The sequence below is a fragment of the Sus scrofa genome, chromosome 1, assembly GCF_000003025.6.
Source record: "Sus scrofa isolate TJ Tabasco breed Duroc chromosome 1, Sscrofa11.1, whole genome shotgun sequence".
In the NCBI taxonomy this organism is placed as follows: Eukaryota; Metazoa; Chordata; class Mammalia; order Artiodactyla; family Suidae; genus Sus; species Sus scrofa.
Window position 1 is genome coordinate 114,065,547 of NC_010443.5, and position 72,089 is coordinate 114,137,635.

The following is a 72,089-nucleotide window of genomic DNA, read 5'->3' on the forward strand; positions in this document are numbered from 1 at the left end:
GATCTTGTCACTCCTATGCCTACCAACCTGATTGTCTGCTCCCACAGGCTCCATAAGAGACAAGTTTGTCTTGGCTCATAATTATATCTGTGGCATCTGGGCCAGGGCATACTATAGAGCAAGGAAGTAAGTAACAAATGAGTGAATGAATGAACAAAAAACTCCCTGAGGAACTTTGAGCTGAGAAGTAAAATGCCAGCAGAAGCCAGTGAGGTAAAGGAACTGGGAAGGAAGTAACATCCCAGTCTAAAGGAAAAGCATGCCATGGAGAGGAACTGGAATGGACCCTCCTTCACTTTCTAGGAAGAAAAGATATGAAAATAGTCCCTTCCATCCTGAATAGGCCAGAGAAATGCAGTCTCAGCTAATGCACTGATAGGGGTTGAGGCAAGGGCCTTCTTGTAATGAACATAGTTCAGGTAGGAGACAAATATACTTACGGCATTAAAAAAAAGGGGGGGTTATTTTCACAAGGTCAGAGTCATAGAAATAGAAAAACGGATTTTCTTCATAGACTAGACTGTGGCATCCTCAGGAAAAAAACTGATTTCCACAGTGGCACATGCTTGCAGGTGATTGAGGAAGAAACCAGTGATGAGCATCCCCCAGGGATAAAGACCAAACTACAGAGGAAGCAATCATGGGGCTCTTCCTCTCCTGACAGGGAGAAGCCTGGGAGGAGGAATGGCCCATTAGCCTTTCCCAGTGCCTAAGCCAGGGACACAGTGGTCTCTTGAGAGGGGTGAGTGTTCTAAGGAAAGGCTTAGTCGGCTAGAGCTGCCATAACAAAAATATCATAGACTGAGTGGCTTACACAACATTTATTTTTCACAATTCTGGAGGCTAGAAGTCCCAGGTCAAGGTACAAAGAGATTCAGGGCCTGATAAGGGCCCCCTTCCTGGGGTATAGACAGCCCCTTTCTTACCGTGACTTTGTATGGCCTTTCCTTGGCGTGTGTGTGCACATGGAGAGGAAGCTCTGGTGTCTTTCCCTCTTCTTCTCAGGGCACTGATCCTATTACGGGGACCCTAGCCTTATGACCTCCAAAAGGCCCCCACTCCTAATACTACCACATAATAGATGCTTAGGGCTTCAACATAGGAATTTTGCGGAGACACAAATATTCAGTCCATAACAGCTTTGGGTGAGGATAGTTCAAAGAGGAGCTCAAAAGTGGATACAAAGATGTTTGAGGAGGTAGGAGGGTGGACTAATAAGGGCACTGTCTACTCAAAATTAATGTGAGGCTTTACACCCTCACTTCAGGCCAAGGATCAAGTTAGCTTGCTAGGTCAGAACTCCCTGTTCTCCCACTGGGTACATTTGGGGATGTTCTTTTAAATGTTCAGGAAAACAACTGCTAATGACTAATTTGGAATTAACATGTGGTCTGTCAGCGGGAAGAGGCATGGTGTTGTTGGAGGTAAGGAGATGGGGAGCTACTGGGGGGTTTCCAAGGACCCCTGATTGCCTGATACAATCACCTTGGGGTACATCCTGTAGTTACTAAAGGGGAAAAGTCTACAGACCAGCAGAGGACCCTGGAAGCCAGGGAGCCTATATGGTCTCCTTCTTTGCTATTTCTCTTCCCCAGCAGGTTCTAAGGGAGAATTTCTACTATAGGAGGGAGAGAACTTGGCATATAGGTTACAGATGCTAAATTTATGGGGAAGAAAAGAATTTCACATATTCATAGGACAGAAAGAAGGCTAGACATGCAGAAGTGTAGTATTGGGGCTAACCCCAAGCGCAGGGTGGAGCTAAACAGCAGAGACCAGTCTCAGCAGATGCTGTAGCCTGTGGTCAACCTGCTGGACCTGATTGAAGAGCAGTGAGAAGCCATGGGCAGGCTACCACGAGAGTAGCATTTTTCAGACCATATTGGCCACAGCGTGGCCAATGGATTAGAGGGAGCAAGAGTGGCTGTAGAGAGGCCACTGGGAAGCTACCCCAGATGATGGGATGGTGGCCTGAGCAGTGGGTACAGAGGGGTGAAGAAGAAGTCTTTTCCTAGGTGTGATGGATAATAATAGAGGGGGAGAGGGGGAGGTCAGGTAGACTAGGACAGGGTTTCTGACATGTGCAAACTGGATTGTGGGTGGCACTGTTGCCTGGACTGGGGGCCACTGGAGGGGTCTCCCACACTCTCGAGAAAGCCACAGTGTAGCTTTTTCCTCGGAAGAATTCTTGAGCTGCTTCCTTGGGGCGGTAGTTCCCAGTGATCCAGTTACTTCCCTCCTCTGCACAGTTTTATGTGGACTGGGCTTTTGGTTAGCTTTCTTTTGAAATGACTGGTTCTCATTTCCTCCTCCACACACTCTCTGAAGTGTGTTTGTTTCAGAATGTTACATAAAGGCCTTTCCCCATCTCTCTTCTATTTGTCTTTGTCGATGGACCTCCCTCCCGTACAGGATAGATGACCACATGGGTTTCAACAAAATGAGTTTGCCAAGTACCTTGGGCCGAGTTCTCTGTAACTGCTCAATAGCCAGCAAAAGACGTGGGTGGAGATTAAATTGTCCTCCTTCCTGAAAACGGTTAGATCTCTGTAGCTCCTTTCCCTGTGGTCTCAGGCACATTTTGAGGGTGGGCCTTCTGGTTAGCATAATACAGGACATGGTAAACACTAGTAAAGGAAGAATAATTAAGGACATTATGTAAAATGTGGCTAATGGATGCCAACTACGCACCAGCTAAACTGGTTGCATTTTTTTGACTTGTAGCCAAAGCATTTTATCTTTTGGTTGTTTCCGTTTTTTGCTCACACAGGTTCTGCTTCTCTCTTAGGCCTCCCCTTCTGCTTCAGCAGCTTCATCTGCGCCCTTCATCTTTCTTCCTCTTGCTTTTTCTGGTTTCCTTCTCCTTGGCCCCCTTGCTGACTCCTGGCTTCTTACATATTTGTTCCCCTCCCCCACCCCACCACCCCCTCGCTCTCCTCTCTCTTTCTCTCCTTGTCACCATTTGTTCTCTATCACCCTCCTTTCTGGCTGGCTGATGTTGGAAGCATTTCAGGAATTTTTAATTGAAAATACCATGAGAACTGTTATCACCTCTGTTTCACCACCGAGAAGACCCGCGGCTCGGGCATGATGATGGGTGACTCCCGAACGGGTGGGCTTTAATATCTCACCTAGGTTAACTAGGGCAGCTGGGCTCTGCTAACCTAGGCCCCGGGGTGGAATGTGAGAAATGAAATATGGTCTGACAAGAAGGAGGGTGTGTTGAATAACCAAAAATTCCTATAAAGTCTGAAGAGGGGGAGAGTAGTAGAGGATGAGGAATTAGTTAAAAAAACCAAAACAATCAGAAACTCTCCTGCGCCCCCCCCCCTCAGCTTTCTGCCACAAAAATGACGGTGAGGGAAAGCAGGTACCACCTGGATGTCTGAGAAGGAACAGGAGCCTCCTTCCTCCCTGCCTGGAGCACTCTGCCCTGCCTCTGTTCTCCCAGCTGTCCCTGATCCTGACTCTGCAGCCTGGGTCAGATGAGCTCAGCCTTCTTTGATCTTCCCTGTGAGGTCACCGGCTCCCCCCCCCACCAGCCTTCTCCCATGTCCCAGGTCAGCCTTCACATCTGCCAGGTCCTCAGAAACTGGGAGGATGAGGACGAAGGTGACAGTGGGACCATGTGGGGTGGGTTGGTGTGGGGGTGGGGAGGGGCCTGGACCTTTTCCCCTATTATCAGGTCACAACCAAAGGATCATATTTTCAATCAGTTACTGTGGAATAGGGAAGGAGGGCTGCGATGCTGGGACACCAGGGAAAAAGGTGATGCTCTGCTTCTTTACTCCTCTTCTACATCTTCAGTTGGAGTCAGGGCTATGGCAGAAGAAACAGCAGGTACTGGGACTGGAAGGAACCACAGCAGGCATCTCCTCCACTGGTTCTCATCCTGGCCCCTGGATTCAGTGGACAACCCCTCCCACCCACCATCAACCAGGGCGGCTCCACTTCTACGTGTTTCCTGTAATGAGGTCCTGTGCAAGATTTTGAGAAAAGGACTCCACTGCTGAAAAATAAGAGGTAAAATTTTGAAATCCAAGCCTCTCCTGTTTATTTATAAATAAACCAAGGCCCAGAGAAGTTACGAGATAAACCAAAATAATACTGTGGTAACTGCATAGCCAACCCAGCCTTGGGTCTCCTACCCTCAGCTAATTTCCCTGGTGACTGAACAACCTCAAAGGTGGAAGAATAGAACCATACTCAGGTGAGGCTGATGGGAGTAGATTTTCACCTCCTCATCCTCCTGGACTCTCAAATTCCTGTTGTTACTGCATGTGGGAATGGAGGCCTAGAAGGCCCCTTTGGTTTCCCAAAGGAATAAAGCTATATGCCTTTTCAGATCTGGAGAAGAGTGAGTAGCTTATATGAGTTTTGAGATAAAGCATCATGAATATTTTCCTCTGAGCTGTTGGCATTGACAAAGCCACTTATGCCATCTCACAGATATCTACAGCTACATGCTGAGTTAAGAATCTTAGAGATCATTTTAAAAAGAGAGAAGAAAAATGGAAAGGAAGGAAAAAATAATAAATATATATAAACATGAAAATAGAGAAAGATAGAAAATAAAAATACATTTGTCAAATGAGAGCTATGACTGACCCTCTATTCCTGAAAAATAGCATGGAAAATAAGAGGTAAAGAAGACAGATGCTTTTGACCAGTTCCCACCATATGTCACATCTAAATATTGAACTTTTATGAGGCATTTTCATCTGATAATTTTCTAAAACTAAGACAAAAGCTGAGAAAATGAAAACCCAGGAAGAAGATGTAAAACTAGAAGCCTGCCAGGAAAGAGGATGTCAGGGAAGCCAAACATCCAGGCAGGGAGATGGCAGGACCCAGGTGGTGGGGAAGATGCTGCCAGCGTGTGACTGGAAAGGGTGACTGCTCCTCCAGGGGCCTTCGAACAAGCAGCCCCCTCCCCTCCCACATGGCCCATATTCAGCCCAGACATGGGCAACTCCACCAGCACGTGATGTTTTCTTTTTTCTCAAATAAAATATCATCACCTGATCGTAGCTAAGTAACTGTGAACTTGTAAAAGTCTGTTTGTTGTTCCCCAGAGACCCATTCAAGTGGTTTTTCATATGAATTTGTTCATTCAAACACTTCGAAATGTTTCTCTAATTATTTCTCACAGTCCCATTGTGAGGGATGATAATTCCATCGACCTCACACCCTATTGCAGGTGAGTAAACTGAGGCTCATGAAAGCGGTGACTCAAACACGGAAGGCAGAGCCACCATGGGTCCATCCTCCCCATCATCAGACACTTGTGGGCATTCCCAAATCTAGACTCTTGCAGAACTTGCAGATTGCATGTTTCCACTTAACCCCACACCATCAGACACGTATCTATTTGGTTTGGCCAGCACATAGTAGTATCCTGTTGATAACCATTCAGTAATTTTATAGCATGTCAGGAGTGTTTGAGAAGCTAGTACATTTCACTATTAGAAAACTTAGAGTTAAGGAGGTGGAAACTAATGAGAACAGGGGTCCTAAAGAGTCATTAAAGATATTGCCTTTTTGGGAAGTACATTTGGGATTTAGTTCTCATTCTTCTAAGTAATATATTGCTCAGGATCCTTCTGTCTCCCTTGGGGTTTGTCCTGCATGAGTATAAAGGGATGTATTAATTATTAATAAATAAATTAGCATTAAGTACCATTTTATATCATATATTATAATGTTAATATCATATTACTATGTAGTATATAATGATAGTATATACTATATATTACTATACATTTATATATACATATAATACTGTGTTAAACATGTATATTGTAGACATTATATATCATATAAATATAATTTTGTATTAATATGTAATGTTATATGAATAAGTATAATAATAGAATAATATAAATATTAAGCAAATATCTTGTGTGCAGGCACTGTCCTGGTGGCTGTGTGTTGGGAGTGTGAAGTTGGATGAGCCCCTCAGAGACAGGGTAGGCTGGGGCTGGGAGTCAGGCGTGTCTAAGGCAGAAGGCGAGCATGGCCCCACCATCCCCCTCGCTTAATGGTGATCTGGAGCTCCCCTACGGAGGCTGCTTCCAAGTTGTATAACAGCTATATGGTGATATTAAAGGTTTTCAAGAGAGAAGCCATGAAAAATTTTCCAGAATTAGGGACCTGAACAGAAGGACACCTTCTTCCTTCACCTTCACCATTTCTGCTCTGTAGTAGTTTGTGACCCTTTCTCCCTTGGGCACAGATAGTCTTAAATACATTTCCTTTTACCCAGTGCTTGAGCAGGGCTAAAGAGGGAAAAACACTGCTGTGAAGAATTCGGTGGGTTGGAAAGAGCACTCACCTGGTTCTGAAAGTGGGACTGCCCCGGACCAAGGTGGGAGGTAACCAGATGTCAATAAGGAAAGAGTTAGGAATTTCTCAAGGTAGGAAGTCAGGGCAACCTGGGGACACAGTAGAAGAACACTGCCCTGGAGACCCAGGGGCTCTGGGTTCATCATGTTCATCCTCTGACTTACTGTGTGATGTGGGAAAAGTCCCTTCTTCATGGCCTTGGTGTCCCTGACAGTGAAATGTAAAACCCCATTCCTTGGATGGGAACTAAGGAGGCTCCTTCCTGCCCTCAATTCTGAGATTCTATCTGGATTCTGGCAGAAAAGAACAGCAGTGCCTAGACTTAGGAGAGAATAAAGTCACAGTGCACAATTCTGGCCCAGAACCATAATGTAGGTTGAGAGAGAGGAAAAAATGGGTTCTGGCCCCACCTTGGACCCTTATGTAGCACGTACTTGGGAAAGTCATTTCACCTCTTTGGGTCTATTTCCTCACGGGAAAAATCAGTGTTGATCTTCAAAATGTATGGCTAGTTCTCTTTTATTAGGAAGAAAAAAATTTTACCAGTGTCTCATATATGACAGAAAAAATCCCAAAACTTTCTGGTTAAAGCAGTAGGAAAATCTCCTGAGTCTATCCTTGTGACTGGTGAGTCTAATTTTTCTTGGACCTCTATTCCCTTGTCAGTACAGTGGGAGTGAGAATTCCTGCTCTAATGATCTCACAGTTAATCAGATTGGAAATGAGACAAGATATATGAAAGGGATTTTCAAACTCTAAATTGCTGTGCATACCTAGGCCTTTTGTTGCCAACCCTTTATCACCTCTGCTGGACTAGAAGTGAAATCCTCTCAAAAACTCTCCCAAAGCCCACAGCTATGGAAGGAAAAAGATGTCCATTCCTCTCCAGCCCAAAGTATAGCACGGGGCAGGTATCCTCAGAAGCCAGAGGCAGCCCCTACCAGTTTGTAGACAGAACCCAGAGCAGCCATGGTTAGGAATGCACAGGGATAAAAGCTGGAGCCCTTGCTACCCACACCCTTACCCATGCCGGACCCATGAAGCCCATGAACAGCAGGCAAGGAGACGTTCCATGGGAGGAAGACGTTTCTCTGGGCCGGGGCAGGTGAGCAAATCTTCCAAAAGAATACTAGCAGGATCAGGCTTTAGACTATTTCCCAGGCATTGGGAAGAGGGTGGGGCAGGCAGGAAAGGTAGCTGACCTTGGGAAGCTGGGGGGAGAGCACAGCTCTTCTTTTGGAAACTAGTTCCCAGGGCTGAGCTTCTGGTAATCACCATGGTAACCAGCTGGGGTGTGGGGGTTAGGGGGCACAGGGATCCCAAACTAAAGTGCCCATCAAAGCTTCAGGGAAATAGTCTAAAACCTGATCCTGCTAGTATTAATTCTTTTGGAAGATTTGCTCACCTGTCCCACAATGCCTGGTGCCCACAACAACACTCCTTGTGTCCCCCCCACCTCACTCGTCCTAAGCATTGGTTTTGACCTCGGATCTAGCCTGTTGGACTCCCCAGTTGGTTTCTAGAGGGATGAGGTGCGTTTGGCTTAGCCTGCTCTTTGCTGCCCTCACTCCTTTGCTCCTCTTGCTTCAAATAAGTTCCTGCTGGCTTTAATTAAGCCTGTGGAGCCTCCCCCAGGGCTGGTCCTCACAAAATGAGGTGACCCAGCTCACTAGGGCTGCTCCCCAGAGGCCCCTCAGCTCCAGGCTTATCACAACAATTTCTGCTTCACATTTTCCACAGAACATTGCAACTTGAATAGGAAAACATTGCCGCTAAGTGCAGGAGCCAGCCAGGGCACTAGATCCCAAACAGGAAGCCCCTGGATACTCTTGGTGCCCAAAGGGCTCAGTCTTTGGAGAGATTGCCAGTAAGAGACTCAGCTTTTTAATGCCAAGGAAAATGGCTCCTGGGCAGAGCCACAGAGGGCTAAGTCACAGAATCAGCAGAGCTCTGCAACCAGGCCACTTCCCTTTCAAAGCTCTTTAAGAATGAATCCAGGATGTCCAGCTATGTGGGAGACCCAATCACTTAGTCAGTAGAGTCTATACTTCTATGTCTGAGATTCAACAACTTTCTTCTCTTTGCTGTTCCAAGGTTCTAACATTCTTACACCCATCCTCAGTCTTGCAAGAGGAGACTACTGGGGAGTGCAGCATAGTGGTTACATCAGTCAGAACAGGATATGTTATTCTGTAGTAACAAACAGCCCCACAATTTGTGGGTTAACATGCAGAAGTTTATATTTCACATAGTCATAGACATTCTATTGTTTTGTGGTGGATAATGTGGAATATGCACGTCTCCTTAGCTGACAAAACAGGAGAAAGATTGAGGAACTGGGCATGTGAATACCACTGTCTGCTATAGTTGACATGAACATAAGCTTTGGATTCAGATAGAACTGAATTCAAATTCCATTTTCACCACTCACTAATTATGGATCTTGGTCACCTTGACCGCTTTGAATATTGTTGGATTTTTTTTCTTTCATTTTAAAAATAGGTATAATATACATACAAGTACAGTAAGTTAACTCTTTAGTGTATAGTTCTGTTAGTTTTTATAAATAAATACAGTTGGATCATTACTACCATAATTAATTATAGAACCATTCCATCATCCACCCCCACCCAAAATCTTCTCTTATCTATTGTGGTTGGCTCCCCCAACTCCAGCTTCTGGCAACCACTGATCTGTTTCCTATCCTTATAGTTTGTCTTTAAAAGAATGTTGTATAAATGAAACCATACAGTATGTAGCATTTGAGTCTGGCTTAGTTAATGCACCTGAGATCCATCCATGTTTTGTGTGCATTAGTAGCTTATTCCTTTTTTACTGCTAAATAGAGTTCCTTTGTATGGATGTACCATAGTTTACTTACCCATTCACCAACTGAAGAACATTTAGTTCCACTTTTTGCCAGTTATGTATAAAACAGCTATAAACATTCATGTACAAGTTATTGTGTGAACATTAGCTCTCAATTCACTTGGGTAAGTATCTAGGAAACCAATTACTGGGTAGCATAAATGTATATTTAAGATTATTTTATTTTTATTTATCTATTTTTGTCTTTTTTGAGGGCCGCACCCACCGCATATGGAGGTTCCCAGGCTAGGGGTCAAATTGTAGCTATAGCCGCCAGCCTACAGCACAACCACAGCAATGCCAGATCCAAGCTGCGTCTGCAACCTACACCACAGCTCATGGCATCATCAGATCCTTAACCCACTGAGCGAGGCCAGGGATTGAACCCGCAACCTCCTGATTCCTAGTTGGATTTGTTAACAATTGAGCTGCAACGGGAACTCCTGTGTTTAAGATTAAAAAAAATTGCTGAACCATTTTTCAAAGTTGCCATACCATTTTGCCTTCCTATGAAGAATGTATGAGAATTTCAGGCTTGGTACTTAAAGGTTTTTTTTTGTTGTTGTTTAACTGTCTCTTTAATATCTGAGTATGTGTGTCACATTGTGGTTTTAGTTAATATCTTCCAAAATGATTTATGATGTTGAGCATGTTTATATGCACTTATTGTCATTTGCATTTCTTTGTTAGTGAACCATCTTTTTAAAATTTAACTTTGTTTCTTATTAACTTTTGAGAATTATTTATAGCTTTAAGTGTTACATTTATGTCTTACCAATTTTGAGTTGATTTCATATCTTTAAAAGATCTGAGTTTTTAACTTGATTCCATATGGCTCTCTGTTTGGTTCAGTACCATTTTTTGAAAACTTTGGATTGCCTTCTTTTCCCATTAAATTGCCTTTGCACCTTTTGACAAAAATCAATTTATGTAAATGTGTGAGTCTGTGTTTTCTCTATTCTGTTCCATTGGTCTGCATCTATTCTTGCATCAATACTATACTATATTGATTATTGTATATTTATGGAAAATCTTGAAATCAGGTAGTGTGAGTATCCAACTTTGTTCTTCTTTTTAAAAAAATTGTTCCTTCGGCTTTCCATAAAAAAATTTTAATGAACCTATGGATTTTCACAAAAGTTTTTTTGCTGAGATAGATTTTGATTAGAATTGCATTGAACCTATAGATTTATCTGTATTGAATTAACATCTAATCTATGAATATGGTATTACCAGCTTTCCATTTATTTAGATCTTTGATTTTCTTTTTTTTTTTTTTTTTTTTGTCTTTTTTTGTCTTTTGTTGTTGTTGCTATTTCTTGGGCCGCTCCCGGGGCATATGGAGGTTCCCAGGCTAGGGGTCGAATCGGAGCTGTAGCCACCAGCCTACGCCAGAGCCACAGCAACGCGGGATCCGAGCCGCGTCTGCAACCTACACCACAGCTCACGGCAACGCCGGATCGTTAACCCACTGAGCAAGGGCAGGGACCGAACCCGCAACCTCATGGTTCCTAGTCAGATTCGTTAACCACTGCACCACGACGGGAACTCCTAGATCTTTGATTTTCATCATCAGTATTTTATAGGTTTTTTTGGTATATTTTGTAGCTTTTTAGGGGGTATGTGTATAATACCCATATTACACATATTTTATAAGGTTTATACCTGAATGTTTCACATTTTTATGCCTTGGTAAAACTCCTTTATTAGCTCTCTTGGCTTTTAAAAGATTTCTAGCATCTTCTAAATAAATTATCATGTCATCTTACAATAAAGAGTTTTCTATCTGGATGCCTTTTATTTATTTTCTTGCCTTATTGTACATCCAGGATAATTTGAATAGAAGTGTTGGAAGCAGACATATGTGCCTTGTTCCTAATCTTAGTGGGAAAGCATTGTCTTTCACCATTAAGAAATATGTCAGCTGATGGTTTTTCCATAGATGGCTTTCATCAAGTGAAAGTTAACTTCTATTCCTGATTTCCTGGTAGTTTTTTAAAAAAATCATAAGTGGATGTTGTATCTTGTCAATTTTTTATCTTTTGAGGTGATCATATCATTTTTCTTTTTTTCTAGATTAATATGGTTAATTACATTGATTTTTAAATTTTAGACCTATCTTGCATTCTCGGAAAAAAACTCACTTTTTTTCATGATACTTATCTTTTTAATATATTCTTGGATTTGATCTGTTGAATTTTGTTAAGGGTCTTTACATCTATGTTTATGAGTTTAGCCTGTAATTTTGTAATGTCTTTTTCTAGTTTTCATATCAGAATCATGCTGGTTTCATAGATTAAATTGGAAAATGTTCCCTTCTTTTCACTTTTCTTGAAAAATGTAAGTAGAATTTGTACTGTTTCATCCTTAAATGTTTGGTAGAATTCAGCAGTAAATCTCTTTGGGCCTTGAGGTATTTGTTTGTTTGTTTCTGTAATGGGAAAATGTATAACTTCAGATTGTGTCTCTTTAACATGTATATAGGGATTTTTAGGTTCTCCACTTCTTCTGGAATGAACTTTGCTTGTTTGTGTTCTTCAAGGAATTTGTCCATTTATCAAAATTTGCCAAATGTGTTGACATAAATTTATTCAAATTATCATCTTATCTTTTCAGTGTATTTGAGACAAGTAGTGATACTGCCTCTTTTATTGCTGATATTCTTAATTTCTTAATGTTTGATATTGTGTTATAATTTTTTCTTTTAATCAATCTGGGTAGACATTTATTAATTTTATTGATCTTTCTAAAGAACCAGTTTCTGCTTCATTGATTTTACTCTGGTTTTTCTCTTTTCTCTTAATTAATTTCTGCTCTTATTTTTATTATTTCTTCCTTTTTTTTTAGTTTCTTAATGTGGAAGTTTAGGTCATTTGTTTGAAATCTTTTTTCTCAAGATATTGGTCTATGCATATTAGCTTATAACATTAGCATATACTTTTTCCTCTAAGCACTGATTTGATCCCACAAAATTTGATATGCTGTGCTTTTATTTTAATTTATTTCAAAATACTTTCTAATTTCTCTTTTAATTTATACCTTGATCTGGGGACCCATGATTAGAAATGTGTTATTTGATTCTAAATATTTGGGGATTTTCTGGATATCTATTTGTTATTTCTCATTAACTTCATTGTAGTCAGTGAATAAACTTTGTATGACTTTAATTCTTTTAAATTTATTAAAACTTGGTTCATGGCCCAAAATGTAGTCTATCTTGGTAAATGGTCCATGTACCCTTAAAAATAATGTGTATTCTGCTCTTGTTGGACTTTTTTTCAGTGACATGTGTGCAAACATGAGCTTAAGTTTGGCAAAGTATTAAGTAGTGAAAAAATGGAAGAATTTTCAAAACTATGAATAAACTATAATTTCAAGGTCTCTGTTTGATTCAGGAAAAGGACCAGGGATTTTTTTTTTTCTAAAGAAAGACAAAGAATTTGGAATTGTAATTATGACAGTCTGAGCACTCATAGGTTTTATTGCATTTATTCTGCCTAACAGCCTTTCAGGATACAAACATCTATCCTGGTTTTAATGATGAAGCTATTCAGACTTGTAGAAATTAAATAATTTATCCAAGTTCATAGGAAGTGACAGTCGAAGACTTGAACCTAGAACCTGAAAAGTCATGCTCCTAAGTGTAATGCTCTAGTGCTTAAAGTATGGGGAAAGCCCAGAATTTGAAGTCCCAAGTCACATGTGTCCTTGGGCAAGTCAACTCCCCTCTGATCTGTGTGATGAGAAGGGTGTTCTTCCTTACTCTTAGGACTGCAGAGGGGCTCAAATAAGGTGAGTTATGAGACAGTGCTTTGAAAGCTGTAAAGCTAATCAAACATCATCACTATCCTGATTAACAAGACTCTCAGAGGATGTATGATGAAGGCAGTGGGACTGAATATGAATGAACCTTGCAAAGGTGAAGGTTGGGAAAAAACAAGCTCTAAAATCATAAAGTATGTTAATCCACACACTTTATATTTTGAAGCTTGAAAAGAACATATTTAGGGCAGGTAAGAAACTATTACTTTATGGAGAGATGATAAATTTATGTAACATTACTCTAGAATGTGGTACATGCTCAAAATATAAGCAGGTTCCAAAAATTGACATTCATTTACAGGTAGTAGTTGTTAGGAGATGCTGTGATTCTTTGATTCACACCCCTAGGCTTTCAAGATTGAAATCAGGAAGATTCCTCAAACTCCTTAGTGCTGTCAAAGAAGAACCGTAGTAATTTAAGTGGTAAAACCTGATTTTATTCGGGACTGTTGCAATATGGGATAAGAGACCTCAGTTCTGAATATTACACAGGCAAGTGGGAACTTATAGCTAAGGAACAGGGCAGGAGTCTGTGGATGGAAAATTACTAAGAGGAAAAAAAAAAAAAAAAAAAAAAAAAAAAAAAAAAAAAAAAAGAAAATTACTAAGAGGAAGCATTAAGGATAAGGGGGACTTTGTCTAAGCTGACCTACGAGGATTCTTCCTGAAAACAAACTAGGTAGTCAGACATCTGGGAGAGAATGGAGGATGTGGAACTTGGTCAGATATCGTGGGTTAAACTAATTTAGCAGGGTTCTGACTAAAATTCTTACTGGATTTTACGAAGAAATGCACAGAGAGACATAGGAGAAGGTTCAGGAGCTTGACTAAAGTTTGGTTAAGCAAAGAATCTTTGTCAGTGCCTCTGTCAAAAGAGAGAGTTGGATGGAAAGTCTCTAACATGGTGGGATGGGGCCTGGGTCAATCTCTGATGCAAAGCCAATCCAGGAATATTGTATTTGCAGTGGCTGTGTCGAATGTAAGTTTCCTTCATAGGAGTTTCAGGATGACATCCGTGATAGAAATTTTGAGGTCGAATTACAGTCAGAAAAGTGGAATGAGGGGGAAGGACCCTAGGCACCCGACCACTACCAAGTGGGATCTGGGAAGGGACCCCAGTTTTCCTATCCAAAGAATAGGCTGTGAGTGGACTGCTTGCCTCATACTACTCTCCTCTAGCTACTCGCTTTCGAGACTACCCTGGAGATTTGGTAATCTCCCAGAACTGCTCCACCTTTAAGGTCTCAGATCTCAGTGTCTTGGGTCTGACCCCAACATCCTTCCAGGCCTTTGTTCATGACATCCAACTTCCTGATTCCTGCATTTCTCCCCACCATTCAGTCTTCTCATCACTCTATTCCTGACTTTCTCACCAGAACCTTCAACTTTTGTACTTCATCCTTCTACACACCTGCAAACCTCCAACTCTGGATTATCCCAGCCAGCCTGGATTCCCATTCTTGAATCTGGCCTTCTGATGGCTAGAAGAAAGTCCCACAATCTTGGAAAGAAGTCATTTCTCATTTACTGCCTTCCCTTCTGCTCTGCAAACCTCGTTTCATAGTAATGTTCTCTCCTACTCCCACAGTGGTCACTAAAAATCCTCACTGCCTTCCTTAAGCCCCCCTACTAAGTCCATCCCCTGTTACTCAGCAGATGACTTTGACCCCTGCTATCAGGTAGGCTCCCGTCACTTCCACCTAGAATCTGTCTGCAACCACTGCCACCTTCACCTCCTTCTCTTCTATCTCAGAGGAGGCAATGTCCTCCTGACATTCAAGGTTAATTCCTCCACCTGAGTTGTGGAGGAACTCCCATCTCCTTCTAGGCTCTTCCTCCATTATTTCCTCTTTTAAAAAATGTCCCACTGTTTATTCAACCTCACCTGCTTCACTGTCTCCACCTTCTTACCCCATAAGCACAGTCAGGTATCGTCTATCCTAAAATTCAACAACTAAGGAGCCTCTCTTGGTTCTTGGACATCTTTTAACTGCAGTGGGAATTTGTATCCCTTCACAGCTATTATTTTGGAACTTTACCCCTACAGTCACTTTTCATGCGTTTTAACCTTCCATCCACTTTTCAATACTGTGATGACATAGAAAGATGATTGTTCTGAAAGCCATGAAACCTTGTTTCTGGTTTCCATAATACTAGTCCAAAGTTGTGGGACCCCAAGATGTCACTTTAAGACCTGCTCTTCAGCTTCTTCATCCATGAAATTAAGTATTTACTTTGTACCAGACACTGACCCTAGGGCTTCACATATATTAATTAAATTCTCCCAACAACCCTATGTAGAAGGCAAGATTATTATTCTCATCTTACTCTAGGGCCTAGAGAAGCTGAATAGCTTGCCCAAGATCACCTAGCTGGAAAATACAGAAACATTTAAAACCCATGACCCTGGATTCAGTATCCGTGCTCCTAAGCTTTCCGCCGGACAGCCGCACTAAGCTTCTTTTTAGCTACAATCACTGAGAATTGGAATAATGACTCTGAGAAAAGAGCTCTGAACTCTGGGAACAACACGTGCTTCAAGGTGACAAAATACCTCCCTCCACACATGACACACACCTCTCTTTTTTTGGGGGGGGGTGGGCAATTGGAGCTGTAGCTGCTGGCCTACACCACAGCCACAGCAACACAGGATTGCTAACCACTGAGCGAGGCCAGGAATAGAACCTGCATCCATGCTAGTCAGATTCATTTCCGCTGAGCCACAATGGGAACTGCTTTTTTTTTTTTTTTTTAAAACACTTTTTTTTTCTCTTCTTCACAACCCCAGACTGCATCCAGGAAGCCACCACCTGCTGAAAAGGAGCCAGTTGTCCTTCTCTTGCTCTCCTGCTGAAGTTCACCCCTCCAGGTACAAAGCTCTAGGAAAAGGAGCATTGTTCTGGAAGCTCTGCTCTCTCTCAACTCTTTTCTCAGTTAAACAGAAACTCCCACTCTCTCCTAAGAATTTCATGGAGATGGGTGAATGTAATGAAGTGAGGGGGACTTAGGCAAAGTCATTGACGATCTGTGAGACCTAACCAGAGAGGCTCAGTGATACAGACAAACCATGTAATCCTCCAATCTCGGTGTAAGAAAGATGATGTACTTGCCCTACCTGCCAGATAGGACAGAAGCGAACAGAGAGAAGAGCAGGAGGAAGGAATATAAACCAGGGTTTGTTTTTCATAAAGCTCTCCCCTCTCTCTTACTTCTAAGTAGAAAACATTTTGGAAAGAGAATGGTTCAACCTTGAAACAGACGACCAACAAGGATTGTGGAATATTTCAAAGCAAAATATGTGATCTTTAACGGTGAGGCATTGTAGCCTGAAGGCAGCGGGATTAACTGAATGACCTTTAGAGGTCCCTTCCAGCATGCAGCCCCTCTGAACCCCCAGGAACAAGGACTGGGGACTGGGGACACAGTGTGAGGGAAATGCTGTTCACACCTGTACAGTCTGGGTCCCAACTGGTAAAAGGTGCGGACACACTGGAGAAGTCCGGAAATGGCTTGAAGTTTTCTCATTTTCCATCCGTTCTGTATCCTGGCTCCATGTGCTGGGGGTACAGCAGCTCAGATTTCATAAACAGGGTCTGAGAAGGCAGGAAGCTCATGCCGTGTGAGCTGTTTTCTCCCCCAGCTTGCCCACATTTTACAAATCTCTTTCCTCCTTTCCCTTTCTGGTTTCTCACCCCCTTGCCTCTGGCACTGTGACATCTTGGCATGCCCTGGAATTAGGTTTATTTTGGTTGAATAAACAGTTAAAAGGGGTTTTATTTTCTTGTTTCTGCCCTGAATTGGAGGAAGGGGTGTTACAGTGCTCAGCTGGCCTCTTGGGAAACTATTACATAATTTCTGCTATTCCTCCAGGAAGATTTTTTATAAATAACCCTTATTTACAATAAATCATCAAGATGTTGAGGAAAATCAGGTCATTTCATAAAAGAAAGGTGAGCAAACCAAAGGAAATGAGCCAGAGCCAAGTTGGGAAGAGGACACCTCTCTACATTTGCTCAGTCATTTCTTTGAGAACAGCTACCCTGGATTGGCTCCTTTTTCCCTTTCTCTGAACAGAAAAGCTGCCTTTGAAAAAGGTCCCTTTGACATGATTGATGATTGCCATGAAGATAAGTTCCATAATTTCTTCTTTTAAAAATGCTCTCTGGGGAGTTCCCATTGTAGCACAGCAGAAACGAATCTGACCAATATCCATGAGGATACAGGTTCGACCCCTTGCTTTGCTCAGTGAGCTAAGGCTCTGGCATTTCTGTGAGCTGTGGTATAGGCTGGCAGCTGCAGCACTGATTTGACCCCTAGCCTGGTCACGTCCCTATGCCACAGATGTAGCCCTAAGAAAAAAAAAAAAAAGCTCTCTGAAGAAGTAACTTTGGAGGTAACTGTGGGTATATATTTATTAATCGTATTTTGTTTTTAAAATCACACTTAAAATAATTTTAGTATCAAAGGTTAGGGATACATTTAGGGATAATCCCATCCAACTGTTCCCACCCGTGCCCTGGGACTGGGACTGCTGTGAATATACAGATTCTGGGTGGTTTTGTTCCCTCTGTACATGTTTGGAGAGGAGTGAAAAAGTAATGAAGATGCAGATAAAGGAGATATTGCATGCATGTATGTGCACACGCATAGTCATGCCCATCTGTGAGTGAGGATGTACCAGGCAGTTTCATTGACTAGGCGACTTACTCACTGCTCAAACAAATAATTCCCAAAACACAATAGGATTGTAGGTGTGATATCGTACAAAATAATGGAGAACACAAAATAATCTGCTTGTCCCCCCCTCCAGCATTTCTACTCCCTTGGACTTCACCTGATGAGGAGGAAACCATCCAAAAAAAGAGTAAACTATACATGAATCTCCAATAGAGAGATTTTTTTCAAAAATGAAAATTTTCTCCACATTTCTTGCCAGTGTTTAACAACCCACACTGCCCAAGGGGTTTACGGCGGAACTAATCTGCTGTAAAGTTCGCTCCTCCCAATTCCGTCTTCAGGAAAGACATCAAGTAACTATTTTCAAAATACTTTTATTGTTAGATAATAGACTATCAAAGGCCTCAGGGCCAAAGTGAAGAATCTTCAACCATTAAGTCTAATTCCTCCTTAGGACATTGCCCTTTAAGAGTGAAGGGGCGCTAGTTAAACTCTTCTTAACCAGTGGAGGAAGTGGGCAGGCCAGTGACAGCGTTCTCATTAAGTGCCACAAACTCATTTGCTAATAAGTTTGTTGGCCTCCATTTCTTCAATAGTAAATATAAGAGAAAATGAAATAGAATAAAATACCATAAAAGAGAGAGAGAGGGAGAGAGAAAGCAAGCCTGGACTTGGCTATCTTTAAAGACTCCTCCTCTTCTAATGGTCTAGGATCCCAGAAAATATTCAAGGCATAGAGATCTTGTCATTTTTATGGAAGAAACAATGGAAGCAATCGATTACTTTTCTGTTGGTCAAATCTTCACATCTTTTGAGAGCATTTGAAAAATTATCTCATCTACTTGGCTAAGGAAGGAGACAAATGGGACCCCCTTCACCCTCTACTCCAGTGTTAGTCCCATCCGTCCCAGGAGGATCCTGCAGAAACCTCTATTAATGTCTCCTCGATTGTGTCCAATAATAATGATGGTAATGATAATGATAATGTAATTATCCCAGTTTATTGATGTCAAGTGCATGTTGATTACACATGGAACAGGAAGTATTTACTTGCCTCCTGCTTCTCCAGGCTAGTTGTGAAATCAGAGCTGGGCTTTGGGGCAAGCATGAAGCCTGCACCTTTCATAATTGTAATGGGATCCAGATGTGGCTCCGTCCCATGAAGGCAAGTGATGAAAGCAATAAATGGGTCCCATGCACATATGCTCTGCCCAGGTGTGGTCCACTCCCAGCTCCCTCTCTGTGAGCCAATATTGGTTCTGCATTTCCTCCAGTTAACTCTGATGATGTAAAAAGATTAAAATGCACCCCCTACAGTGGCTTGCACATAGTAGGCTTTTGTTCATTTATATTCCAGGGGTGGCAGAGAGTCTCAAGGAAAGCAAACTGAAAGCCGGTGAACATGTGGTACTCTTAGGGTAATGCTAGGTGAGACGGAAATTTCTTGATGTAAGAATGAGCCATTAGTGGGAGGCCAACATCATGGTGATGGAGGAGACTTTTAAGGGAACCACAGCAGAGTGCTAAGGACTGAGCCCCAGGGATGGTGAAAGGGACAGAACCCAAGTGTGAAGAGTTGGAGAGTCAAAGAATACAGTGCCCTGGGGGCCAAGAGGTGGGAGTGTGGGAAGGAAAGTATGCTGTGGAAATCAGTGCTCAAAGATGTCTCTCTTTCTTTGGAAAGACCTGCAGTTCTCACTCTCCCATTGTATTTAGTTTCTCTGTTGGAAGGGGGTGGGGTGGCTTTCTCTCTTTTCTCTTTTATCTTCCTCAGCATTTACCATCCCTTTTTCTCTTCCACCCCCTACCCAAAATTTGAAGTGTATTTCCCCAATATTAATTTCTTTGTCTTAAAAAATCTTTATTTCCTCAGCTGAATATAATGAGAAAAAGTTAACATGGTTAACTGATATGGTTAGAACCATTACATTTTTTTGAATGTCCTCCTTTTCATGAAAATGGAGATAAGTGGGTATTCTTAACATAGTGTCAAGACAAAACACCCCTGGAGAAAAATTGTTTTTCAAAACCTAAACAAATTAGCACATTTAAAGAGCCTCTCTACTAATAATTTTTATGTGTCTCATTAAATTTAAAGGAAAAGTTTATTGCTACATAACTGTAAATCTGCTTATTGAATTTGTATATGATATGATACAAATGATATATTTGTATCATGAATATGATAATTACATGATTGTCAAGTGCTTGAAAGAAAAGCTATTTCTTAAATTATTTAATAGGATAACTTTTTAGGCAAAATGATCAATAGTGTCAGATGCTGTTGACCTAGCTCCAGAACTCTGAGGACAAGCAATGTTTTTCTCAGCGCAAGATGTTTTTCTACTTCTGGGAGTTTTGAAGAGATCCACCATCATCTTTGACTGCAGTGTTTCTAGTCTCAGTGCCAGTGAACATGTTTCTTTCTTCTGAGTCTTAGCAGAGAGTAAAGTTCCACATTCTCTTCCTTTGTCCATGGTTTTTGCCTATTACTCATATACTAGCAAAAGTGAAAAGACATTGGATTCCATGAGATTCAGTAGATTGTAGATCCATTGGCAACCACATTAAAAGCACTTTGAGGCAAATTCAATTAGGAGATTTACAGTTATTTAGCAATAAACTTTTCCTTTAAATTTAATGAGACATAATTTTACAATATCTATATATTTTATAGTACTAAATTAAATTGATTCTAAACCTGTAAGAACCATCCATCAATGTAACCATATGGATATATTTCAGTATTCCTCAAATTAGCATATACAGTCATAAGTAAAAATAAATGATTTCCTGTAGAACTGTTTTACCTACTTATTTTTTTAAAAAATACTATAATTTGCCTGGTTCTCAACTACTTCTATAATATATTTATCAGGAGTCCATTCGGAGTCTGCTTTCCATGTGAGGAAGGCCTGTAATTTTTCAGTGAGGGGCTGGCTGTCAACCCCAACAGGGGCCTGGCAGTAAACTGGAAGAGGGAGGTGGGGAACCAGGCTATGCAGGCACCATGGGATGTGAAAGAATGAGAGCCTGGTGGCACTGGGTCTTTGATTTTTAAAAAGAAGCCAGAAGCATGAGTTATAATGAGAAAAATTTAATGTCAGCTAATTTTTTAGTACATTGTACAATCTCTCCCCGGCCCCACACCCCCAGTCTTTGGTCCAGAATCAGCCAGGGGACTGCTGGGTGGTGACAGCTGGGCAGCAAGATGAGGCGCCAGAGCAGTAGAAATCAACAGAGATGGAACAACAGAGATGGAACTGGCTATATGGGGTGTGTCATGTTCATGTGATGGTGCACAAAGAATGAAGGGTTTAAAGACAGAAGCCTATTTGCAGTTGCCCCAAATTTAAAGACAAAGACTCATCAAGGTACAAGGACAAAGGAGTCTGTTTTCTGAGACAGTTGATGCTCAGGCATGAAGGCGAGTCTGTGCAATAGATGCCTCTCTCCTCTGGCTACATTCAGTGCAGTGATGTGAGGCAAAAGCAGGATGTGGCATTTCTTTGGTTAAGGGACAGCAAAGGGAGATATTTGACGAATGAGCCTCACTCTTCAAATGAAAAAACAGCCCCAGGGCTGTGGGGCTGAGGGACTTTCAGCATCACTCTGAGGAGACTTCTAGAACCAGCTAAGAAAGAGTTTGGGTGGAGTTGGGGGAGGAGGCAGGGTGGAGTGCTGCTGAGAAAGCAGGAAATAAATACCAAGAGAGCTTTGTAATATTGGAAGTTTCATGATTTCTTCATGCTTATTACTCCTGTTACCATCCCTGTCCATGTTTTTGTAATGATTGGATGAAACAGCCATAAAAAGACAGTAGAGAGCATGCATGTCTCTTCTGAGGACCAGCAAAAGGGAACTGGGAACCATGAGGACTCAAGGTAACTTTCCTTTGGGATCAGGCAATGGTGCCTGTAGAAGGAAAGGAAAGCAGGCTGTGTCTCTGGAGATTTGGGAAACTTGGGAAAGGGAAGTTGCCTGAAGAACCAACCTGGGAAGGAGGGCAGAGCTCAACACTGTGCTGGTTGAAGGTTGGAACGGCCCCCTCAATATGGGACACCCAATTAAACTTGAATTTCAAAAGAACCACACAACTATTTCAGTATGTCCTAGGAACTATATGGGGCATACTTACATGAAGAAATTAAAAATTTGGCATCTTTTATTTTTATTTGCTAAATCTGGCAATCCTTCCTCCATTTTTTCCAAGCCTCACTGCACCTCAGTGTGATCAAGGGCTGTATGAGCCCCATCCAGGAGAGGAGGGTGACCCAGAAAACAGCCAGGTATATTTGAAATAAACTCCCTACCAAAAGGGTGCAAGTCTAGGGACAAAGCCCCCACCTGGGCAAAGGAGGTTTCATACTTTGGATGTTGGAGTCAGACACTCATTGCCTCACCTCCTGCCAGCTTGGTGATCCTCAGTAAGTTATGTGATATCTCTGAGACTCAGTTCTTTCATCTATAAAATGGAGGAAATGACACCTCCTACTGGTGTAATGCAAATATTAAATGAGTTGATATAGAAACATTCCTAGCACATTGCCCAGATAAATTGTCTGACACAGTGGTAGGGGCAATTCTTATTACTCTGCTCATAAGGTACATTTCTTTTTCATTCATGAGCATCCCGTGGGTAATGCTGCATCAAGAAAACCCAGCCCACTGTACATTCCAAAGCTAATCTTGTTCCCTCGAAGTTCCTGGGGATTTGTTAGATTCTGGGAGGATGGGATAAGCTCATACTCTTCTTCTCAAAAAAATCTGCTCGCCTACTGCCTGGTTCACACTCTAAAACAGTCAAGCAAACACCCTACTCCTCACTTCAGGTAGAGGAGGGAAAGACTCAAACCATCACTGTCTCATAGTTACAACACCTCAAGCAAATCAATGCTGACACACCCATGGCTAAACCTAACACTGAGCTGGGAGGATAGGTAGCCTGCTTCCTCCTAACATTCCTCTAATAAACTGAGTCCCCCAAATTAAGGGCATTGCCAAGGAATTTCAAGGCACGCAAAGGTGAGGCTTGTCATTTGCAAAGAAAAAATAACCTTTACTTGTTTTACTAAAAAAAATGTTTTTGGCTTAAATACGGTCGTCTTTGTCTGAACTACTGTGTTATAAAAAATATGAAATTATCAGAGTTTCAGCTACATTTCTTTGGATTAGATTTTGGTGGGGAAAAAAGAGATGTGTTTGGAGAGAAAGGGCAGTCAGCCTCAGGCACAGTGATGGGAGTCAGCTGAGATGCTTAGACTCTAGTCCTGTGTTCCATCTACAGCATATAAAGGAAATCCAGGGGCTGCAACTTTTTCTTCCTTTCCCACATTTATAAGGAGAGAATGGCCAGAGTGATCATCAAAAATGAAAAGACAGCAGAATTTGAATAATACTAACAGCTTTTTTTCTCTCTGGAAGGCCATATCACAGAGTAGTGATGTTGCAGAAGGGGCTCTGCAAAGTCTATTCTTGATTTCACTCCATGAGACCTTGAGCAAAATCCAATCTCTCCACGCTTCTCATCACTCATCTATAAAATAAGATCAAAGTAACCTTCATTCTGCATACCACTGTGGTTGCCATGAGGATCAAATGAGATAATGTATGTGAAATGTTGACGTACCCTAGGACTCAACCCTCTTTTACTTGTTCTCTAGTCCCTTCTTGTCAACTGTCACCAATACAAAGATGGACTGCTTAATGACTGATTGACCATATTTCTCATTACCTTATAGTCCTGTCTTCTTGTATTTCCAAAGTCATCTTGGAGCCAGTAAATAGAAAACTGAACCCATTATGTTACCCCCACCCCTACTCAGACCTGCTTCACATGCCTGTAATGCATACAAAAGGTTCAGTCTGACTTATGGGTCTTTTTTTTCTTTTTCTTTTAATATATTAAACATGAGTTTTTCCACCAGCTAGCGGTGTTGACTTCAACCACTGAGGTGCTTATTCACCTTTTCTTTCATTTTAAAAATTTTACTGTGGTTAATTTACAATGTGTGTTAATTTCTGCTGTACAACAAAGTGATTCATTTACATATAATCCTATGTCATTCTTTTTCATATTCTTTTCCCATAAAGGTATCACAGAATATAGTTCCCTGTGCTTTACAGCAGGTCCCAATTTGACCATCCATTCCATATACAGTAGTGTGCATATGCCAATACCAGACTCCCAATCTATTCCTTACCCTACATTTCCCCTTTGGTAACCATAAGTATGTTTTCAAAGTCTGTGTGTCTGTTTCTGTTTTGTAAATAAGTTCATTTGTATCATTTTAAAGAGTCCATATAAAGTGATATCATATGATACTTGTCCTTTTATGACTGACTTACTTCATTTAGTGTAATAATCTCTAGGTGCATTGATATTGCTGCAAATGGCATTATTTCATTCTTTTTCATGTCTGAATAATGTTCCATCACATGTACGTACCACATCTTTTTTATCCATTCCTCTATCGATGAACATTTAGGTTGCTTCCATGTCTTGGCTCTTGTGAATAGTGCTGCAGTGAACATGCAGGTGCATGCATCTTTTCAAATTATGGTTTTCTCCAGATATATGCCCAGAGGTAAGATTTCAGGATCATACGGTAGTTTGATTTTTAGTTTTTTAAGGAACCTCCGTACTGTTTTCCATAGTAGATGCACCAATTTACACTCCCACCAGCAGTGTAGGAGGGTTTTCTTTTCTCCACACCTTCCCCAGCATTTATTGTGTGTAGATTTTTTTTTGTTTTTGTCTTTTTGCCTTTTCTGGGGCCACTTCCGTAGCATATGGAGATTCCCAGGCTAGGGATCTAATTGGAGCTGTAGCCACCGGCCTATGCCAGAGCCACAGCAACAACAGATCCGAGCTGCATCTGCGACCTACACCACAGGTCACAGCAAGGCTGGATCCTTAACCCACTGAGCAAGGCCAGGGATCGAACCCACAACCTCATGGTTCCTAGTTGGATTCGTTAACCACTGAGCCATGATGGGAACTCCTGTTTGTAGAATTTCTGATGATGACCATTCTGAGTGGCATGAGGTGACACCTCATTGTAGTTTTGATTTGCATCTCTCTGATATTTAGTTGAGCATCTTTTCTTGTGCTTTTTGTCCATTCATATGCTTTATTTGGAAAAATGTTCATTTACATCTTCTGCCCATTTTTTGATTGGATTGTTTGTTTTTTGATATTGAGCTGCATGAGTTGTTTGTATATTTTGGAGATTAAGCCCTTGACGGTCACTTCATTTCCAAATGTTTTCCCCCATCTTTCAGGTTGTCTTTTCACATTGTTAATGATTTTCTTTGCTGTGCAAAAGCTTTTAAGTTTTAGGGTTTGTTTTGTTTTGTTTTGTTTAGCTTTATAGAGCATATGGAAGTTCTCAGGCTAGGGGTCAAATCGGAGCTACAGCTGCTGGCCTATACCACAGCCACAGCAACACAGGATCTGAGCCACGTCTATGACCTACACCACAGCTCATGACAACACCAGATCCTTAGAAGCCAGGGATTGAACCCACAATCTCATGGTTCCTAGTCAGATTCGTTTTTGCTATACCATAATGGGAACTCCAAAAGCTTTTAAGTTTAAGTAGGTCCCTTTTCTTTATTTTTGTTTTTATTTTCATTACTCTAGGAGGTGTATCCAAAAAAATATTGCTGCAATTTATGTCAAAGAAAATTCTGCCTATGTTTTCCTCTAGGAATTTTATAGTATCTAGTATTACATTTAGGTCTTTAATCTATTTTGAGTTTATATTTGTGTATGGTGTTAAAGAATGTTCTAATTTCATTCTTTTAAATACATCTGTCCAGTTTTCCCAGAATCACTTATTTAAAAGACTGTCTTTTCCCCACTGTGTATTCTTGCCTCCTTTGGTCAGGATTAGTTGACCACAGGTGCATAGGTTTATCTTTGAGCTTTCTGTCCTGTTCCACTGATCTATATTTCTACTTTTGTGCCATACTGTTTTGATTACCAAAGCTTTGTAGTATAGTCTGATGCCAGGGCATCTGATTCCTATAGTTCTGTTTTTCTTTTTCAAGATTACTTTAGCTATTTGGGGTCTTTTGTGTTTCCATACAAATTTTATTTATTTATTTTTGGTTTTGTTTTTAATTTTTTTATACAATGTTCTGTCAATTTATGCTGTCACCCAGTTATACACACACACGCACACACATACACACACACACACACATTCTTTTTCTCACGTGTTCCATCATATTCCATCACAAGTGATTAGATACAGTTCCCTGTGCTATATAGTAAGATCTCATTGCTTATCCACTCCAGATGCAATAGTTTGCATCTACTAACCCCAATTTTTTGTTCTAGTTCTGTGAAAAATGCCATTGGTAATTTGATAGAGATTGCATTGAATCTGTAGATTGCCTTGGGTAGTATAATCATTTTGACAATGTAGATTTTTCCAATCCAAGAACATGGTAAATCTTTCCATCTGTGTCATCTTCAATTTCTTTCATCAGTTTCTTGTTTTGAGAGTATGGGTCTTTTGCCTCTTTAGGTATGTTTATCCCTAGGTATTTTATATAGTAAATGGGGTTGTTTCCTTAGTTTCTCTTTCTGATCTCTTGTTATTAGTGTATAGAAATGTGAGAGATTTCTGTGTATTAATTTTGTATCCTATAACTTTACCAAATTCATTATTGATCTCTAGTAGTTTTCTGATAGCATCTTAAGGATTTTCTATGTATAGTATCATGTGAGGAACACTTCTTTTTTTCCATTTTGGATTTCTTTTATTTCGTTTTCTTCTCTGATTGCCATGGGTAGGACTTAAAAAACTATGTTGAATAAAAGTATAAAGAATGGACATCATTGTCTTGTTCCTGATCTCAGAGGAAAAGCTTTCAGCTTTTCACCATTGAGTATGATATTAGCTATGGGTTTGTCATATATGGCTTTTCTTATGTTGAGGTAGTTTCCCTCTATGCCCGCTTTGGGAGGTTTTTAATCATAAGTGGTTGTTGAGTTTTGCCAAAAGATTTTTCTGCATTTATTGAGATGATAATATGGTTTTATTCAATTTGTTAGTATGATGTATTACACTAATTGATTTGCAGATATTGAAAAATCCTTGTGTCCCTGGGATAAATCCCACTTGATAATATTTTATGATCCTTTTAATGTACTGATGGATTCTGTTTACTAGTATTTTGTTGAGGGTTTTTGCATCTGTGTTCACCAGTGATGTTACCCTGTAATTTTCTTTTTGTGTGTGTGTATCTTAGTCTGCTTTTAGTATCAGAGTGATTATGACCTCATAGAATGAGTTTGGGAGTGTGCCTTCCCCAGCAATTTTTTGAAGAGTTTCGGAAGGATAGGTGTTAATTTCTCTCTAAATGTTTGATAGAATTTACCTGTGAAGCCTTCTGGTTCTGGACTTCTGTTTGTTAGAATTTTTTAAATCACAGTTTCAATTTCAGGACTTGATTAATGTGTTCATATTTTCTCTTTCTTCTTTGGTTAGTCTTGGAAGATTGTACCTTTCTAAGAATTTGTCCATTTCTTCTAAGTTGTCCATTTTATTGGCATATGGTCGCTTGCATTATCGTCTGTATTTCCATGGTGTTAATTGTAACTTCTGCTTTTTCGTTTGATTTAGCCTTTTTCTATGCCTTTTTTTCTTGATGAGTCTGGCTAAAGGTTTTCAATTTTATTTATCTTTTCAAAGAACCAGCTTTTAGTTTCATTGCTCTTTTCTGTTGTTTGCATTGTCTCTATTTCATTTATTCCTGCTCAGATTTTTATTTTTTTTCTCTTTACTAACTTTGGGTTTTCTTTGTTCTTCGTCTAGTTGCTTTAGGTATAATGTTAGGTTGTTTATTTGAGATTTTTCTTATTTCCTGTGGTAAGCTTGTATTGCTCTAAACTTCCCTCATAGAACTGCTTTTGTTGCCTCCCATAGGTTTTGGACCATTGTGTTTTTGTTTTCAATTGTCTCTAGGTAGTTTTTAATTTCCTCTTTGATTTTTTCAGTGATTCATTAGTTGTTTAGTAGCATATTGTTTAGCCTCCCTGTGTTTGTATTTTTTGCAGGGTTTTTTTTTCTTGTAGTTGATTTCTAGCCCATAGTGTTGTGATCGGGAAAGATGCCTGATATGATTTCAATTTTCTTAAATTTAGCGAGGCTTGATTTGTGGCCCAGCATGTGATCTATCCTGGAGAATGCCCATGTGCTCTTGGGAAGAATGTGTATTTTGCTACTTTTGGATGGAAGGTTTGTTTGTTTTGTTTTGTTTTTCCTTTTAGGTCTATACCTGTGGCATATGGAGGTTCCCAGGCTAGGGATCAAATCAGAGCTACAGCTACTGGCCTACACCACAGCCACAGCCATGCAGGATCCAAGCTGCATCTGTGACCTACACCACAGCTCATGGCAATGCCATATCCTTAACCCACTGAGCAAGCCCAGGGATGGGACCTACAACCTCATGGTTCCTAGCTGGATTTGTTTCCACTGTGCCATGATGGAACTCCTGGATGGAATGTTCTATAGATATCAATTAAGTCCATCTGGTCTAATGTGTCAATTAAGGCCTGTGTTTCTTTATTGATTTTCTCTCTGGTTGATCTGTCCATTGATGTAAGTGAAGTGTTAAAGTCCTCCACTATTATTGTGTTACTTTTTATTTCTCCTTTTATGGCTGTTAGCAGTTGCCTTATATATAGAGGTGCTCCTATGTTGGGTGCATGTATACTTACAACTTTTACATCTTCTCATATTGGTCCTTTGATCATTATGTAGTGTCCTTTAATCATTATGTAGTGTCTCTTGCAACCATCTTTAAAGTCTATTTTGTCTGATAAGAGTAGCATGACTCCAACTTTCTTTTGATTTCCATTTGCATGGAATATCTTTTCCATCCCTTCACTTTCAGTTTGTGTATGTCCCTAGTTCCTAAGTGGGTCTCTTTTAGGCAGCATATATATAGGCCTTGTTTTTGTATCCAAAAACAGTCTCTGTCCTTTGATTGGAGCATTTAATCCATTTATATTTAAGGTAATTTTCAACATGTATATTTTTATTGCCATTTTGTTAATTGTTTTGGCTTTGTATTTGTAGGTCTTTTTTCTTCCCTTCTTTTGTTCTCTTCTCTTGTGTTTTAATGACTATCTTTACTGTTGTGTTTGGATTGCTTTTTCTTTTTTGTGTGTGTATCTATTGTAGATTTTTGGTTTGTAGTTACTGTAAAGCTTGTTTGTTTGTTTTCATTTTTTATGGCTGCACCTGCAGCATATGGAAGTTACCAGGCCAGGGTTCAAATCTGAGCTGCAGCTGTGACCTATGCCAGAGCTGTGGCAATGGTGGATCCTTAATCCACTGTACCAGGCTAGGGATCAAACCCACACTACCGCAGACAACACCAGATCCTTAACATACTCTGCCACAGCAGGACCTCCCATAAGGTTTTGATATACAGTGTGAGTGTGTGTGTGTGTGTGTGTGTGTATGTGTGCAGGATTGTTTTAAGTTGCTGTTCTCTTTATTTCAGATTCCTTTCAATACCCTGTACTTATACTCTTCTCTCTCACATTTACTGGTTTTGCCATCATATTTGTGTGTGGATGATTCCCTACCATTACTATATGTTTGCCTTACTGGTGAGCTTTCTCATTTGTAATTTTTTTGATTCTAGTTGTGGCCTTTTCTTTTCTACGTAGAGAAGTTCCTTTCACAATTATTGCAGATTGGTTTGTTGGTACAGAATTTTCTTAGCTTTTGCTTTTGATTTCTTTGCTGAATCTTACCAAGAACCTTGTTGGGTAGAGTATTCTTGGTTGTAAGTTTTTCCCTTCCATCACTTTAAATATATTGTGCTTTCCCTTCTGGCCTGCAGAGTTTCTGCTGAAAAATCAGCTGATAACCTTATAGGGATTCCCTTTTGTGTTATTTGCTACCTTTCCCTTATTGCTTTTAATGTTTTGTCTTTAATTTTTTTTCAGTTTGGCTAATGTGTGTCTTAATGTCCTCCTCCTTGGATTTATCCTGTATGGGATTCTCTGTGCTTCTTGGACTTGAGTGAATGTTTCCTTTCTCATTTTAGGGAATTTTCCAGCTATTAGCTGTTCAAATATTTTCTCCAGAGCTCTGTCTCTCTTCTCCTTCTGGAACCATTATAATGCAAATGTTTGTACCATTAGTGTTGTCACAAGCATTTCTTAGACTGTCCTCATTTTTTTTTTTATCTTTTTGTCTTTTCTAGGGCTGCACCTGTGGCATATGGAGGTTCCCAGGCTAGGGGCTGAATCGGAGCTATAGCCGCCAGCCTATGCCAGAGCCACAGCTGTGCAGGATCCGAGCCATGTCTGTGACCTTCACCACATCTCATGGCAATGATGGATCCTTTACCCACTGAGCTAGGCCAGGGATAAAACCTTCAACCTCGTGGTCCCTAGTCAGATTCGTTAACCACTGAGCCACAATGGGAACTCCCAACTGTCCTCATTTCTTATCATTCTTTTTTCTTTATTCTGTTCTGTAGCAGTGATTTCCATCAATCTGTCTTCCAGCCCACTTATTCATTCTTATGCCTGATGTATTCTGCTATTGATTCTTTCCAATGTATTTTTCATTTTAATTATTGTATTGTTCATTTCTCTTTGTTTGTTTTATAAACATCTAGCCATTTGTTAAACATTTCTTGTAATTTCTCATTCTGTGCATAAATCCCCCCCCCAAGATTTTGAATCATCTATACTGTTATTACTCTGAATTATTTTTCATGTAAGTTGCCTATCTTCACTTCACTTAATTGTTCTTCTGGAGTTTTGTCTTCTTTCTTCATCTAGAACATACTTCTCTACCACCTTATTTTGTCTAACTTTCTGTGTTTGTGGTCTCTTTTCCACAGGCTGAAGGATTGTAGCTCCTATTGCTTCTGCTGTCTGCCCCCTTACGGGTGAAGTTGCTCCAGGGGCTTATGCAGTCTTCCTGGTGAGAGGGACTGGTGCCTGTCTACTGGTGGGTAGAGTTTGTCTTGTCTCTCTGGTGGTCAGGGCTGTGTTGATGGGGTGTGTTTAGAGGTGGCTCTGTGCCCAAGAGGACGTTAAGCAGCCTGTCTCTTGATGGGTAGGGCTGCATTCTCATCCTGTTGGTTGTTTGGCCTGAGGCTTTGCAGAACTGGAGCCTGCAGGCTGTTGGGTGGGGCCAGGTCTATCTTACAAAATGGCAACCTCCAGGAGACCTCATTCTTATGATTATTCCTGGGGCCTCCATCCCCCCCATTGTCCTGCTGCCAAAGTGAGCCACAGCCAACTTCTGCTTCCCCCAGAAGACCCTCAAAGACCCACAGATTGGTCTGGCCCAGATTCCTATGGAGTCACTGCTTTGCGTTGGGACCCAGTGTGCATGAAAGCCGGTGTGCACTTCCAAGAGTGGAGTCTCTGTTTCCCCTAGTCTTGTGGAGCTCCTGCACTCAAGCCCCCCCTGGCTTTAAAATACAGATGTTCTGGGAGCTCCTCCCCTGCCCCCCAATGCCAGACCCTCAGGCTGAGGAACCTGACATGGGGTTCAGAACTGTCACTCCTGTGGGAGAACCTATGCAATATAGCTTTTTCCTGTTTGTGGGTCACCCACCTGGCAGGTAAGGGACTTGCTTTCATACATATACACACATGTGTATACTTTTTTGTTGTTTTTTGTTTGTTTTGTTTGTTTGTTTGTTTTATGGCTGAATCTGTGGCATATGGAAGTTCCCAGGCTAGGAGCTGCAGCTGCTGGCCTATGTCACAGCCAAAGCAACACCATCTCAGAGCCACATCTGTGATCTACACCACAGCTTGTGGAAACACTGGATCCTTTATTGACTGAGCAAGTCAGGGATCGAACCTTCATCCACATGGAATCCTAGTCAAGTTCTTAACCTGATGACCCACAATAGGAACTCCTGGGACTTGCTTATATTGCTCAAGTGACCCTCCTACAATCTCATGTAGGTTCTTCTTCATCTTTGGGTGTAGGATATCCTTTTTAGTAGTTTCCAGTCTTTTTGGTCAGTGGTTGTTCTGTAGTTAGTTGTGATTTTGGTGGTTTCATGAGTGGAGGTGAGCTTGAGTCTTTCTGCTCTGCTGTCTTGCCTCCTTCCTCTTAAACTGTTGGGTCTTGAACAGTCCTAGTGCCCACAATGCTTCTGGGTGCCTTTCCTCTGCCAGACTTCTCTAGTTTCCCCAAGAGGAACCTGGACAGTCATTATCTTAAAAATACCCAGAATCCTGTGAAAGTGATGCTTGGACTTAGAAGATGGAACTGAAATTTTTCCTCTTGTTTCATGAAAGAAAAATGATTCTGTATTTGAGGGCAGCCAATCAAAAATGAATAGGTTGAGTAAAACTGCATGGGTTCTCCCACTGTAATGTCTTTCATCCCATGTGATAAATTACAAAGAACCATTGATAACAATAGAAATCTCTTACTATCTAACTGGATAGTAAGACCAGACTCTAACTGGAGTGAACAGAGCCATCCAGAAAATCACGCTACTTGAGGAAGAGAATGTAAAGTGTTTCAGGCAGAAACTCTATTCCATTTTCCCTTACCTAAAACAATGTCAGTAATACAGTAGGCAATTGGAAAATATTTTTTGAATGAATAAAGGAGAGTAGTATTTTCAAAGTGGATTACTAAATCTATGAGCAATATTGCAGATTTGGTTTTCATGAAGGTTTCATTCCATCCTACAGTTCATAACATCTAGTGGTATTCTCATGGGCTGCATAAATATTTTACCTATTTAGAGAATTATTTTCAAATTCCTACATAAACTCTGAATTCTATTGTTGGACAGTTTTCAAGGTTAAAATTCCCCCACTGAAGTCATATAAATTCCATTTCTTAATGTTTATAGTCTATGTTTTATGTAGAGTTAGTTCAAAGATAGTGTCAACAAGTTATTCTTTGCCTCCCTAGGATATAATCAAGAGCCAGCAGTCAAACAGAATCTTGGCATTTATATTGAGAATTAGGAGAGAAATATTTTTCCTAATGTTATGAACGTTAAATTGTAGAGCAAGCTATTTTATCTGAAGCACTTGACAAAACATAAACTTTGTTATCATTGGTACATGCTAACTGGGTAGAAATTGTGCCTGAAGAAAAAATGGAAGGATAGAGTGGAGAAAGCAAATGCATGGCAAACGGGATGCTACTACTGCTTTCACACATAGCAGTCATCACTAATTGACTGCAGCATTCTTCTTACCAAGCTCAGACAATTCTTTTATTAAAACAGTGCTTCAGGTAGCATAACCAATTGATCACAGAGTGGCATGTGAGATTTATCCTTTTAACACGTATTTGTTGAGTTCTGGTTATATACCTGATATGGGGGATTTGCAACGAATAAAACAGGCAAAAATGTCTTTTAGAGTTTAACATTGCAGTATGGGGGTAAGAGGAGTCCATAATTTAGATAAGTAAAATATGTATATTAGATGGTAATAAGTACAGCAGAGAAAATACACCAGGAACAGGGGATAAATAACATTGGGAAGAGAGAGTTTACATTGCTAAATAGGGTAGCCAGAAGTGTTTTAGTTATCTTTTCCTAAGTAACAGTTTATCCCAGAATTTAGTGGATAAACAACAAATATTTGTTATTTCACATTTTTTGTGGGCCATGAATTCATAAGGAGCTTAGTAGGATGGTTCTGGGTTGGAGCCTTTAATGAGGTTGCGATCAATATGTCAGCTGTGCTTCAGTCATCTGGAGGCTTGAATGGACTGGAGAATCCACTTCCAAAATATCTTACTTTCATATCTATTTGCAGGAGGTATCAGTTATTCACTGGCATTGGCAAAAGACCTCTGTTCCTCATGATATGAGCTGTTGGTATCTCCTCTCAACAGGGAAGTTGGCTTCCCTCAGAGTGAGTAACTTGAGAGGGCAAGATGTAAGCTATAGTGCCTTTTGTTACGTAGTCTTGGAAGTCACATTCTGTCATTTCTGCCATAAGCCAGTCTTATTCATTGTGTGTGGGGGCTATGCCACAGCAGGATGCAGGGAAGCAGCTATCATTGGCATCATCTTAGATCCTTAATATCACACCAGGGAAGACTGAAAAGGGAAATTGAAGGAGCTGAAAAATTAAATCTGAAGATAACAGGAGAGAGGGGCAGTGAGAATAACAAATATCAAGACCCTGATGCAGGGACCTGCTTGGTGCAATTAAAAAGTAGAAGCAGACCAAGATACGTGGAGAAGAAGTGAGAGGGTGGTAGGAGATGAGGTCAGAGCCATAAAAAAGGGCCAGATCATGGGAGACCTTGTAGCTATTATAAGGACTTTGGTTTTACCCAGTGTTCTAGTTATCTTTGCTGTGTAACAAACCATTCAAAGACTTAGTATCATAAAACAATCATTTTATAATGCATTTGTGGGTCAGGAATTCAGACAGGGCATGGTGAAGATGGCTTGTCTGTATCTTATGATGTTTCCACAGTGTTTATGGCACTTTGAATCTGGAAAGTCTCAAAGGCTGCTTTGGCTTTGAAAGCTACTTTTATCACTTTTACCATAATAATAAGCCTTTCCAGATTCAAGGGAGAGAAAACAAATCCCATTTCTCTAAACTCATATCATAAGAAGAGTATGTGGAATAAGAAATAGGATTTCAGCCATCTTTGGAAAATGTATCTGCTATACTCTGTACCATGAGAAATCATTGCATTATTTTGAGCATGGCAGTAACATGTAAACTTGTAACATTTAAACAAGATATTTCCAGTTGCTATGTTCGGGACAGACTGAAAGGGGCATGAGGGTAGAAGCAGGAAGACTAATTAAGAAGCTATGATAATTATCCAGGCAGGAGATGATGAGAGCTTGGATGAGGGGGTAGCAGTGGACGTGGTGATAAGTGAGATGGAGAAGATGACAGGTGAAGTAAGCTTTTTTTTGGGGGGGGGGGTGTTGTTGAGCCCCATGTCATTTTCAGACATATGAAGTTTGGATCACAGTTCGTAGTAGAGCCTGGAGTTCAAGGAAGAAAAATAGATAGAAGATATAAATGCTGTAGCATAGATATTGAAAACTCTAAAATCGAATGAGATCATCAAGAGGGTGTAGATAGATAAGAGTGGAATTCTAAGAAGTGAACCCAAAGACATACCAATATTGGGATGTCAGGGAGATGGAGAGGTGCTAGCATTTGACACTGAAGAGGAATGGTAGTGAGGTAAGGAAATGTGGTGCCCTGGGAGCCAATGGAGAGAGGCTTATAAGGAGTTGGGAGTGATCAACTTGTTATTGTATTAACTCATCAAGGAAGATGAGGACTGAGAATTCCCAGTGGGTCTATCAACATGGAGATCATTGCTTACTTTAAGGAAACAATGTTAGTGGAGTGGTGGGGTGAGTGCCTGATTGGAGGGGATTCAAGAAGGAATGTCAGGAGAGAAATTGGAGATAGAAACTCATATTGTTTAAGGAATTTGAAGAATTTTGCTGTAAAGGGAAGGAGAAAAGTAGTGTCAGGAGAAATAGGTATTTGCCATCCAGATTGGCATTCTAAGTAGAATGGGGGTAGAGAATGAGGTTAGGAGCACAGGCTCTGAAATCAGATTTACTCACTTTGAATCCCTGCTCCACATCTTGCTACTTGTCTGAACTTGGGAAAGTTACTTTTATGCTTTCTATGCCTCAGTTTCTTCATCTGCCACAAGGAGATTATAATAGTACCTCCTCATAAGGCTGTAAAAAAATTAAGTAGTGTTTGGAAGAGTTCTTGGCATGTGGTAAACACTCAAATAAGTGGAAGCTATATTGATGATGAAGATGATGATGGTGGGATGGGCCAGCCACATTTTCACACCTCTCAGTAGCACCTAGAGCACCAGAGGAGAGAGTTTTAAAGCACCACTGATGTGAAAGTTTGTGGCACAGTTCCCCCTGTTGGATGAAGCTGACATAAAAATGAGCTGGAAACTGAGCCCAGTGATGAGCTAGAAAGAGAGATGAAGCTGGTGGTGGGCACTGGCAATGCTGTTGGTTGATCTGCTTAATAATAATAACATACACTTTTTTTTTGGACCAGTCACTGCTCAAGGGACAATAATTTCATGGCAGAACATTTTGTTTGTATCTTCTCATTTCCTGAGGATCCTCCCTGGAACAAGGGATTTGAGTTGCTTTTGTCTTAGCTCGCATAGTAGATGCTCATTGTAAGATTCAAAAACAACTCTGGTGTTTTTTGGGTTTTTTTTTTAATACAATTACAGTTTTATCTGGTGGTCTTTAGCAAGTGTGGATTCCTCAAGTAAAAGGGCATCGAGTCAGAAAAGAGTCAATAGTTTCCATCAAAAAGTCTTAACCACCTGGAGATTTTTTTAAGAATTATCATTGTATTCCTATTGAATTCATCTTATAAAACTTTGCAAATGTTGCAATAGTTATTTTTTAACAAATATCTCTCACACTTCGATTTCTTAACCTGGCCTCACTTCAGTAATTACTAACTTAAAAAACAAAGACAAAACTTACATTCATTGATTTACTAATTTAAAAAAATCTCTATATAATTTGTTACCCAAACTAGGAAGCTTTTGATTGAAAGTGAACACCTTTAATAATTATACAAGGACAATAGGTGTGAATTGGGTTTGTCCTGGGTAATCAGAACATACCCATGGGAAATCACATTAGAACTTCCAAATTATACATAGCCAACTTTCAGGAGAAAGAAGGGTTCCCTATAGTAAGAAATTGTATGCTGAATACAATTGAATCTTGAATACAAGATTTAGTGGACTTAGGACTTCAAGATTATTTAAAAAATCATTTCAGAAATCATTGAAAAGACTTTTTGCTAATATCTATAATTCTTCCTTTTCTAAGAATCCTAAACAAGTATGCATATTCCAGGTGTTCTAGAGTAGTGGGCTAATGTTTAGAGGACTGATCCCTAGGGCTCATGTCCCTCCATACCTTAACAACATCCACAATCTGGGCCTGAATTTGGAGCCACCCCCAATCATATAGGTACTAACCTGAGGAGGTGAATTACCAGAACCTAGGTGCTCTCTGTCAATACGAAGGTTGTGGGTATTTCCCATTTCAAGACAACCTTGACTTCAGTGTTTTTTAACCACTGAAATTTATTTTCTCTTCCTCTGACTTTCAACCTCCTGGACCAACTGAGCAAAACCTGGTTCATGATGGGAACTTTTGAAGGGATATGCAATTTCATCCTGATCCAAAGATATCTTTCACCTGTTGTCATTATAAAGCTGTTCAACTAGTAAAATAGCTCTGCTATGTACAGAGGCTAACTGGGGATGCCTAGTCTGTCATAATGCCATGGTGATTGGACCTGGCCACTTCTAAGCCTGGCCTAGGCTGTCTTGGATCTTCAGTTACAGCATTTCATTTTAGGCTAATGCAGAGAAAGATGGTTTCAGAGTTCAGAGGCAGAGATATCCACATGAAATTGGACAGAGTATTAATAATATTGGATTGACAAACTCCAAGGAAGTTGAGGTTTCCCACTGACTCCTGGACTTCACTGAACACTATTAATAGCTCATTCTTCATGTCTCTTCTGTGACAATTCCAATTCCTAAAATCCTCTGAAAAGGAAACAGATTTACATGGTGAGTCTTCAGCATTTCAACCATTGAAATTCTCTTCAAATCTTTGCCTATTTCAGCCTATCTGGATCAACCAGTCCAGAAAATTATCTAGAAAAGTGTTCTTTGAAATGTCGTGGTCCACATACATCAAAATTTCCTGGGCTACTTGTTTTAAAAAAATGTAATTTCCAGGCCCTACTGAATCAGAGCCTGGCACTGACACTTAGAAACACATTTCACCCAAGCTCTTTAAATTATTCTTATACACATTAATGTTGGACAACCACTAATCTAGAGCTATAGCCATGGTCCTCAAACTTGGCTGCACATTAGAATCACCCAGAGAACTTCTGAAATTCCCAAATGCTCAGGCAACTCCTTAGACCAATCAAATCAAAATTCTTGGAGGTGGAATCCACTTTTGAAAATTTCTTAGGTGATTACAATGTGTAGCCAAGGTTGAGAATCTCTGAAATAGCTCCGTTATTCTCAGAAAATGGCAAGGCTTCCCTGTCAAAGAGGATCTAGAAACATGACTACAATCAAGACCACTTGTCCTGTATGACTATGTGAACTGAGGGTTGTCTAGCCAGAGTTATTCAAAGCATGTGGTTCAGTAGACCACTGTCAGTTCATGAACTCTTTCATTAGTGGCCCTCCAGAAGCTTGTAAAATCATGTGAAAAAATTTTATTATTAAAGTTTTTTGGTAGCAAGACTTTCCTTATGGAGTAAACAGTGCATTGATACATATTCTGAAGCAAGCATCTTACCTCATCATGGTTTAGTAACAAATAGTTTGTGGACAGACAAACTATGAACAGTGTTGGTCTAAGCCAGGTACCCAGGCATGAAGGTACCACCTCAAAGGTCCTCATGGTAGTGCAGTCCAGCCACTGACTCCTGGAGCAGCTGAGGCCAACCTGCTAACTCAACCCCACCAGGAAAAGTGGGCTGCATTTTCAAATGTTGATGCTCTGTCCAAAAGGACAATATATTGGGCACAAAGAAAGCCTCAGCTGAAATCTTTCAGGAAGCCCAAACACAAAGGGACAGCCTAGATGAAAATGCTATGACCTCAAACTTGTGAACCAGATGCCTCCTAGCTTATCATCCAGCATGGACAACAGAGAGTGGTCAAATGCCTGACAAAGGGCCAGAGGACTCTATGGGTGGTTTTAGAGCACAGAGAGGAAGCCTGAGTCATGGTTCTCTCAGCTTCAAGATACAGAAAATCAACCTAATCCTACTTAATGCAGAAAAAGAATTTATTAGCTCATGTCAGGCTCTTGCCACTTAGTGGGAAATAGGGCCATCAGCAGCATTAGGCTGACACTTTCCCAGCTTAGCAGTGGCAATAGAATAACAGCCATGCCTTGTATAGTTCCAGCAAAAGTACTGGGACTAACGCTTATTGAGTCCAGTTGGGTCATGTCACAATCTCTAACTCACTGTTGACTTCATTTGGACATATCTGAGTTCTGCGGCCATCACTGGATATGGGAGTTATAAGTCCCACATGAACCCCATGGGGTAGGAGTGAATGAGAGGTGAATTCATCAAATAAAAACTGATGAGCTCCTGGCAATAGAAGGGGGAATGGATGCTGGACAGGCAAAGAAAACAGGTGCCTCCCATCAAATCTTCTCAGAATCATCAGCTCTGTTTGCTACAAAGCTGCCTGAACCCATGTTCCAGCACCAGCATGCCTCCATCCTGGGCCAGCCTCACCTCCTTGTAGAGCCATGTGAATGCATCCAGGTCAATGATCAACACAAGGAATTACGACAAACACTTTTGTCCTCCATCTGCTTTGGGGACATCATCCAAAGTAGACACTTTCAGGATTTATTCTTCTTGTGGCTTCTCTAATTCCAAGCACAATAATCTAATTTATTTTCATTCATTCTTTTATTCACTTATTAATTCACTAATTCATCAGACAGTCATTGTATGGAATGGCAATGATGCTGATAGTTAGAAATACCCAGAAAGATGAAGCATAATGCCCTCTTTCAATACTTAGTGCCTTAGTAATTCCCCATGGATACAATTTCCTTTTCTTTCTGAGTTCCTCTCTCCTCCCAGTCCTGGTGCAGAAACCCAGAGGAAAAAGTGAAAGCTTCATAAGGAGATGTCTATACTAAGAATGTGAAGTATTCTGTCACTAGATCCTCTTCAGCCAAAAATGAGATAATCTTCTTCTACCGTCTTAAAGAAAATTTCTTCCCATAAGCTTTCCAGGGAAATGTAACCTGGATATGGATATGAATGCATCTCAGAATTGCTTAGCCAAGTGTGACTTTATAACTGCCTCCTAAAAGAAATTTCAGAAATTGCACTGAAGAAGGTCCACATTCTTAGACAAAACGTGGCATTTTAAATTGTAGGCCCATGCAGGATCTGAGGACAAGTATTCTATCTATAGTCCCATCCACGTTTTTGCATTTAACTGGAAATGTCACAAAGATAGCAGTGGAATCACTTAAGGAGCAGAGAGTGAAGACTAACCCCACCTCTCTGCCATGAGGGAAGGCAGGAACAGGGAATGGAAGGTGAGGCTGCTGCATAAGTTGGGTGAGGCATTGCTAGGAGCAGGAATCCTGCTCCTGTTTATGAGTTTGGCTATAGGTAGGGTTCTGCCCTGGAAAATTGGTATCCCTGGGAATTCTGGGGGAGTTAGTGCCTCCATTCCGATAGTGCTCTAGCTGGAGTCACTTTGATCAAAACCAGTGCCTCCAAGCACTTTTCATTATCAGACAGTCCCAGTTAGTGATACCCTAAAATGCTCTAATTACCAGCCTCCAGCATGAAGTCCTCAGTGTGAGCCATGTGGCAAGTACCTATCTGCATGCACCCCAGCATTTGCACCAAACTTGCCCTAAGTTAGGTGCCCAGGAGTTGGAGGTGGGGTAAATGAATGAATGCATGATTTTGGTTTAGCATACAATAATTCACAACACAATGTGTGTTACCTTACAGCTTGCCTGCTCACTGCAGCTGTGTATTTGGGGGTTCTTCTTGTCACCTCTTTCCACCCTCCGAACTTCTCAAAAACAAGAATGCGATGCCAGAATGTTAGGACACCATACGGGGTGAGATGTGCTGAAACTCACAGAAGGCAGCAGTAATTCAACCAGAATGTGCACAAGGCATAGAGGACATAGCACTACTAAGGAGCCTCTTCAGTTAAATGGATACCAGTTATGGGCAGCTGAGGAAGAGCAGTCTCTGGATTCTAGAGAGGATGGTTTTGTAAAGGGTGTATATTGGGCGGGGGTGGGCTGGATTGGTGGTGGAAGGTTGTGCAGATGTGAGGGAAAACCAGAGAGAGATTTACTGTTAAAAAAAAAAGAAAGAAAGAAAAAAGTTTTTAAGTAGCAAAATCAGCAGCTGGACCAGATTAGCTGTTCCCTTCTCTTTCCTATTTTTGGACTTGGGAAGAAAATGCAAGATAATTCCCATTTTGGAGAACAGTAGAGAAGGAGGCTGGTTTTGAGGGGTGGGGGAAAGCAAGGCAGTGGGGCTGTGCATTGGGGGAGAGAACCAGAGGGAACTGAAGGGGGTTTCTTTCCCTTTGGGGGGCTTGGGGTGCTGCTGTCTTTTCTTCCCTGGGGAATGTGGGAGACCAGAGCTCTGCTCAGTGATTGAGCAAAACCTGTCTGTGGTTTTCACTGGGCAGTTGCTGAGGCCAGGCATAGACCTGATGGCCAGAGAGACCCCTCAGAGCCACAGCTTTCTGTCCCCAGCCTCCTTTCCCTGGCATTAAGTGCATTATGTTTTCCTGCACTGATCTTGGTTTGTCAGAATCTGTTTCCCAAGTGAGGGAAATGATTTGTAAGAAGGGTGTGGACCTTCCCCTCCAGGGATACATTTTTAATAGCAACATTTCAGATGTCTCTGATGGGACAAATGGGGGAAGCACTTCAGGGTGACAAGACCTTGAAATTCTCCTACACTTCTGGTGGGAGTGTAAATTGGTATACTTTAGAAGCAGTTGACAGTATTAACTAAAACACATACCCTCCAACCCAGTATTTCCACTCCTGCCAAAGAAGAGTAAGTACCAGAAGACATCTATCAAAAGATTCAAAGCAGCATCCTTTAGAATCATCCCAAATACCCAAATTAAACAAGTAGACTTGGTATATAAATAATCTAGATTCACATCCTGAGAATGAATCCTCTGCAACCACCAGCAGCTGAACCTTACAAAATGCCATAATGGGTCAAAGAAGCCAGGCACAAAAAAAAAGGATCCAAAGCCCTGATTCCATTTCTATAAAGTACAAAATAGATGAATCTTGTGGCTGCTGTCAGAAGTTGGGATAACGGTGATCCTGGGAAGAGAGTATTGCAGAAGAGCTCTTTGGGGAACCTCTAGCGGTCTCAGTGCTGATTACATAGCTGCAGGGAGGATGTAAAATTTCAAAGAGCTGTTCATTTATATGTGCAGTTTTCTGAATATTTGCTGTATTCCAATTTTAAAAACTTAAGGCCGCCAACCCCTCTGCTGTCCTGTGTGAACAGTGAGGCTTAAGGTGGGCTCCAGGTAGAAAGTTGTTTCCTACATTGAGCTGAAACTACTTGGTGCCCCCACACCCCCTTAGCCTGGTTCTGCCCTTGGTGAGCCACAGACTTGTGTGGTCCCTTCATACCTTCATGGCTCCCTGAGTATTTGTTTCTGGACTAAGCATATTCCTTCCCTGATCCTCCTTGATGGGACAAAGTTTGTATTCTAGAATTCTGCCCAGTGTAGAGATGACTCTTCGGGTAAAGCCTTAAACTGAGGCCTTACAACATCAGATAGTTCAGAGTTTTTTGTTTGATTTTTATTTTCCTTCACTTTTTGCTGGAAATTCTGCTCCAGCTCCCAGCCCCGCCCCATAAAACAAAGTCAGAACCCAGAGGGGCTGATCCAGGACCAAAAACCAAGCTTCAAGTTTGGGTGGAAGCAGAGGTGGGTGGAATTCTGATACTTTCAGCCCTCCAGGTGGAGCTCACACTGTCTTACCTCATTGAATTAGGAGCTGGTGCCTCTCCACATTCTCATTCACTGAAGTAAGCAAGCATCAGTCCTGCACCGGGAACGACTTTTCACAGGAATGTCATGAACCTGGCACAGGGAAAGGCACACAGAGCCCAGATGATGGCCCTAAGGATGAGTTACACACATCTGCTTCCCAGGAAAAGAAAAATTATTAATTCCCTAGTGAACATCAATGAGGTCTTCCGGCTTGAGAAGGCAATCTGGTCAATAGTTCCCTGCCATGATTTCCATGTTCACCATCTTGCTTGTCCTTTTCTGATAATTCAGATAGGAATGACTTGATTTCTAACACAGTAAGAACAATGGATTTCTCATAGCCCCATTCTGTTTTAAATTCAGCCACAAAGTCACTTAAAACATATTTAATCAGGAGTTCCTACTGTGGCTCAGTAGCTTAAGAACCTGACTAGTGTCCATGAGGACGTGGGTTCCATCCCTGGCCTCACTCAGTGAGTTAAGGAGCTGGTGTTGCCATGAGCTGTGGTGTAGGTTGCAGATGCAGCTCCAATTCAGCCCCTAGCCCCAGAACTTCCATATGCCGTAGGTGCAGCCCCAAAAAGAAAAAAAATAAATAAATAAACGTACTTAAGCTGACCTTTTTTGAAGAAGACAAAACAAGTTATTTATATAGAACTCTACCTAGCAAGAAGAATGAAAATACAGCTGGGGCATGCCAACAGTATGACACTCTGCTAGCCAGGTTAAGACAAGGCCCATGAGGAAAAATTGCTCTTTGCTGACTCTTTACTGTTGGAGATTTTGTTACATAATCATCACCACCTGTTCAGCTAGGTAATTTGCAGTGCCCAGGGCAGCATGAAAATGTGGACTCCCTTGAAATTGTTATGATTTCAAGACAGTGACAGCAAAGAATTAAGACAAGTCTGGCTCCCTGTGTGACTGCAGAGGTCATGAACCCTGTGAAGGGGACCCTGAGTGCAGAAAGACTGCATAGAGGACATTTCTTTCAGAGTATTGAGTTGACTAGTTGACTAGTAAGTGTTAGATGAAAACAGGAGTTAATTATCTCTTCTTCCACTGAAATCCTGGCCCAGATGGTTTTACAGATGAATTCTATCAAACTCTGAAGAAACAGTTAATTCTAATCTTAAATAGACTGTACTAGAAAACAGAAACAAAACAACTGCCCTATTCATTTAATGAGTAGTCAAGAATGCTGATAGTTTACACAATAATGGAGACCCTGGTCAATGTGTAAGAAACAAACAACAAAAAAAGTAAGAGGATTGAAAGCGAAGGGATTACAGTATCATATTTGCGTATATTAAGAAGTTACCAGGAAAACTAATATAATCCAGAGAAGAAAAAAGCTACTAGTGCTAATAAGACAGTTCAGCAAGTTGACCAGATATGAGATCAAAATAGAGTATAAAAAAGTTCTCAGTGTAGAGATGGAGTGTGGACTTGTAAGGGGATCAGAACTCTTAGAGCTGTTGCCAACTTTTGTAGGAGTTGGAGTGGAGAGAGGGGTCTAGGTCCTTTGCATCCCTGCTGAGAGAGGACTTCAGTGTCATCCTGGGAAAAGAGCTTTGGAGTTTATGCCCTGGAGTTTAAGGCACTTTTATGCTGGTTTGCACAGGGCTGATGGATTCCCAGATAGAGAGCTGAGTGTCTTTAGAGGCAGGGCCAAAACAGCAGAAGGCTGACTGGGGAGGAAACTACCCTCCTTCTGAAAGTAGGTCTGATGCCACAGAAGGCACAGAATGGGCAAAGGGTGCAGACTGGGATAGGAATGTTTAGCTTGGAGTTATTTAAATAGAGATTCAATTCAAGAGGACCACTAGGAAGCAGAGAGATATTTTATATAGAAAGATCTCTGTGGAGCAGATCCTGATGTGGAGCGGGAGGAGATTTGATGCTACTTCAAGTTTGGAGTTTTTTAAGTGTTCTGTTCACAAGTAAGACTGGAACCAGAAATACAGGACTTAATCCCCAGCTCTGCCACTTGTCTGCTCTGTGAATTTGTACAAATCCTTTAACCTCTACAAGCAAGGGTTTTCCCCTTTGTGGGTGTAATGTTATTCTCACAACAATATCTACTTACCAGGATTATGGTAACAATAATCTAATGATTACCTCCAATAATCATGGCATGGGGGTGATGTATGTATATAAAGTATGTTATCATAAAGCGTCTTTATTTTTGGTTCCCTTTCCTTCTTTAAGTGTATTCTCTGAGACTAGTTCTTTCTGCTCCTGGATCAAATTTAGGACACATCTCATGAGTTTGTGGTGCCTCTGAGGTAATAAAAGCAGTCTCTGCTCAATAATTCATATTTTTCAGTCCAATAAAAATTAAAATTTACATTGCAATGACATTTCGGGCTTCTGCATGGTCACAGCTTGGACCTGGAGGGACAGCTGCTACATTGGTCCCAGGTGCTGAGTTTGAATTCTTGAACTCTGACCCTGCATCCTCAACCTTGTTAATTATGATTTCTGGCCCTTCTAGGATCAGTGTGTGGGAGAGAATGGAGAAGGATGGCAGGAAAATCCTTTCTTGTCTGACACTGTGGGGACCTAAAAGTAGGGCTCTCTTGTCTTAGTGGTTCTTATGGAAACAACTTTGGGGTTCTTCAGAGACAACTCCTCTCGCATATCCCCCAAACTGCATTTCCAGTTTCTCCATTAAGTGTAATACTATATATTTTCATGCATCACTTTTATTAAATTAAAATTTTTTAATTGCTTAGAAGCTAGATAAATTGAATCTAGCTTCTAAGCAATTAAAAAATCATTAATAGATCAATGGTTTTTCTGGTAGCTTGAGATACCATGTTTTTCCTGTTGCTTAGTTTATTAGCGAGGAAAATTACACTCATAAAATTTCTGATGTTAAACTATCTTCAGAGGTTTTGGATAAACTACTTAATCATGATGCATTTTTAAATAATTTATTATCTGATTTGGTCAGCTAAAACTTTGTTTTGATTTTCACATTAATGCTCACAAGTGAAATGAGCCTATAATTTCCTCCTACCCTTTTTATCTGATTTATTGATTAATACTCTATGATCTTATTAAATGAGTAGGGCAGGTTTTTTGTTTCTGTTTTCTAGACAATCTACTTAAAATTAGACTTAACTGTTTCTTCAGAGCTTGATAGAATTCATCTGTAAAACCATCCGGGCCTGGATTTCAGAGGAGGAAGAGATAAATAACTCCTGTTTTAACCTCTCTAACACTTACTAGTCAACTCAATTCCCTATTTTGTGTGTGTGTGTGTGGTGTGTGGCATTTTGTGTTTCCTTGGGCACTTACATATTTTACTAAATTTAAAAGTGCATTAGCACAATGCTTTTTTTTTTTTTTTTTTTTTTTTTTTTTTTTTTTTTTTTTTTTTTTTTTTGCTTTTTAGGGCCTCACCCACGGAAGTTCCCAGGCTAGGGGTCAAATACAATCTACAGCTGCTGGCCATGGCCACAGCCGCTGGATCTGAGCCATGTCTGTGACCTACACCACAGCTCACCCGTAACGCCAGATCCTTAATTCCCTGAGCAAGGCCAGGGATCGAATCCGAGTCCTCTTGGATCCTAGTCAGGTTCGCTACCGCTGAGCCATGACAGGAGCTCCGTACAGAGCTTTTTATAATACCTTTTAAAGGAAGTTTTATTGAGACAATTTACACACCATAATATTCGCCCTTTTTAAAGTATATGATTCAGTGGTTATTTGCAGGTGTGCCACCATCACCACTATCTAATATCAGAACATTTAAATAAACCCAGAAAGAAACCCCATGAGCATTAGCAATTCTTCCCCATTCTCTTCCACCCACCCAGCCCCTGGCAACCAAAGGGGATAGGGTTAGGGTTATCCTATTCTAGACATTTCATTTAAATGGAATCATACAATATGTGCCCTTTTATGCCTGGCTTCTTTTAATTACCCTAAAATTTTCAGGGTCCATCATGTCACAGCATTTATCACTACTTCCTTCCCTTATATGATTATATAATATTCCATCATATGAATAGACTATACCACATTTTCTTGATCCATTCAGCATTTACTAGGTATTTGGTTTGTATCCAGTTTTGTCTATTGTGATGAATACTGCTCTGAACATAACTGTTGGTAAACAGTTGCTGCCCTGAGTTCCCTGAGTGCTTCCTGCTGCTGATCCACGTGGCCTGTTCCCTGAGATCCACCCCCAACTCTCTATGATCACAGAACTAACAGGCTAATGTCAGGCAGGGCAGGGATTCTCAGGCCTCCACTACAGGACTGTGGTCAATATCTGTTCTGAATAGAGGAGCCCATGCACTACTGGTTAGGAAATATTTTCATTATCAGCCTTGGGTCTTTCCACAAAAGATTTCAGTTGAACAAAGAGTTCCACAGTGTCAAAAATTCAGCAGACCATCAATAATCCAATTCTTCCATGTTGTATTGAAGGAAACTGAGAGTCAGAGAGTTAAATGGTTTGTTTAAAATCGCATATCTAACAAGTGACAAACTCAAGACTGGAAGTGATTTCTTCATCCTCAGGCTAATATTCTGCCCCCTCCACTAAAGGAAGACTGTCAGCGAAACCCCAACAATTACTTTTTTCTGATTTATGACAAAATGTGAGCACATTAGGTTCTGAGAGGATTTATTTCCCAGAAATATAGGACATAAAAAAGGACTAGAAATATTAATACAGTTGTAGTAGTGCCAGAAGTCGGTAAAGTTTTTAAAAATAAAACAAACATCTTAGTTCCTCTACCACATAACGTTGGCCATCCTTGTCCTAAAGAAAGCCTGACAGCTGAATTCTGTGCTGGCCTGCCACATCCTGTAAGAGCCTGGAAAGTCCGTCTGAAACAAATGATTTCTGCAGCGATTTTTATGAGTCAATCGTCTCCCTCCACATCTGTGCACCTCGCTACCGCATCTGCTGCATTGGAGCCCCCGTCTATGGTCTTGAATATAAGATCCTCTTTGGGCTGCTGTGTCTGCTGAAGATTGTGTTTTTATTGTGCTTTTTCATGTGCATGGCCCGGGGCCAGCCATACCCAAGGAAGTGTTTAGGAGCAGAAAGTAGGCAGGGGTGCTCTGGGAAAACTAGAGGAGAAAGCCGAGAGAGTCCTGACGGAAGGACGCCGCCTCGGGCAGAGCATTTCCTCTGCTCTCCCTGCCATTCACCTTCCTTCCCCTTTACTTAGACTCTTTCTTGGGGTCTCTGCCTTCTCCCAGCTGCTGTACTGCCCTGAAAAACCTGCATTCTTTCAACCCCCAGTGCCAAATTCCGCCCTCCCCCAGCAGGTGGGGCCTCTGGGCTCTAAGCCGGCAGCCCCAAAGCACCCAGCAGGAGGGCTGCTTCCTCTAGCGTCACACCTCAGTCCCAGGTTTCAGAGAGTGAAGGCGTTTGGGCAGGCTTGGGTTAAGCCTGAAATTGTGCTTGGGGCAGGTAGCACAAGTCTGCAACAATTCCTTTCTGAACACAGTGAGGCGGGCTTGAAGGAACTAAGAATTTGGTGAAATAAAATATAGATCATCCGGAGTTCCCGTCGTGGCGCAGTGGTTAACGAACCCGACTAGAAACCATGGGGTTGCGGGTTCGGTCCCTGCCCTTGCTCAGTGGGTTAACGATCTGGCGTTGCCGTGAGCTGTGGTGTAGGTTGCAGATGCAGCTCGGATCCCGCGTTGCTGTGGCTCTGGCGTAGGCGGGTGGCTGCAGCTCCGATTAGATCCCTAGCCTGGGAACCTCCATATGCCACGGGAGCGACCCAAAGAAATAGCAAAAAGACAAAAAAAAAAAAAAAAAAAAAATATATATATATATATATATATATACACAGAGAGAGAGAGAGATCTTCCATGCAGTAATTTATAACCAATAAAGATTGCATATTTGAAGAATTTTAATGATGGAGGAAAATGCCTACAATATAATATCAAGTGAAAAAGCCAGAATTGTATAGATACTATGAGGTCCACAGTGTAAAGAGAATATGTATATAATGAATATTATATACATATACTTTATATATGTATATCACGCATTATATATATAATATATATGACATATAAAATGAGTATTTTGTATAGTGATAGGTAGATAGATACACACATACATACATACATTCTTGGGGGGAAAAAGCTAGAAGAAAAAATATCAAAATGTCAATACTGAGGTTCATACTTAGTTATAAGATTATGGGTAATTTTTCCTTATGCCCTTAGGTATTTCTAACAATTGCATAATGAACATTAATTTATTTAATTAGAAATTTATTTCAAAACAAACTTAGAACCAACAGAGTTTTAGAGCTGCAGTCACAGTAGAAATCATGAGTCTAATCTCATATCTCAAAAAGTGAAAACAGCTAAAGGACTTGAGTTCATTTTGTGACTTAAGCTGTACCTTGCCTCTTGAGTCAGTGTTTGTCCACCAAGCTGATGCTTGAATGCTGTTTTTTGTTGTTGTTGTTCTTAATGATTTTTAAAATCTTAAGTTTACATAGAACGTCTTGCAAGGGCTTTCACATAGGTATTTCATCCGATTATCATGGCAGGTCTATGATGTTAAGTGTTCTGATTTGAATTGTACCCCCAATCCTCAGAATTTAAATGTTGAAATCTTAGCCCCCAGTACCTCAGAATGTGACCTGATTTGGAAATAGGGTCTTTATAGAGGTTATGAAGTTAAAGCAAAGTCACTAAGGTAAGCCCTAATCCAATATGACCTTTGTCTTTTTAAAAAGGGGAAATGTAGACACAGAAACAGATAGGGCAGACAATGTGAAGAGACACAGAGAGAAAGTGGCCATTTACAAGCCAAGAAGAGGAGATTGGAACAGATCTTAAAAAAAACAATCCTTCCAACACATTGATTTTGGACTTCTGGTCTCCACAACCATGAGGTAATAAACTTCTGTTACTTAAGCCATCTAGTTCTGGTCTTTTATTATAGCAGCCCTAGAAAACTACTACTACATTGAATAAGGCCAGCTTCATTCTCCTCATCTTTACTGTGAGGGACTTTGAGACTGCATAACTCAAAGCCACAAAGAGAGTTGGCAACAGAACTGGTACCAGACCCAGGATTCTATGTCCTCATTTGGGGCTTTTTCTGCCTTGCCAAGATGCCCTTTTCTGGATTTTAATTTTTTAATTAAAACATATATATATATATATTTTTTTTTTTTTTTTGTCTTTTTGCCTTTTCTAGGGGCGCTCCTGTGGCATATGGAGGTTCCCAGGCTAGGGGTCAAATCGGAGCTATAGCCACTGGCCTACACCAGAGCCACAGCAACTCGGGATCTGAGCTGCATCTGTGACCTACACCACAGCTCACGGCAATGCCGGATCCTTAACCCACTGACCAAGGCCAGGGATCAAACCCGAAACTTCATGGTTCCTAGTTGGATTCGTTAACCACTGAGCCACGATGGGGACTCCCAAAACTTATATTTTGAGGAGTTCCATGATGGCTCCGCAGTTTAAGGATCCAGCATTGTCACTGCTGTGGCATGGGTTTGATCCCTGGCCCCATAACTGCCCCATGCTGTGGGTAAGGCCAAAAAAAATTTTTTTTTAATTTTGAGATAATTAGAGATTCACTTACAGTTGTTAAGAAGTAATACAGATAGATCCCATCTACCCCTTCCCTAATTTCCCACAGTGGTAATGTCTTACAAAACTATTGTACAGTATCTCAACCAGGATATCAGTGTCAATACAGTCAAGACACAGAGCATTTCCATCACTACAGGGATCCTTCATGTGTACATTATACAGCCATAGCCACTTCTCTCCCATCCCCACCTTCTTGTTAACTCCGGGCAACTGCTAATCTGTTCTCCATTTCTATACTTTGGTTATTTCAAGTATGTTATATAAGCAGAAATATACTGTAGGTAACCCTTGGGGACTGGCTTTGTTTACTCATCATCATTCTTTAGAGATTCATCCAAACTATTGTATGTATCAGTAGTCCATTTTTTTTTTGTTGTTGTTGTTTTGTTTTTTTTTAGTTAATTATTTTTCTTTTTATTTTTTTTTTTTACAAAATAAAATACAGGCATTCCCGTCGTGGTGCAGTGGTTAACGAATCCGACTAATAACCATGAGGTTGCGGGTTCACTCCCTGGCCTTGCTCAGTGGGTTAAGGATCCGGCGTTGCCATGAGCTGTGGTGTGGGTTGCAGATGTGGCTTGGATTCCGAGTTGCTGTGGCTCTGTCTAGGCCGGTGGCTACAGCTCCGATTCGACCTCTAGCCTGGGAACCTCCATATGCCGTGGGAGCAGCCCAAGAAAAGGCAAAAAGACAAACAAACAAAACCACAAAATAAAATATGTGTATTTAAACACAATTACATTCACACAGATTATTATATCATGGATCTTAAGAAACAGATTGACTCCCTCTGGAGAAGTGGAATGGAAAATATGCTGAGACAGATGGGAAATTTATTCTATACTTTATCCCATTTTGTATGGCTTTTATCTTTACTATTTAGTATTACCTATTACATTTCAATTTTTCTTTAAAAATTAGCATTGTATTAAAATTGTGTATATTATACAACTAAAATTTATAAAGAAGAAAGCCTTATATACCATTAAATATTTTATATAGCATAAAAATAATAACTGGTAAGAATAACAAAAATAATACACCCTCTGAAAATAAGTAAAATATAAAATGCATAAATTGGTTAAAAAACAGTGTAACTATATAAATATGTCCTCACAATTTGTTACATCTTATTGATTCTTCAATATAGGCATTACACCATTCTAGGTGATGTGATAAACAAGACATTATAGACTTTACATTGTACCATGGAGAGAAATGGTTATTAATAATACATTGTAGAACTATATTATTTAATTGTACAGTTGCATTATTTAATTATAATTATCATAAATTCTTTGATGGAGAGGAAATCAGAATCAATTCTAAGAAGACTTCAGCATTCCAAGAATGATGTCAAATGACCCGCTTCATGGTGGATTATGCACTTATTTACTATGAGATATATTTCTTCTCCAGAGATTCCTTGTTTGTGTATCAATTGTAGATTTTTGGTTTGCAGTTCTTCTGAAGTTTTGATATAAGAGACTATATGTATATGAGATTGTTTTAAGTTGTTGTTCTCTTAGTTGCAAGTTCATCTCCAGTGTCCTGCATTTGTACCCACCTCTTCTCATGATTTCGGATTTTGGTGGTATAATTGTGCATGGATGCTTTCGTATCTTTACTGTATATATATACCTTTACTGATGAGCCTGTCCATTCCTTTTTATTGCCAAGTAGTATTCTTGGTGTGACTGTACCACTTTGTTTAACCACTCACCCAATGAAGGACATCTGTGTTGTTTCCTTTTCCTGGCTATTAGGAATAAAGCTGTTATGGATATTCATGCACATGTTTTTGTATGAACATATGTTATTTCTCTGGGATGAATGCCCAACAGTGCCATAGTCAGTTTGTGTGATAGTTGCGTGTTTAGTTTTTGTTTTTGTTTTTGTTTTGGGCCATACCTGTGGTATGTGGAAGTTTCCAGGCCAGAGATGAAACCTGTGCCACAGCAATGACCCAAGCTACTACAGGGACAACATCAGATTCTTAATTTGCTGCACCATAGGAGAATTCCTGCATGTTTAGGTTTTTTGGTTTTGTTTTTTTTTTTACAAACTGCCAAACTCTTTTACAGAGTGGGAATACCATCCTACCTTTCCAGAATTAATGTATGAGTGATCCAGTTTCTCTACATGCCCTGCAGCATTTTGGTGCTGTCACTATTTTTCATCTTTGCTATTTTGATGGGTGTATAATGATATCTGATTGTCTCAAGTTGCATTTCTCAAGTTATCAGTGATGTTGAACATCTTTTTGTGTGCTTATTTGCCATCTGTGTATTCTCTGTGAAATGTCTTATGTCTTTTGATCATTTTCTGATTGTTTTTTACTGCTGAGTTATGAGAGTTCCTTAAATAGTCTAGATAATTTTTTTTCAGATACATCATTTGCAAATATTTCTCTCAATCTATAGATTGTCCCTTAACAGGGTTCTTCAGAGAGCAAACGTTTTAACTTTTGATGAAGTTCAATTTATCAGTTTTACCTTTTATAGATTGTGGGTTTGGTTTCAAGTCTAAGAATCCCTTGCCTAGCCCTAGATGCCAAGGATTCTCTCCTGTCTTCTTTTCTAAGGGATCTTCTTCTTGTCTACAGGGATATTGGTATCCCTTTACCAATACCATGTCTTGATTATTCTAACTACATAAATCTTAAAATCAGTAGGCTTCTGAAATTGTTAGAGCATCTTCATATCTATCTGTCCTTTAGAGTTTTGTATAGTCGCTTTTATTCTAGGATTCAAACCTTTTGTTTTATATGGATTTAGTTAGAAATATCTTATGAAAGTTTGGATTCCAAATTAGATCTTACTCTGTAAAACAGTGATGAAAAAATTGTGGAACATTCTCTGCAAATGCTTTCCCCTTCAGAATTCCCAGTTTCCTCTTAGATCTTCCTTGAAGTGTCCATCAAATCCTGAGTTTATACATGCAAAGCACTTCGAAGGGGATCTCATACATAGTGTACATACACATGGTGATTGCCCATGATATTAGCAGTTATTGGGGGGCAGGATGGTATGCTGGTTATGAATATGAGTTCCTGAGACAGACTTCTGCGGTTTCATTTCTTGCTTATTAAATTCTGATTTCAGGAGTTCCCACTGTGGCTCAATGGTTAACAAATCTGACTAGTATCCATAAGGACGCAGGTTCAATCCCTTGCCTTGCTTAGTGGGTTAAGGATCTGGCATTGCCGTGAGCTGCAGTGTAGGTCACAGGTGTGGCTCGGATCCCATGTTGCTGTGGCTGTGGTGTAGACCAGCAGCTACAGCTCTGAGTGGACCCCTAGCCTGGGAACCTCCATATGCCGTGGGTGTGGCCCTAAAAAATAAAAAAATAAAATTCCAGTTTCGCTATTGAGTTGTGGGAATTACTTAATCTCTCCATGCCTTGGTTTTCTCGTTTACAAAATCTTATATATTAGGGGTCTAATAAGTGTTTAGTTTTCACTATTATACTAGGTATTCATGTTTTCCCTCCCCAGCCAGACTGAAGTCTCTCCAGGATGACTGAGGGAAGGCTCTTGTACCCTGCAGTGGATACATTTCACACAGCACCAACTCAGTCACTTTTTGTGGAATGACAGAGTCTGCCATGGAAGCCAACCTGATCTGAGGCAGGTCTGCCTCCAAAACACTGATCTACAAACCCAACCTTTTGCCCTGAGAACCTTGATACTCAAAGCCTCATGTGACATCCATGGGAAGGGAGGGAGTTTTGTGAGAATTTATCAGGCACCATGAACTCATTTCAAAAAGAAGTAACCAGGAAGTTCCCATCGTGGGTCAGTGGTTATGAACCTGGCTACCATCTATGAGGATGCAGATTCAATCCTTGGCCTTATTCAGTGGGTTAAAAGATCCAGAGTTGCCATGAGCTGTGGTGCAGGTCACAGATGAGGCTCAGATCCCATGCTGCCGCAGCTTTGTTTAGATCCCTAGAGTGGGAACTTCCATATGCCTCGGGTGCAACCCTAATAGGCAAAAAAAAAAAAAAGTAACTAAATACATCAGTGTCTGGTGTGGCCCCTGTCCCGTCGAGGGGAGAAAGGACAAATTCTACAATGGCTTGTAGTGGGCATTCATCTGCTACAGCCTAATCTCTTAGAATGTCTGAGGAGGCAGCTGTACCTACAGCTCTGTCCCACCCCTGCTTACCTGTGGGATGAGGTATGAGGAAGCTGTAAACAGAGGAAGCTGGGACATTTGCCAGACTGATAACTGTTGGCACTTATTACTCTCACCTTGGGACCCCTACTTGGTCCCACTGTGGGGTAGCCAAGAAGTGGGGGTAATGAAGAAGGGAGCCTCCCTCATTCTCCCTACATACCCTCCCCTACCATCTGCTTTCTAGTCTCCCTCACTCCCTTTGGAGGCAAATATAACAAGAGTACAGGAAGCAAGTAGAAAGAGTCAGAGGATGTGCCTCTAGGGGAGGTTCTTGCTTTTGTGACTTCCAAGCAAGTGTCCATTAGACTTTAGTCACAGGGTCCTCAGCTGTAAACCTAGCATTTTAGAAAAGGGTTTACTCACTCAGCAGTCCATGGACTTGGCTGGGTTATGAGCAGCTTATTACACCTCTAGGGGAGGAGGTAAGTTCAGAAAATCAGAGTATGTTTTTTGAAAGCGTTGCAATTTTATTCTTGTTGAATTTAATCATAGGAAATTGGGACATATAGTTGACACATTGTGGAAATTGTCTGGGAAGAGGCACAAGAGACATTTCTGGGATGATGGAAATTTTCTATATCTTTATATTCTGCATTACACAGATATATGCACATCTTAAGACTCATTGGATGTTGCATTTAAGATATGCTTATTTTACTGTATGCAAATTGTATCTCAAAAATTAAATGTTAAAACCAGGTTAATGATATGCATACTGAACTATCTAGGGGTAAAGGGTACTAATGTCTGCAACTTACTTTGATTGTTTAAAATAATAATTTGCATCAATGAACAGACTGAGGAATAAAGAGATAAGTGACAAAACAAATACAACAAAATATTGGGAGTTGTCTTGTGGTACAACAGGTTAAGGATCCAGCATTATCATTGAAGTGCTTGGGTCCCTGCTGTAACACAAGTTTTATCCCTGGCCTGGAAACTTCCACATGCTGTGGGTGTGGCCAAAACAAAAAACAAGTGTCAGTGGGCATTTAGGGGTTCACTGTGCAAATATTTCAAGTTTCTGTATATTTTTAAATCTTTATAATAATGTTGGGAAAATTAAGACTTGCATTTTGTATGCCTTGATTGGGTTTTTTCTTTTATAATCAATTTTATTGTGTCTCACAAAAGTATCAAAAGGAAAAAAATCAGGAGGGAAATTTTGAAAATCTTGAAACTAATTAAAACAGAAATAAGATGTTTAAAAACATGGGATTCTGTAAAAGCAGTTTTAAGAGGGAAGTTTATAGTGATAAACTCCAATATTAAGAAAAAAAGAAAGATCTGAAATAAACTACCTAATTCTACACCTCAAGGAATGAAAAGAAAAAGAACAAACTAGGCCCAACATTAGTAGAGGGAAGGAAATAACAAATATCAGAGCAGAAATAAATGAAATAGAGATTAGAAAAACAATGGAAAATAATAAAACCAAGAGTTGGCTTTTTGAAAAGATAAATAAAATTGAAAAAGTAATTTTGAGAAAGAACAACAAGGCTGGAGGCCTCACACTTCCTGATTTCAAACTGTACTACAAAGCTATGGTATTGGCATAAAACAGACCCATAGATCAATGGAATAAAATAGAGAGCCTAGAAATAAATCCAAGCATATGTGGTCAACTAATTTTTGACAAGGATCCCAAGAATATACAGTGGGGGAAAGCATAGTCTCTTTAGTAAATGGTCTTAGAAAAAGTGGACACCCATATGCAAAAAATGATACTGGACCCCCTATTTTATACCACTCACAAAAATTAACTCACAAGGATTAAAGACTTATGTCATAGAGGAAAACATAGGGGGAAATCTCCTTGACATTGGTCATGGCAGTGATTTTTTTTTTTTTTGGATATGACACCAAAAACAAAGGCTAAAAAAAAGCAAAAATAAACAAGTGGGACTACACCAAACTAAAAATGGTTTTGCACAGCAAATGATTAATAAAATGAAATGAGAGAATATTTGCAAATCATATGTCTGATAAGGGGTTGATATCCAAAATATATAAGGAACTTATAAAACTCAGTAGCAAAAACAAACAGAACAATCCAATTAAAAAAAAAAAAAATGGGCAGAAGACCTGAATAGACATTTTTCCAAAGAAGACAAACAAATAGACAATAGGTACATAAAAAGACATTCAGTATCCCTAATACTTAGGGAAATGCAAATCAAAATCACAATGAAATATTTCACGCTTGTTCGAATGGCTATTCTCAAGAAGACAAGAGATAAATGTTAGCAAGAATGTGAAGAAAAGAGAACCCTTATAACTGTTGGTGGGAATGTGAACTGGTACAGCCATTATGGACAACAGTATGGAAGTTCTTCAAAAATTAAAAACAGACAACTCTATGATTCAGCAATACCACTTTTGGGAATATATCCAAAGGAAGGAAAAATCATTGTATTGAAGAGATATCTTCACTCCCATCTTCATTGCAGCATTCTTCACAATAACCAAGATATGGAAACAACCCAAGTGTCCATCAATGGATGAATGAATAAAGAAAGCACACATGCACATAAGTATTACTCAACCATGAGAAAGAGGGAAATCTTGCTGTTTGTGACAACACAGATGAACCTGGAAGGGATTATGATAAGTAAAATAAGTCAGGCAAAGAAAGACAAATACTGTATGGTAGGACTTACATGTGAAATCTAAAATGAAATTTAATTTAAAAAGAAGTCATAGAAATGTTGAGTAGACTGGGGGTTACCAGGGGCTATAGGGTGGAAGAAAATGTGTACAGATGGTACAGAATTTTAGCTATTAGGTGACTAATTTCTGAGGGTCTAATATACAGCATGGTGATGATAGTTAATAATGCTGCACTGTATACTTGCTAAGAGAGTAGATCTTGAGCATTCTCACCCCAAAAGTAATTATGTGAAGTTATGAATGGGTTAACTTATAATCACTTTACAGTGTATACATATATCATTACATTGTACATTTTAAGAATATACCATTTTATTTGTCATTCACACCTGAATTTTAAAAAAGCCTATCAATTACCAAAACCAATTGAAATGTTTTAGTCCCAAGAGAGGGGCTGGTTGGTCCCACCCAACAAGAGTATTAGCAGTTCATCTTGACTGAGCACTCTCCGTGTGCTCTTGACTTTGCTAAACCCTTGATGTGAATGATCTCATTCCTTTCTAGAGGGCTGTAAGCTGGGCACTCTCATGATCCCCGCTTTATAGATAAGATCACTGAGGCTTTGAGAGGTGAAGTGACTTGCCCAATGTCACACAACTAGTCAAGGTGATATCTGGGTCCATAACACCTACTATTAAAAGTGATCCTAAAACCATTGGTAACCATTTGTTAAATCTACTTCACATATAACCTGCCTTCACTAATCAAGCTTGTCTGAATTGTTGCTACAAAAGATTTGCATGCCCTCCAAGCGCAGGTAGCCTAAACAGTAGGATGTTTTCCCGAGGTGCTTTCCAGAAACTTGGAGTCAGCTGTGTCTAGTTCAAGCTGAGCACTTTAATACAAGATAGGATCATCAACCCTCCAACTGGGCATGTGGAAATAGCCACTGGGTGACCTTTTGGACTCGGTGGAGACTGAATGCTGCACCCTCAGATTGTGCTACAAGTGCCTCCGCGTTTGAGCATGCAGAGGCCTATAGCTTAGTTACACCTGCACAAAATGACAATTACTTGCACCTTTTCCCAATCACCTTTACCCACAACTCCCCACGCTTGCCACGCCCCCCATGCCACAGACAGCCCAGCTTCTTAATTCCATAAATACTGCCCCTAAGCCCTAGCCTTTCCCACAGGGGTTGGTGTGTTATGTGTTCTCTTTGTCTCTTCACTCGACTATCTTGCAAAAAAAGGCTTTTCTTTGTTTCAAACCTCCCTGAGTTAGTATTTTGCTTGCTGAGCATGGGGCAAAAGTAACCTGGTTAGATAAAATCCTACATTGGAGTCAGAAAGATTGGACTGAGAGAGGAAGAAAAGAGAAAAAAACCTACCTCTTTCCTATCTAAGAAAACTTTCAAGTATTCTAACATCCTTTTGTCAATTTCACAGAAGCTTTCTTAATTTCTTCCTAAAAGTAAACAGCGAAGTTTCTGACTGTAGGGATAATGCAGGAGATTAGAGTGAAAAATTCTATTAGGGCTCTTCTCATCTTTCTTCTACTTAAACTAGTCAGGTTCTTTCAAAATGAATTAAAAAGCTCTACTTTTCAAGACTGGCTGCTCTCTTAGTAACTTCAGAAAAGTAATTTCACCAAAAAACTAAGAAACTCTGTGGGCTTGACAAAACTATTTGCAAGGGCTTTGTTGGTTATAATAACGAAACTCAGGAAGCACGCATCAGAAGATAGGTTAAATCTTTCTCACAAACACAAAACAATTTTCAAGTGCCAAGAGAAGGAATGTAATCTACATAATAAGGGTAACCAATTTTCTGCTCTTGAAGAAAGGAGTGGGTGGAACATCTTAGAAATGACTACAAGGATCAAATTCCGTAGATAACCCCTCCTCTCTTTTCCTCAAATACTTTTTCTTTTAAAATGGAAAGTGCAAGTTGAGAAAGTGCAAGCCAGCCCTCTGTTGTGATGTAGGACATCTGAGGGGCCCTCTGGCTCCCCCAAAGCAAGGCTCGTAGTTGCTAGAACCTTGGTTCCTCGCAGGAAACTGCTTCCTCAAGCGTGCTGGAGGTCGTTGGGTTTCCGCAGATGAATTCCTTATCAACTAAACGAGTTAGAAACCCCAAAGGCTCTTTCATTGCTTTCTACTGGAGGATGGCCTAGTGAGTTACTTCTAGCTAGTCCTTAGCTCAGAGTATTGCTTCCTGATGGGTTAGTCTCCATAAGAGAACAGGTGATGTGTTGGAGGGTTGTTTGGTAAAGAGGGGAGAATGGCAAAGTGCAGTATCCTCCACCTCTTGAACTATTGGTATGTACTAATAACACCATACCCAGAAATGGCATTTACCAGATCCACGTGCCTCTGCTTAGCTTCCACACCTGTGTTCATTAACTGTCCTCGACACTTACCCAGGGAGCCCAGACCTGGTCTCAGAATCATCTACACAGCACTGTAAAGGACCAACGAAGTTGGGGTTCTAAGGGCTAACCAATAATGGGACTGCTGTGTTTCACAACCCCAGGAGCACTACCCACAGTGGTTTCTGTGCTGTGTTACATGGTGTCCCTGTAAAAACTCCTTTCTTCTCTACCCAAGTTCTGAACCAACTAAGAAATAAAACACGGGAGACAGGCAAGGCAAACAATAAAATGCTCTCTTCTAACAAAGATGCTTTTATAGAAGGTGAGGCTTTTTATTTGTGGGCAAAGCCTTGCTCCCATTCCATCTCTGGATTAGACAGTCACCTAGTCAGAGGCAAAACTGGATAAGCCACAGGCCTTCCCCACAGAAAACTCGGACCCACTGGGCTTACTGTCTACCAATGGCCTGACAATGGAACAGATCAGAATGCTCCCTCATTGCAGACAACAAATCTGATGGCTGAGTCCTTGTTTCCCTGATGCATCCTCAGAAAAATCTCTCTCCTCTGAACTAGTAAGGAGAACCAGGAGGATTTCTCCAGGGCAGTGGTCCTTACACTTCAGAGTATGCATCAGAATCACCTGAAGGGTGTGTTCAAACGGATTGCTACACGTGTGCCCACAGTAACTGAATCAGCAGGAAAAGGAGCAGAGCTGAACTTGGCAACTTCTAGTTCCCAGCCACTACTACCTCTACTGGTTTGGGACCACACTTTGAGGTCTACTGCTGTACCATTATGTTCCATAGCTCTTCTCTTTGAATTTCTTTTCCAGTTGACCATCAACAGATGAAGTTTAGCTCATAAAGTAGTGCTTAATTACCACAACTGGTTCACACAGTTAGATTGCTCAACACCAGATAAAACCTTTTTAACTACAGGTTTTCCATGTGCCTTTCTTGTGCACAGCTTGTGCACAGCTAATTCTTGAGGAACACACAGTATGCAGCATTTCTCCAAGTTAGTTGACCCTGGAATACCCCTTTAAATTTCTTTTTCAGGGTTGGGTGAGCAGAGCACACCCAAGTGGCTTTTGTTCCACTGACCACACTTGGGAAAGTGCTGGGTTGGACCAGCACTTCCTTCAGTTGTATGTCAGGCCTGAGTAAATGAGTATTTCTCATGCTTCCTCAATTCTTTCATGCGATCAGCGCAGATCTAATTGAGTCCCAGACACTGAGATTAGTGCTGGGATACAAAGATGAATGATCTGGAATTCAGGGGCTTAACATTGGGGGGTGGGGGCAGATGGTGTTAAGATGAGCACTGTACCCCCAGAGCAGTCTCAGGAGCTCTAGAAACAGAAATAAGAGCGTGCTCAGTTGGGCAAGGAGTGGGTGAAGAAGGCCATGGGGAATTCAGGCACTTCCTGTAGGAGTGATATCTGAACAGAGTCTCAGAGCCTGGGTAGCAAACTGAACCACATATTCCTGGCTGAGAGAGCAGCATGCTCAGGACTTAATGGGAAGGGAGTTTGTGAGGCTGGAGCACCAGAGCTGTGTGGGGTGGTAAGCAAGTTCAACACATTGGTCTAAACTGCTCTATGGCACCTCGGTGTACTTACCAGGTATTTTATAAGATGGGTCACTGCCATAGGGGGCTCCACTTCTCCCCGTTTATATTGGCTTTTAAATGGTTTAGTCCCAGAAGATGAGTTCTCCATGACGGGTCAGCTAACTCCAAACAGCTACATACAGAAGACACCCTCCCTCCTCCTCCTGCTTTTCCCCAGTATCTCAAGGACTGGCAGGCAGGGATGCTTGTCATAGTTTTGTGTTTCCCTGCTGCATAGAACCGGCTGGAAATGAAGATTGCTGTACTTCATGTGTCAGTCTGGGGGTGGTGACCGTGAGTGTGAGAGACCAGAACACAGGGCAGACCCACTCCCTTCCCAGCATGTCTTTTGGGTTGTGCCATGTGGTGGCCAGACATCACATGGCAGCACCTGTGTGTGAGAGGACAGCATTATGGCTCATGCCTAGATACTAGCCAGATGTTGACATGAGCCTGCTCTTTGTCTCCTCACTGACTAGCTGAGGACAAGAGGAAAAAGACAATGAGAAGTTTATAGAACCTGCCGGTTCTCTTTATAGCCTTGACCTCAGAGTATCTGATACATATATTTTCACAAGTTTTTTTTTTTTTCTTGTTTTTCCCAACTGAACTTGGGAATTCTATTTCATAGTACATTGTGTTCGTTTTTATTTTTCAAACCAGATCTAGCAATTAAATTTCACAGCACATCAGAGAAACAAACAGCTCTGTTGAACTTCACACAAACAGCCAGCTCTCTCTGGGAATTCTGTTACTCCCAGTGGATAGGGAGGGGAATCTTTGTTATTCATGCATAGTTATTTGGGTAAAAATGACACATTCCAAGGTTTGAGTCTGGCATCAATTTGAAAGCTCACCTAACACGAACTTTTGTGAAATACTGGATTGGTTTTACCTTTCTAGAATTTACTGACCAAATGGACTTAGTTAAAACTTGAAATCAGCATCTTTTTCTTTCATACTATCCACTCAGCACTTGAGGAATAGAAAAAAGGGGAGGAACCAGCAGAGACAAGATGAAGGCCCTCACTTTAAATAAACGACACAGCTTTACTACTTCCCACGGTTGTCTCCATAATAACCCTCTGAGACCAGAAGCTTTTAGGGATTCGCTTGGTGTGTCATACATCATTCCCAAGGCCATTTTGGTCTCACAGATGATTGCAGAAAAGCTAGTATATTGATGATTCTCCTCCTGATTTTCAAATCTATATAGATGAAAATGAGAAAAATGTGTTCTTCTAATTTAGGAGTAGATTTATGTTGGTCTCTCTCTTCCATCACAGCAAGGGTAATAGTGCAAAGACCAGGGATCACGTGGACAGAGATGGTTATATGACTCCTCGATGGCTCTCAGAGGGTTTATGGTGGCCAGCTTCCCAGACTGGTGCATATCTCAGTCCACATCTGGTGGTAAGAAGTTTATTGAGAGTCTGGTTTTCGTATTTATAAAGCTTCCATTACCTGTTTTAACTAGGTGTTAACTTGATAAAGAACTTCACTGATGGTTAGGATTGTCTTTTTCTCACTTTTATGAACTGCTAAAAATGTTTGCAACAGTCAAAACATGGAAGATGTTTCTTTCCTTCCTTTCTTTCCTCTTTAAATTATGAGGCCATAGTTCTGGGTTGGTGTCTTAAGTATTTTTTCAAATGTAATGAAATATTTAACAGTCTAAATTCCATTAGCAGAAAGAACAGAGGGCTCACAATGACAAAACAGACCAACTCTTCTTTGTCGTACAAGTTAAATCCAAGTTCTAGCTCTGTCCCAAACAGTTCGTCTTACTTTAAACATACCCTTTAACCTCTTTGTTTCATTATCTGAAAAGTGAGGATAAGTCTGCTGTACCTGCCTCACCTCACAGAATTGTGAGGCTCCAACAAGAAGATTGTTTATAAAATGTTGGCTGGGTTGATGAGACTGCAATATAACTTAGTACTAGCAGTAAGTTACTCTCTTTAGGTGCACTCCTGCAACAGGATAGTCACATCCTAGTTCTGTCTGATCACATATGTTCTTCTGTCTGTCATTATCTGTAATAAATTGCTTGCCTCTCCTTTATCTCGTGTTCCAACTCTTGTCTGCAGGCTATGAAATACCAGTTACTCAGTTTCACCGCTAGAGGGAGCACAACCTTTTCAGTTCCTTTTTCTCAAGTCAGTTAATTATGTTGAGTCAGACAGCACTCTTACATTATGGTACCTACTGAAGCAATAAATATGTAGAATTACAAGTTGATCTATACTCTGTATCTTTGGGAAACATCTAAGAAAACAGAAAATGTATCTTCTCAAACTAGTATCTGTATGTGAGTGTGTATATACATATAGATGTGTGTAAAAACTAATGACACCCCAATAGCAACAAGCACACCTAGCACCCAGATCTTGGTTTCTAAATACCATTCTCCCAATAAAAGAAGGCAAGACTACTTGGAGAAATGGTTGATTCCTGGCTAGGTTGGAAAAACAAAAGATGAGCTTATAACATCTTGAGATAGCATAAACGATAGACACATCAAACTCATGACTGCTTGTCTAAACACTGGAGTCAACTTGAAGGAACTTCTGGTAGCCAAAATCAGGGTCATCTGTAAAAGTATATAATGTTATTGTTATTCAATGTCATTCATGACTTTAAGTCTCAAATCTGATTAATATAGACAAGTGAATAAGGGAGAAGAAACAACTCTACAATTCCAGTGAATGAAGGAATAATGGGAATAGAAAATCATCATTAGGAGGATTCAACAGTAATAGTACTGGCAAGGACCATCTCTAATTGATAAAATTAGTGGGTGAATAAATAGGTATATGGACCGCACTGGCAGTAATCATCAATAATTGATAAAATTAGTGGGTGAATAATTAGGGCATATGCACAGCCTCAAAGTAACATCTTATAAGACGCTAATTATAAAGGTAAAAGTTGTAGCTTTTTAGTTGGAGAAACTTGGATACCACCTTGACTGACTCAAAGTTAATCTCACCAGTTATAAGACACAGCACATTTCTGTGCCTCCTGATAGGAGGCACTGAGAAGGACCCAGTATCACTTCTGTGCTGTTCTTGTTAAATACATGTAATCTCAGCCCAAATGCTGAGGAATCATAAAATTAATCTAGATTGAAAGATATAGTAAGAAATGACTGACTAGTAGTCATCAAAGCCATGTGAAAGACTGAGAAACTGTTAAGACATTTGGAGGAGATGGAAATGTGACAACAAACTGCAATGACAGATCCTGGATTAGACCAGCAAGGAAAATGACATTAGTGGGAAGACCAGTGAAATTCAAATTAGGCACAAGGATTATTGATTAGTTCTGTATTAAACAGTAACTAGTATTAACTAGTAGTAACTTCCATTGTTTTCATCACTGTATTGTTATGTAAGATGTCATGACTAGAGAAAGCTGAGTTGAAGAGTGTAAGTGAACTCTTTTTTTCAAAATGCTCAAAAACCACATTGAAATGAAGAATGTAGAAATACTTAAAAAGCATTTTCCATATGCTGGGCACTGCTCTCAAGTGCTTTACACATATTCTATAGCCCTTGTCATAACTATGAGAAAGGTAAAATATTATCTCTACTCTTTCAATGAGGAAATTGAAGCCAAAAAAATAGTGAAGTCAAACGTCCATCCACCAAATGTCCATCCACAAGTCACATACTTGGTAACTGGTAAAGCTAGCATCTGGCCATAGAGTTTGGCTCTGAGGTCCCAGCTGTTAACATTATTGTGCTGCCCTTCATGTAAGTACCACATACTGAACTATTCAACAAAGAAACACTGCTGAGCATTTATGAAGCAAAAACTGGTGCACCAGATCTGTCTGCAAAGATGTATAGGACAAGTTCTCTTATGGAGCTTCTAGTCTAGATAGGACACAAAACATGTTTATAAACAATGGCAATAACCATTTACTGAGCACCTATTATGCATTTTGTGTATGTGATATTTCATTTGTGATGGTAAACATAATTAACTCAGACTTAATGCTATGCCAAGGCCATACTGCTAGTAAGTGGCAGAGCCAAGATTTAAATGCAGGTCTGTACTCATTTATTCAACAAATAGTGAGCACTGACTGCTCTGTGCAAGGTAGTATGCTGGGTGCTGGAAATGCAGAGACCAAAGCAGACAAAGGACCTGTCCTCAGGTAGCCCTCAAGACTGTTCTTATCACAACTTTTAGTAATGCAATCATCATCTTACAGCTCAAATCTGACCTGCGTCCTCTTAGTACTTGGCCCCTACCCATCCATACATCCTTTGTCACTGACCTGGCTTTGAGTTTATCCCATAAAATACAGTTGACGGCAGCCATGCCGAACTTTTAAGTAAGGGCTCCTGCTTACAGAACCACAAACTAGAGCCCTTTCTAGCTAAAACAAACCCCCTTACTCCTATTTCAACCAACTTTCTCACCAAGTGCCTGGCTCACCCCTCTAGTCCATTGCCTCCCTTGGACAACATATGCATAGTCAGTCAGGATGGCATTCCTGACCCTTGGAGTTTGGTCTGGGCCTATTGGAAAGTGAGAGCAACAAAATCTGGCCATCTGGGGAGAGTCTATTTCTAACCATTCTTTCTACTTTCTTCCCATCTATGATTAAAAATAGACTCCTGAACACTGAATTCTGTGAACAACAAAAGCCATCAACCTATTTAGGCTTTCCTGAGCTTGCTCATTCTAAAACTTCAGGGCACCAGCAAATAACAACTCCTGAAACAGTCATTGATCTCTAACTTAGCCTACAGCAGAGATCCCACAATCTACAGGTGTCACTTAGCAGTGAAGCTTTAGATAAAGGAATATCCAGTCATAAGTAAGGAACCCAGTCCATGAATTACAGATCCCTTCCTCTTTCCCTTCTTTAGCTCCTCTAGATTCTACAAGTCTCCACATGTTGGCATCCAAGAGCAGGTCTAGATAGTATAGTCAGCTCTGAGGATCATGAGCTATAGCAAGCCTTGCATTGTGTGAAGACCCATGCTTTGACCTAGCCTCCAAAGGTAGAGTAGACCCTAACATTAATGTTTCTGCTTTAAACTTCTTTTTCAACCACTAATAGCCAGGTATTCTCTTGGATCCCTGCAACCAAGTCCTAAACTGCACTTGGGAACCTGCTTGCCTGCCTTGAGCCCCTACCCAGGATTTCTGGGACTAGATGTGTTATCTGCCTATTCCTCCTCAGGGCTTGGTCATTGACTCTTGGCTCCTTGCTGCCTGACATCAGATTCTGTCTGTCCTTTGCCCTGCTGCCTATTGTTAGATAATAAAGTCCATCTACCTGGCTCTCCAGACTCCTGGGGACCACTCAAGTCAGTTGTCCTGATATTGGCCATCTCCAATCTGTCACTTGTTGTATACTCATAAATTTCAAGCTTAAATGACTTAGAATAATGATGTTATGTAAAGTTGGGAGAAAAAAGGTGAGGCTACGTAGGAATTATGATAGAAATGGCACAACAGTTTAGAGCAAAACGGGGGGCAATCAGGAATGGAGTTTTAAAAGTGAAGCTTTTTTCATTGAAGCTGTGAAAATAAGTGAATCAAAGATTGTAGCACAAACCAATATTCAGTTGTTCTGTAGACAACATGGAACCATGGCCCACAGGGACCCGTCTAGGCTTAATGACTAGCAGGTTTGTCCCTCAGCTGGCTTGCATCCATATAGATTACTGGGTACCCATTGTGATGAGGTGGGCGTCTGTTCTGGCTGGTCTAGGCCCTTGCCACATGATTAAGTAGTGGATAACATTCCTGGATTTTTAATCAGAATGAAGTGATTGTATTAACAAAAGAGGTACTGCATTGATACTGTATGGCCCACAAGTACTCCTAGAAGTAAGGCAGAAACAGAATAATTACCAGTTATATAGAGTTGCTTTGTCTTTAAGTCAACAATAGAATGTTGGACTGGGTCCTGAAATTCACACAGGTGAAATGACCCCGAAGTGTACTCTTAAATCATATGTAAATCTTGAAACATTGTAGGATGCTTCATCTAATGTTATTTTGATGGGGATATGAGAAATGAGTTCTTCTGCAATATAACTAGAAATTCCCATTTGAAGACTATTGAGAAATAGGACTCTTGAATTAATCTAACACTTCTGAAGGATCACATCGCTGTGAAAATGTTGGAATTGGAACAGAACATTACTTAGATTTTCATGAGATTGAGCTCATTTTTTTTCCCTAGAAATGAGATTAGTGAGGAAAGAACTTCAAAAAGTATAAAAGCCCAACCTTTTGACTTCCAAATGTTTAGCTATACAAAAGAATGTAGTTCCCTCTTAAAAATAAAACAAATGCTGGACTAGGTTCAAGTTTCCTGCCCAATTTTCTTTAATTGGCAATGGCTGTTGAATCTTACAAATGCTTTTCAGCATGTATTGAACATTAGTTGTTGCTGCTTCAAACTCTTAATAATTAATTGTTGATCATCTTTGTTAATTGTAGATCATCCTTAGATTTCCAGGATAAAACCTACTTGGTTATGATATTTTTTCTCAATATTCTACTTGGTTGCTTTTGCTAAAAATTAGAATTCTTTTAAATGATTTGTATGTGACGTTGTGTATAGATCTATTTTGTTTATTTTGATATTGTGATAGTGGTGCAGTATGAGTTGGTATTGTGAAACGCAAGTTCATGTGCCTGGCACACAGGCCAAACAAACTGAAATTTTGGAGTATGGTGCACAAAAAGGTTTGTTATAGGATCAAGCAAGGAGAATGGGTAGCTCCTGCTCAAAAGACTCAAACTCTGTGATGGTTCTCAGGAGGTTTTTGCATTTAAGGCATAATTTGGAGTGAGGACTGCAAGGTGTGTCTTTCCTTCTGACTGGTGTTGTGGTAGCAGGGTTGTGTTCCACGAGTCTTGTAATAAACCTGAGGTTACCATCCTCTACCTGCCTAGGAACCTTAGTTCCTGTGGAGGAGCTCAGATACTACATACAATCCTTGAGGAGGAACTAGAATTTAACTGTTTCTTGACTGCTTTTCCTTTTGTTTCTGCATTCCTTTACTTCCCTCATTAATAAAATCTGCCCTCCAGAACTCAGGAAACATCTTAAGAGGCTGAAGCCTTTTTCTACAAGTAAGAGACGAGGGACACAGAAAGGCTCTTAGACCCAGGAAGGTCCCACAGGGTACTGTTCAGTTTCAGAAGCCCTATTTTTATACTGTGGAACAGGTCAATGACCTGAAAAGTGAACACTCTTTAAAGTCTTCACAGAAATCACTCTCAAGGGTAAGTCTGTGAATACTGAGAATATATTTAACACAATTTCAGTACATTCTCAAACCCGTTAGGGTAATTTTTTTTCTCACTATCATTTTTTTCCAGACTTCAAATATGTGAATAAAAATTATACATGATAGCACACCTTTTAAAAAAGTCCCCTTCACATCCACACTAAGGCTTATTACTGAGTCTTTGCCATTTCTGCTCCTCAACACTCTTAAGTCAGAAAATCCATCCTTCTACAAAGACCCAGTTTTGTTTGCATTTACTGCAATCATCAGTTTAATTTGATACCTTATTTAACCCAGTAGTTACCTAGAGTTATAAAATTCAGGTGTCACTCTTTTCCTTTCTTACTATGTATAGTTTTCACTGCATTGTGGTCAGTATGATCACATATTGTGTCTTTGGGGGACTGTACTCCTGATCTTGAGCCTTTTTTTTTTTAATTTTTACAGGGTTTTTTTTTTTTTTCCAAACTTACCAAGTTTTTCTTTAAAAATTTATCTGCTTATAAAGTGTTGATAGTGTTCTCCTGAATCCTTGGAGTTCTGACAGCTCAGATTTTTTGCACTCTGCTCCAAGAGACATTCCTGATTTCTTTTTTGCAAATTATTCATTCTTCAGCCACATCCACACTAGGCTTTTAACTTAATTTACTTAGGGGAGCATTTTTTTAATTTCTGAGTAATTTTATGGTTCCTCTCTGTTTTACGGCTGTTTTATGATGCATTCTCAAATATCCTGAAGATAATTGTTCTCTTAAGTTCTGTTTCCTTTGATCTATCCTGTTCTTGCCTCGCTGCTACTCAAGATGAATATTATCACCTCCCTCCTCCAGAAACACATAAATTCCAGTTCAGAACATGGAGCATTTCCTTCAAGTTTGGGGAAACAGAAGGGAGTTATAGTGCAGACAGAACAACAGAGTTTTCAAAAAATCCCGTTTCTCTTCCCCTACTGGATGCCTAGTCTGCGCTCCACACACAAACTTTTCCAGTCACCCTGGGCTTAGCTTTACTCTTTGTTTATTCTCGGCTTATAGGTCCACACTGAACACCACACCTTCTCGCCATGCTTAGCTCACACCTGAATATTCTTGTTTAAATAACTGTTTTCCCCACTTAGCTCAGCCAATCACTCTGAACAATGGGGAATGATGGGCCGGGGGTGGGGAGGATTAGAATGAAGACAGAGCATGAGGATTTTGTTACTGGGAGCCTTTTGTCTCCCTAGTCATAGCACCCCTGGTACTGATCTCTGTAACTCTTCATTCTGTGTTTGGTGTTTGACCAGGCTTGGAAAAAGCCACCTTACCTGTAGAGGAGCTTTCTACTAATTTTTAACTGTTTTAGAATACTGACTTTCCCCACTGCCATTAACATTAGTCTGCCTTCACTACTGTCTAGAATTCAATATACTCATTTGTCTTCCAGAGCTATTTATATCTTTTCTGTGATTTTTGTTAAGGAACTCAGGTTCAGCTGCTCACTGCTTGAAAGCCAGTACTGGAGAGACAAGCATTCGTTGGAAAGGAAAGTTTGCTCTACATAGAAGGCAGGCAACCTGGGCCAGCAACCTGGGGAAAAGGCAGCTTTGTGTCCAAGAACCAACTCCAAAAGATTCTGCTCAACCCTAAGTTTTTAAATGGAGAATCATTTGAGAGGAGGACCAGAGTCTTCATTATTTTCCACTGTGTGAAGTCTCTCTTCTAATTGGTTGGTGGTGAGATAACAGACTGTGTTCCAGGAATCTTATGTTCAACCTCAAATTGCCATCTCCACCAAGTGGGAGCCTCAGTTCCTACACAATAATTCAAAGAAATGGTGTGTGACTCTTGAGGAACCAGAACCTTGCCCCTTGCTGCACTGTTGTTCTTGACTGTTGTTCTTGACTATGTGAAACTCCTTGGTTTCTGCACTCCTTGCCTTCCCTCCCCTCCTTGAAGTTCCAGTTTGAATCTGCCCTTAGGAACTCAAGGAAGGTCAAGGAGGCTGAAACCTAATTTGCTGCAAATAAGAGGTGGGACAGGAGAAGGATTTGCACTGTGGAGGGTCTCTCAGGGTCCTGCTTGGTTTCAATTTTAAAGGGATTTTGGAAAAGATTGAACTGAACTTTGCCTGTCATCTTGAACCTGAAGTCTTGAGTCCAAGTTTCTATATAAAGTCACCTTAACTAATTTTATGCCTTATTTTCTTTCTATGCCATTTAAAGTGTTGGTGAAACTTGGCCTCTATCCACTGGTATTTAAGAGAAACACACATAGAAAATTAAAGAAAAAAAAAAACTTCGCTTTTTCAGGCAAAGGGGGCCATAGCAGGCTAATGCCCTAAAGGCTGCTGTGCCCTCCCAAGGGAGGGGGAGAATAGGAGACGGGTTTTATAGTTTTGGGAGTGGAAAATAGGGCCACAGATAAGGATCAGAATAGTTGGAAGCTTTCATTCTTTCTCAAAGCCAGTGTTTAGTGCCCCTGGGACTGGTTCTGGTGGTCCTCCTTCTTTCTAGAATGAAGACTATTTTATCAAGAAGTTAACATCCTCAAGTGGCTGAGAGTTTTAGGTCTGCAGAAGAACTCAAAGATACTGTTCTATGTATTCTTTGAGGAGGAACCAGGACCCTGCCGCAAGCCTACACTATTACTTCTTGACTACTTCTCCCTTGCCTCTGAATCACCTCCCTGCCTTGATGAGCAACTGTTTGCACCTTTCCTTTGGAACTCAGGGAAGGTCATGGAGGCAGAATGAGATGTATTTCGTACTGACAAGAAATGGGGGACACAGAAAGGCTTTTGTGCCCAGGAGCCCTACAGGACCATGCTTGGTTTCAAAACATCATTCAAAAACTTGTGTCTTTACCTGTCCTTCTCTTCATTCCTGTCTCTGAGTATCACTGAGAAAATATATTCTTACCTGTGGCAGCTATTCCTCTGACATAATGATCTTCATAAAAGCCATAGCTGGCTCATTGTGCAAATATTTACTGAATATCTATGTGATAGCCGCCTTGCTTAGCTCTGAGACAATTATAAATAGTTCATCTGATAATAAAAGAGAACCTCGTGTGATATACAATACTTTTTCCTTGAAAACATGATATCTAGAGAAGTTTTCAGGGTAAAAATCTCCAACCTATGTTATGTAAGAATGCCATTGTCACAGCAAAATGAGTGGCTACCACAGATGCCTGGGTTAAAATGATAAAAATTTAAATAAATAAAACAGGGGTTGATCGGTATACATTGATTTTTTTAAATGTCCTCCTGAACCAAAAAATACCAAGGCTACTTCCACCTGAGTCTGGTTAGTTAAGATGAAACCTAAAGCATGTTTCTTACCTTGGATCTTAGGTGATTTTCCCAGAACAGAGAGTTAATAGTTGCCACTGACAACTATCTAAATTGTGGGAAGCTGTTCTGAGGCTCTTAGACAGAGAGGAGTCTAAAACTCCTGGGGACCATTTGAAGGTTAGACAATTCCTAATCGTTAGGAACCATGTCCTTTTCTGTTGGGTCAGAGGGTAGCACTCACTTGGAAGAGGCTGGGGTTTAGCAGGACATCTGGGTAGGAAGAAGGAGGGCACAGTGAAGACAACTATGGAGAGACCATCCAGCAAGAGAAAGCATTTTAAACCCCAAGCATCCTGTTGAACCCACAAAGCCTTCCTTCCTGATAGCAGTATCCTCCAGACTTGAGTGCAAGAGTTGAGACTCAGTTTACTGAACCAAACTTGTATCTTCTCACCACACACAAAGCCAATTTATTGACACTGAGTTGTATGAAAATAGGGAAAATAGTGTTGATTTGCAGGGTGCCAAGCAAGGAGAATGGGCAACTCATGCTCAAAGACCCCCAGCTCTCTGATGGCTTTTTGGAAAGTGTGTTTTGTTCTGTTTTTGTTTTGGGCTGCACCCATGGCATATGGAGGTTCCCAGGCTAGGGGTCAAATCAGAACTATAGCTGCTGACCTACGCCACAGCAACACCAGATCCAAGCCTCATCTGTGACCTATACCACAGCTCATAGCAACACTGGATCCTTAACCCACTGAGCAAGGCCAGGGATTGAACCTGCAATCTCATGGTTTCTAGTTAGGTTCATTTCTAC

The 72,089-nt window shown here is 40.5% G+C and overlaps 1 long non-coding RNA gene across 3 annotated transcripts; it reads left to right on the top strand.

Moving 5' to 3' along the window:
- On the top strand, positions 829 to 53,962 carry LOC102160341. 3 transcript variants are annotated; one of them, XR_002344711.1, is made up of 5 exons: positions 829 to 1,424; positions 3,808 to 4,023; positions 15,824 to 15,904; positions 30,601 to 30,710; positions 53,446 to 53,962. It is a non-coding gene; the product is annotated as an uncharacterized LOC102160341 (long non-coding RNA). The 3 variants fall into 3 exon arrangements; XR_002344709.1 differs by lacking the exon at positions 53,446 to 53,962 and adding an exon at positions 49,076 to 49,465 and having other exon boundaries at positions 831 to 1,424; XR_002344712.1 differs by lacking the exons at positions 15,824 to 15,904; positions 53,446 to 53,962 and adding an exon at positions 49,076 to 49,465 and having other exon boundaries at positions 850 to 1,424.